The sequence below is a fragment of the Vipera berus genome, assembly GCF_964194415.1.
Source record: "Vipera berus genome assembly, chromosome: 2".
Classification (NCBI taxonomy): Eukaryota; Metazoa; Chordata; class Lepidosauria; order Squamata; family Viperidae; genus Vipera; species Vipera berus.
The window spans coordinates 120,578,596-120,650,437 of NC_138203.1; the positions used below are offsets into that span (position 1 = coordinate 120,578,596).

Below are 71,842 nucleotides of genomic sequence, written 5' to 3' on the forward strand. Positions count from 1 at the left end.
AAAGACATAGGAGTTGCCAGGTACTTTTTTATTTCTGAAAAACCCTCCATCCCTTTTGTCATTGGCAATTTACACAGCTTCATTCATTTCAACCTCCGTCAAGCCAGGACCATGCTGAGCTCATGTGGCCATGAGGGATGGTGGCCTGAACTGGACATAACATTCTAAACCACCACACTGGACAAAGAAACCTTCAGAATGAAATAAATTGTAAAGCAACACGGGGGAAAATAAACATAAATAAAGCAAAGATTGAAGATGGCAAATACAACTAATAAACACTAGGATGGAAAACACAACCTAGTATCTAATTCCCAAAGCTAGTATCTTCAGATATATAATGTAGCTTCCATTCTTCTCAACCAGAGGCCAACCTGCCTGGAACTTCCAATACATCTGATGATGTCAGGTTAGGGAAGGCTAGTTTAACACTGATTTTGTTTCTTTCTTGTATTCCCCATTTCCTCTGATTTCACTGGTTTATTCCCATATATAAAAATATCTGATCGTATACTTGTTTCTTCTGAGGTAGGCCATATCCATTATGATTTAAGGTAGATACTTCTGGACTTTTGACACAAAGTTTAAAAACCTCAACCTTTGAATTTTACATAAAACTTCCTGGATGAAGAAATTGGAATAGAAAAGAACTTCCCCATTGACAATATTTAGGTCATGTCAGGATTTTTAGTTGACTAGCCTATCATGCTTACTTTTATCTGGGACTTCTAGAAGATTATACACCAGTAAAGTTTAACATGATCTTTTCCACATCATAATGGTAGGACCAAATTAGACCTGAACCAGAACGCTACTGATAGCGTTTCTGAATGAGGTTCTCCTCATTGTCTCATAGATTTATCCTGCTTAGAAGCCCATGGATCTTTAAATTACTAAACATCCTTATTCTCAGTTGAAGCAAGAGAATTTCAAAAATTCTAGGGTTGAAAAAAACAGAGTTTGCAGGGAATCAGAGGCAATATGCTTTATATATCAGCTGTTAGGAAGCGACAATGAAAAAGGTTGACATTTTCCTGGCCATACATCTAAGCTTCTAGAATGCATTTGTTTGGCCACTCTATGAACACCAAATACTAGATCAGTTTAACCAATCGCAACCTGATTTAACAAGTTGCTTCTTATGGATTCTATTTCCTTGCCATTAATTTGCATTTCTCTTTTTCTTTGTCAGTTATGACTGTATCTGCATAACCTTACAAAAAAGCAACCTTGGCATAATGCCATATGTGCATTAATAGATAAATTGCATGCCTTAGCCATAAAGGTATGTCATATCCAGCCTTGTTAACAAAAAAACCCTCCATGAATTAGGGTACTAAACTGTTAATTGTTCTTTTGGACCCTGCTTGGTTACGTTACCTTTGTACTGGTCTTGAACAGTAATAAATTTATCTATTCTATATCTAGTTTAACACTGATAAAATTGTCAAAGGCATTAAAGATGAATACACTTTTGTGTGAACCTTTCCCAATTGTTCATAGATGCCCAGGGCATAGTTGCTGATGATACACTAGAGGATCTTTGACAGATGTTCACCAGCAACTCCTTGAATTGATCTGTTATTCTAGCACGCTTGGTAATTTTCAGACGTATGTGATAAATAGGGCAGCAGCACAGAGGGGGTGGTCAGACAGGGCCAGGTCATGCATGTGACTGGAGCTAGGATTAGCTGTATTTTTCTGTTTGGGGGTGGGGTGACCTTTATCTTTTTAAAAGTGTGATAAGCCTAGAGTTTACAAAACAGTTTAATGTATTTCCTCTCTCAAAATAGAGGATATGGATGTTCAGCAATCCATTGAAAAGGGTTTCTAGCTGGGGGACAAATACAAAAAAAGAGGTTTCATGTGGCTGGGGCTTTTTGTTGCCCATAAATGTTTTAATGGGAAAAACTACAGCTTGAGAATTCCTCTTAACAGCCATATGATAATTTCGCAGAGCCAATGCCAATTCCTGGGAATCCAGGCTTGCTGGCAGTACTGTAGAATCATCCCTAGTCCTGTTGTTGTTGTTGTTGTTGTTGTTGTTGTTGTTGTCAACTTACCTAACCCAGTACCCTTGGGGAAACCTTGGCCATTGCCATATCTCTCAGGAAACAATCAATTGTGTGAAAGCTCTTATTTTACAAATGATAATCTGAACATTTACATACAGCAAATGAACATATGCAAACCCTCCATTCCTAAAATTTGCCCATGCAGTCAGCCAAGTCCAAGTGGGTTTACAAAAGAAAAGAAAAAACAAATCCTAATCAATGAAAGACATTAATATGCTATTTTCTCTAACTCAGATTTAATGGTTGGTTTCAGCAGTAGCAAACCTCAGGGTTCTCTTTGATTTCCTATGCCATTTCTTAGCTCTAGTAAGTGTCCAGCTTGGATGGAATTAATAATAATAATAAGTTGGAAGGGACCTTGGAGGTCATCTAGTCCAACCCCCTGCTCAGGCAGGAAACCCTATACTATTTCAGACAAATTATACAAGGGAATAAAACCCGTAATAGTAAACTCTAAGATGTTCCTCCTTTTCTCCCCACAAGCAAAGAGTTTCTCAAAAGCATATTAATTCATAACTCTTCTAGAAATATATGCTATTTGAATGTTTAGCAATTCAATGTTTTAAGATCAAGTTAATAGCCCCATCTTCTGATGGCAAAACAATATTGCAGCTTTTTCAATTCTGGAGCCCACATGTACTGTATTATCTGACAAGATGATGCTGAACAAAGGCTGATAAGAACTATAGTCTATCTTGTCAGAAAAACTCTGTCAGTATAATAAAGTATAACTGCAGCACACTTATATCAGTAAATGCTTTTTTACTGAATGCTGAAAGGGATCTTGATCCAGCATGCTATAGAAAGCACCAACTTCCCCACTATTATTTATCTTAACTCTGGAAGTGTTGAACAGGATCCAGTAATCAAAAGGAATGGAGATAAAAAATGAAAAGTACAAACTATAAGCATTTGCAGATGACTTGGTATTTATATCGGAAGATTCGTTAGAGACAAGTCCTAAATTATTAGCAAAAATTGAAGAATTTGGAGAAATAGCAGGACTGAAAATCAACAGAGAAAAGACTAAAGTTATAGTTTAAAACCTCACAGATAAACAAAATAAAATCCAATTATCAGAAAAAACAGACCTTCAAGTAGCTAAGAAGGTTAAACACTTGGGGATATATCTAACAGCAAGGTGTGTAACAATAAAAGAAGATAATTATATAAGATTATTAAAACAAATAAAACTAGACTTGGAAAAATGGAAAAATCTGTAACTATCAACCTTGGGAAGAATAGTGACTGTGAAAATGAACATTTTACCAAAACTACTGTTTCTATTTCATACAATAAAAATTGACAAAATTTTTTTTAAAAGAATTAAATACATCAATATTGAAATTTATCTGGCAAGGGAAAAAAGCTAGAATCAGACTGAAAATGTTACAAGAAGCAAAAGGAAATGGAGGTTTTGGACTGCCAGACTGGGTCTTATACTATCAAGCCCTTCCGTGCATTTTATGACAAAAAAAGCCCTGGATATACATATGTAAAAGATCCATCTGTACTACATATCTCTACAAAGGGAAATAAAAGCAGGGACACCACCACCACTTACAAACGCAGATATATCTTATTTGCCACATATAGAAATCTAGAGAAAACCAGCATAACAGAAAAAGGGCAAAAGAAAAGGAAGTGTATGCCAGATATACAGTCAAAACATATAAAAAAATGCAAATGAGATATGAAAAAGATGCAAAAATATATGGTTTTTACAAAGACCAGACAGCGTTAGACCAGATTATTGGTCATATTATTGTCATCAGATGACAAATTGATTAAGAAACTGTACAGCTTTCTGATAAACTTAAAGATGGAAGATGAACAAGTTAAAGAAATAATGATAACTTGGGTGGAAAACTTTGGGCACAATGTAGTTAGAAAAATGGCAAAACTTGTGGGAAACAAACTACAAAATAACAAGGGCAGTACTTATAAAGAAAATTTATATAAAATGTTCTGGCATCTACCACCTGCAAGACTAGCAAAAATGTTTAAAAATATGTCTAGCAATTGTTGGAAATGCAAACAAAATCCAGGCATGTATTACCATCTTTGGTGAACATGCCCTAAAGCAAAGAACTATTGGTCAAAAATACATAGGTGGCTAGAAAAGATGATAGGAGCACATGCAGACTATAAACCGGCATTATTTCTTTTAGGTATAATCTCAGAAAACTATGATAAAAATGTGTATACTTAATATTACATATATTAACAGCAGCAAGAATTACATTTGCTTAATACTGGAAAAATGAAGAAATACCATGTGAAGAAGACATAATTAAGAAAATTTTGGACTGTGCAAAAATGGATAGGTTCATATTGAAAATGAAGGGGAAGCAAGATTCAGAATACTTTCAAACATGGGAAAATTGTTATAAATGATTAGAAAAACAGAATAAAGGGTATGAATGGAAATTGTACTACTATTAATGTCAAACATATAAACCCAGACAACGTGTTGCTTACTAAATACTAAAGATTGTTACTGTAAAAAATAATAATAAAACATGCGTTAAAAAAAGAAAGCACCAACTTACACAATTTCTGCAATTGACTAGATCCAAATTTGCATTCCCACTTCTGAATGGGGAATACTTTAAAAAAGTATCTTGTGAAAAATGCCAAAATCTTGGTGCTAATCATTAAAAGTGGCAGCCTGAAGCAAAGTATAAACTCCAAAGTTTAGAAAGAATTCTTCTGCTGTTTCATTTATTCCACTTATCTCTGTTTATCTAAATAATGTTTTGACAATTGTATTAATTTATTTATCCTGCCTTTATTACTTTATAAATAAGTCAAGGCCGCAGACATATCTAAAATTCCTTCCCCCTCTTATTTTTCCCCACAACAATTCATAGTTCCATCAGCAATGAACAAAATAAATAAATCTGTTCCCATCTATCTTCACATGTTCAAAATGTGACCCTTTCTCTGCTTGCAATTTTAGCCATTTTTACAAAATTTGAGATCAGGAAATCCATTGCAGGTGTGACAAAAACATGCCTTTAGCAGGTCAGGAGGCGCAAACTCTCCATCTTTCTGCTCATCAACTAGCCTCAGTGATTTCTCTCCTAGCCAATTCTTTTTTAGCTGGATCCCAAGCTCTTCTGGACATCACTATTTTTTTAAAAAAAACAACTATCGACATGGATTCTATGCCATATTATATTGGGTGGAAGAGGGTAGCAGATATATGCAGCCCTAAAAATAATGGCACCAGCCTTAATCCTCCTTCTTGCAGCATTCTGAAAATAAGAACAGGTATTTACTCAAAGAATGGAGAGATTAGAAGAGCCTTGAATTTCATCTGCTTCCACCAAGTACTTTTCTGGATTATGTACCAGCTCCCCCGTTGGGAGTTGCATTCATATTTTGCCCAGTGGTCATCCTGTTTCATTTAGTTAGCTTTTAGGGACAGCAGCATCTCACAGGAGAGGCCTCTGATATTTTTGCCCCCTAGTGGGCATTTCCACATGTATCAAAATATATATGCCCAAATTACAGGTTGTTTGGCTCAATTTAGTTACTTTAAAACCTTATTTTAAACACATACTTAGGATTCAGAGTCATCAGGAGGTGAGACACATTGTCTTGTTCTTGTTCAACGATATCTAATCCACCCCTTTCTCATTACATCTCCCTGTTAAATAGGTTTTTCCATGCTGGCTGGTTTGGTGCCACAGGAGACGTGGGAACTAAACCCAGAACCATGGTAGGAACCAATCATCAGGCCAGAAATGAATACCACATTTGCAAAGCAGGATATGTCAATAGCCATAGCATGGGCTTCTGATACACACATTCCTTTTATAACAGCCTGATTTTGACCACATAGAAAGTGGAGAGAGAGTGGAGAGTGGTGCATTACACCAACAGTGTAGAAATGGCAATAGTATTCTTTTCACATTGTCGCTGGGGGGCCTCAAAATCGCTCTGCGACCATGGATCTGAGCTCCGGAGGTCTTTTCCAGGCCTCCAGATCCTGGATCGGGGCACCCAGGGGCCGCAAAATTCCTCCGCAGCCATAGATTTGGGCTCCGGAGGTCTTTTCCAGGCCTCCGGAGCCCAGATTGGGCTGTTGGGGGGCTGCAAATTGCTCTGCGGCCATGGATCCAGGCTCTGGAGGCTTGGAAAAGGCCTCCGGAACCTGGATTGGGCCACGGGGGGGGGCAAAATCGCTCCGCAGCCATAGATCCAGGTGGCAGAGGCCTTTTCCAGGCCTCTGGAGTACGAATTGGGCTGCTGGGGGTCCGCAAAATTGTTCTGCAGCCATATCTGTACTTGCGCTGGCAGCTTAGAAGGAACTGGTTCTTCCGTTCAAAAAAAGGTGCCGGAACGCCGTTCTGTGCATTCTATGACAAAGAAAGCCCTGGATATACATATGTAAAAGATCCATCTGTACTACATATCTCTACAAAGGCAAATAAAAGCAGGGACACCACCACCACTTACAAACGCAGGTATATCTTATTTGCCACATATAGAATCTAGAGAAAACCAGCATAACAGAAAAAGGGCAAAAGAAAAGAAAGTGTATGCCAGATATAGAGTCAAAACATATAAAAAAAACCAAAGCAGCAAAACACAAACTGCAAAGACAGACCATGGCACTTCTGTTTCCAGGCACTGCCTCTTGAATACATTTTCCAGTATCTTAGGTTATCCCTAGTGCCATCTAGATATTATGATATTTTTTCCTGAGTGGTTAGATAAGCTTCAGAACACGGCAGTAAGCTTTGCCAGAGCTTTTACAAAATACCAGTTAAATTCTGGGAGAGATCATCCGTGGCTTCGGGGTGAGGTATCATCAATATGCTGATGATACCCAGCTTTTCATCTCCACCCCGAACCAACCCAGTGATGCCCTCGATGTGATGTCCCGTTGCCTGGAAGCGGTACAGATTTGGATGGGAAAGAACAGGCTCCGGCTCAACCCAGCCAAGACTGAGTGGCTTTACGTACCGGCATCTCGTTTAGTCCAAGAGGTTCCATCTTTGGTTATAGGAGGAGAGATGTTACCTCCCGTTGATAGAGCACGCAATCTGGGCGTCCTCCTGGATTCACAACTCAGTTTTGAAGATCATATTGGAGTCGTGGCTAGGGGGGCATTTGCCCAGATTCGCCTGGTACGCCAGTTGCGCCCCTTTCTGGACCGAGATGCCCTACGCACAGTCACCCACGCACTCGTTACCTCCCGTATAGATTACTGCAATGTTCTCTACATGGGGCTGCCCTTAAAGACCACCCGGAGGCTTCAGCTTGTGCAGAGTGCGGCTGCACGGGTAGTGATGGGAGCACCCCGATACTCCCATATTATACCCCTCCTGCGTGAGCTGCATTGGTTACCGGTTGCCCTCCGGGTGAGATTTAAGGTGCTGGTACTTACCTTTAAAGCCCTACATGGCTTAGGCCCGGGATACTTGCAGGACCATCTGCTGCTGGAAACGAATTCCCATCACCCAGTACACTCACACAGAGAAGGCCTCCTCAGGGTACCGTCGGCTAGACAATGTCGGCTAGCGACCCCCAGGGGGAGGGCCTTCTCTGTGGGAGCGCCAGCCCTGGGGAACCAGCTCCCTCATGAGCTTCGGATGGCCCAAGATCTCCAGTCCTTTCGCCGCAGCCTCAAAACACTCCTTTTCCACCTGGCTGACCTGGACTGACAGGGATTTTAATTATGTTTTTAATTTTTTAACTCTAATTTTTAATTTATTTTAATTTTAATTTATTGTACAGAGGCCTTTAATTTTAATTTTATCTTAACTTCTGTATTTATTGTATGTTATTGTTGTTAGCCGCCCTGAGTCCTTCGGGAGATAGGGCGGCATATAAGTCCCAATAATAAATAAATAAAATAAATAAATAAATTCACATAATATATTCAACTCATAGTTATTTAATGACTGTTCATGAATAAACCACAATTGGATGGGCTTACCCAACATGCTAAACTCAAAACCAAACAAACCACATTATGGATTAAGCATGATTAAGCAGTCGGGCATATGCTTAATTTTCTTTTAACTTTTGTATTTTTGTATTTTTTTATATATCTGCCCTGTTCACTGCCCTGAGTCCTTCGGGAGAAGGGCGGTATATAAATAAAATTAAAATAAAATAAAAATAAATAAAAATGATGTGAGGATTATGCCAAAATGTTCATCTGAGTTTCTTCCACCTATTTTCTTCTCATTACATCATCTATCAATCTATCTTTTTCTGCTCTGCTAGCATGAACGATTAACAAATGAAAGTTTGTGGGGAAAACCCCAAATACTGAAATATATTTTGTACGCTAATATTTATTGCTTGAATTAACAGCCTTTCCCCATCTAATAATTTCAGTTATGGAGCCCTTCTTTCCATGGTCCCTTCATCCATTGTATAGGGCTTAATCCCCTTCTCAAGACTTTGGCTGCATCTGCCAATATATGATCCTAAAGACATTCTTTGAAGAAAGTAGGGAAAAGCACTAGGCCACTCAGATATGAACTAAATCATATCCCTGAGGAATACACAGTAGAGGTGACAAATAGCTTTAAGGAATTTGATCTGATAGACAGAGTGCCTGAAGAATTATGGATGGAGGTTCGCAACATTGTACAAGAGGTAGCAACTAAAACCATCCCAAAGGGGAAAAAAAATGCAAGAAAGCAAAATGGCTGTCTGAGGAAGCTTTGCAAATAGCTGAGGAAAGAAAGGAAGCGAAAGGCAAGGGAGAAAGAGAAAGATACACCCAATTGAATGCAGAATTCCAGAGAACAGCTACAAGAGATAAGAATGCGTTCTTAAATGAACAATGCAAAGAAATAGAAGAAAACAATAGAATAGGGAGAACCAGAGATCTCTTCAAGAAAATTGGAAATATGAAGTGACGTTTCATGCAAAGATGGGCATGATAAAGGACCAAAATGGCAGGGACCTAACAGAGGCAGAAGAGATTAAAAAGAGGTGGCAAAACTACATAGAAGAACTATACAAGAACAAGCTTTACGTCCCAGATAACCATGATTGGTGGTCACTGACCCCAAGCCAGACATCCTAGAATGTGAAGTGAAATGGGCCTTAGGAAATCTGAGCAAAAACAAAGCTAATGGAGGTGACAGTATTCCAGCTGAGCTATTCAAAATCTTAAAAGACAATTCAGTAAAAGTGCTACACTCAATTTGCCAGCAAATTTGGAAAACTCAACAGTGGCCACAGGATTGGAAAAGGTCAGTTTACATTCCAATTCCAAAGAAAGGCAATGCCAAAGAATGTTCAAACACCATTGCACTCATTTCTCATGCCAGTAAAGTTATGCTTAAAATCCTACAAGCTAGACTCCAGCAGTATGTGGATAGAGAACTACCAGAAGTACAGGCAGGATTTCAAAGTGGCAGAGGAACTAGAGATCAAATTGCCAACATACGCTAGATCATAGAGAAAGCTAGGGAGTTCCAGAAAAACATCTACTTCTGCTTCATTGACTATGCTAAAGCCTTTGATTGTATGGATCACAACAAATTGTGGCAAGTTCTTAAAGAGATGGGAGTACCAGACCATCTTATTTGTCTCTTGAGAAACCTACATGTGGGTCAAGAAGCCACAGTGAGAACTGGACACGGAACCACTGATTGGTTCAAAATTGGGAAAGGAGTCCGGCAAGGCTGTATACTGTCACCCTGCCTATTTAACTTACCGGTATATGCAGAGCACAACATGAGAAAGGCAGAGCTAGCTGAATCAAAAGTTGGAATTAAGATTGCCAGGAGAAATATCAACAATCTAAGATATGCAGACGATACCACTCTAATGGCAGAAAGTGAAGAGGAACTAAAGAGCCTCTTGGTGTGGGTGAAGGTGAGTGCAAAAGTGGGCTTGAAACTCAACATTAAGAAAACCAAGATCATGGCATCCAACCCTCTCAATTCCTGGCAAATAGATGGGGAAGAAATGGAGGTAGTGACAGATTTTATTTTCCTGGGCTCCAAGATCACCGCAGATGGGCACTGCACCTGTTCTGAACCAGCCCTCTTCTGGCCTTGTAATAAGGCAAACCCCTATTCAGAAAGAAGAGACTGGAGAGCGTCCAAGGCTAAAAGGCATCTGCCAAGATTTATTTCGCAGTTAACAAAAACACTAGAGCTTGTCTTCTCAAGCGGAAAAGTTGCTTTCAGCAACCAGCCCCTCCCCAAACACTCCTTTTATAGAGAGCTCAGGGCGTGGTCTCCCTGTGCCTCCTCCCGAGGAGTCCCGCAGCCTTTCTTTGTTTGTTCCTGCTCGACTGCCTCCTGCGTCGGGCGTCCTTGAACAGGGCCAGCTGTGGGTCATCTTCCTCCGCACTCTCGGGCTCACGCAGCTGAGAAGAGGTCCCCGGCTGAGGGCTCTGCAAAGCCTCCAAACCATCATCAGCCGGTTCGTTTCCCTCCTCCCCCTCATCTGAGTCATCCGATACATCGGAGCCGGCTGCCGGGCCCACAGGCTGGCCCTGAGTCACAACAGCACCCAAGAAATTAAAAGACGCTTGCTCCTGGGGAGGAAAGCTATAGCGAATCGAGACAGCACACTAAAAAGCAGAGACATCACCCTGCCAACAAAAGTGCATATAGTCAAGGCCATGGTTTTCCCAGTTGCAATGTATGGCTGTGAAAGTTGGACCATAAGAAAGGCTGAGCACCAAAGAATTGAGGCCTTTGAACTATGATGCTGGAGAAGACTCCTGCGAGTCCCTTGGACTGCAAGGCATTCAAACCGGTCAGTCCTAGAGGAGATCAACCCTGACTGCTCTTTAGAAGGCCAGATCCTGAAGTTGAAACTGAAATACTTTGGCCACTAATGAGAAGGAAGGACTCACTGGAGAAGAGCCTAATGCTGGGAAAGGTTGAGGGCAAGAGAAGAAGGGGATGACAGAGAATTAGGTGGCTGGATGGAGTCACTGAAGCAGTAGGCATGAGCCTAAATGGATTCCAGAAGATGATAGAGAACAGGAAGGCCTGGAGGAACATTGTCCATGGGGTCATGTTGTCCCAAGCGTCTCCTTGCTTAGTGAAGAGCCTTACAGATACTTACTGGTTACAGCAATGAGGAGGCCATTCAAATAAATAACAGATCGTATAAGGAAACTCCAGAGAAGTAAGTGTAACAGGTGACCCTGAGATAAAATAAGCATTTTTAAATAAGCATTTTTGAGAGCCAACCTGGTGTAGTAATTAAGGCATCAGGAGATCAGGAGTTCCAGATATGCCTTAGGCACAAAGCCATGTGGGTGACCTTCGACCAGTCACACTCTTCCAGCCCTAAGAAGGAGGCAAGGGCAAGTCACTTCCAAAAATATTGCCAAGAAAACTTCAGGGATTTGTTCAGGAAGCTGCCAAGAGTCAACAGTAACTTGAAGGAACAAAAAAGATTGTAAAAAAAAGTGTTATATTAAATCCTGACCAGTAGCAGGCACTACATGATTGGCTTCCTCCTTATAGGGACTATTCAGGCATAGGAAGCTTCCATAATATATCTTCTATATTCATCCCTTTAATGGGATTTGAGCCCATAGGTTTTGCCCTAAATGCACAAGGCATTTACTTTTGGCGCTATCTTGCTGGGAAAAAAAATGCAAAACTATATGTAGAATATATATTTTCCCTATATAGTATTACAAGGGGGAAAAGTATATTTGCATAGCTTCTGTAAGCATTTCCAATTTCAGCTAACTGGGGGTAATATTATTTACATTTGGTAAAAAAGTAAACTCATCAAGCCACTGTCAAAGGAGTTTGTCTTTCATACATTTTATTTAGCTCATGTTAGCCATTTTGCCCCAGCAACTTTTAAACTTTGAAACCCCAAGGTCTTCCCCAACTATTTATTCAGGTTCCTTCTTGGGCCTTATGGGGGCACTCCAAACAATAGATTGATATTGATAGGTAGAAATAATTACCTCAAAATTCTGAGCATTCTTTATTACTTATGATAAATCAAATTAGGTATAGCTCATCTCACTCTCAGAGTGAGAAAAACAAAGGGGTTATTTTACAACTCTGTTAATGCCTCCACAAAGGAGAACTACATTACAGTATTAGCAAGATTTGATATTCTCCCATAAGTAGCTTTGAAAAGAAGCTATACTAAAATATTATATGTCAAATGTAAATCTGCTTGTGATGTGTGTTATGTATTGCGTTGGTTCGAAGCACGAGGCGAGACGAGCAGGTGAAAACAGGAACATGCTTTATTGAGCTGCTGGAACAGAAGTGAAGTACGCATGCGTTTGCACCTCTATTTAACCGGTTGGCCACTAGGTGGCAGCCAATAGATTTAAAGTAATACAGCTCCCGCCTAAATTAGGCAATGGCCAAGCAGGAGACTCTAAGTCTGGCTAAAACCCCCAAGCTGTTACAAGGGCAACCGTTAACAGCAAACACAGACACGTGAACTTTGCAAGCAAGAAAACCCCAATACATGATTACAATGTGGCTACTATGAAATTAGTTCAGAAGTGTTTTATACTGCCATTTATGGCTCATAAATAAAAAAAATTTCCCTTTTTCCCCTTCCACTGTACCAGGTATTGCAGTCTTCCCCGTCAGACCCAGGAGTCCAGGACCTACTGGATCTCATATAGGTCGTCTGACAAAGGCCCTGGTTCCCCTTCCACTGGTCTATGGGACGACTCCTCAACTGGTTTCAGCAAGCTGCTGTGAAAAACCAGGTGCATTTTTCCCAGAAACCTGGGTAGCTGTAGCCGCACGGTCACCGGATTAATGACCTGTACGACCTGGAAGGGCCCTAGGAACTTCGGCCCCAGGTTCTGTTACGAGAGTGACCGGAGCTCCCCCCACCCCAAGAGGGACCCATCCACCTGTTCAAATCTGATCGGGTTAGCTAACTGCCTCACCCTGAACCCGACTTCGGCTACCACATCCTTACTAATGAGACAGCTGGTACAACTGGAGTCGATCAGGGCCCTGTACGTCCCCCTGTGACCCGTCTGTGGGCTCGTTAGGGCGATAGGAACAGAAAAAGGGCATATCGGCTCACTCACCATGGGATCCTCAGCTAAGTCGTTTGCACTATCATAGGCCACCAGCTGGTATCTGGTGAGCAATGTTGCTTCTTCCCCTGTCTGAGGCGGCCGTTGGGGAGCCTCCCCTTCTGGTTGTTGCATTGCCCGCAACCGTTCTGCAACCTTCTTGGGTGTGGCGCCAACTTTCCCAGAGATCGATGGGACACCTCATGGGACAGGAACCAGACACTCTGCCGCCCGATGCCCTGGTTGATTTTACTGAAAACACTGGAGTGGTGGACAAGGAGGTGGGCCAGAGGACCCTGGTATTGAAGCCTGGGTCCTCCGTCCCTTGGTCTCTCTGTTGCCCTCCGGAGCATGGGTGGGTCCTCCATTCTCCTCCAGAACTCCTGCAGTCCCAAGTCCAGTTCGACCACCACCTGGAACCACTCCTGGAGCCAGTTTGGAACACCCCTGAAGATGCATGCCTGGCACAAGGCCCCATCCAGGCCTGCCCGGAAGTGATGAATCAGGAGATGTTCCAGACACGAATATAGCCTGCCGGCCACTCGTCGAAAGTCACGGACGTACTCCATGACGGACCGACCCCGCTGTTTCAGCACCAGTACCTCTGCCTCGGCCCATTGGACCCGGGAAACATGTCAAATCTGGACTGCAGCATTTCCAGGAACAAGCCAGCATCAGCCAGCTACCTTGCATGGTCGCTATAGAGGTCTGCCACCCAAGCCGCTGCCTCACCCTGTAGCCTAGCTGTTACTGCCACCACCATCACCCACTGGGACAGGTAGAAACAGGCATACTGGTCCAGATGGCTGATGACGTGGGTAAGGAACATTGCTAGACGGTCCGGGTTCCCATCAAATGATACCGGTATTGGTGGCAGACCCCAAGGCAACCCCGGGCCCCACATCCCCAAAGGCAGCCCTGCTCCTCATATGGAGTCGTCTGTAGGGGAGAAACATCGGTCACTGGGGCCTGCCATCCGCCAGTCCAGAGTTCCAGATGACCTCGTTGTCTGCCTGGTGGGTACTCCGTCTGCCAACAACCTTCCCTCCCATCCGGGCCAGGACTGAGTTGTCAGGACGCCCAAGTCGGGACCTCCCACCTGGGGAATACCAAGACCAGGAGAAACCCAGAACCTTGGGCTGGCCATATGAAACCGAGATGGCTCTGACTGAACCGGCTGCATCTCGGCCCGAGACAACGGCACCATTTCAGGACCAGCCTCCAGCCTAGGCCATGAGGGGGGGATCCTGGTACCCCACCTCGCCGAACCGGTCCCTCAGGATGTCCATGGTCTGCTCCCCTCCTCCTCGTCCTCCTCCATGAGATGCCTCTCCCTCCACTCCATCAGAGGCCCTCTGGCACCCAGTGTATGTGCCCAACCAGGGTCCAGGCGGCTAAGTGCAGGGCTAAACCACCATTCCCCCCCAGGCACTGGGACCCCTGCCTCTTGGGAGTCACTCACCGTGGCTGCAGGCCATGGGTCCCGCACCTTGGGTCTCACCAATGGCTGGGCATCCCCTGGCTCTGCAGCAGGTGTTGGTGCTGCAGCTCCAGCTGGCTCTCTTTCCTCAGCCACTGGGGCAGCCCCTTGTGTTCCCTCTGCCATGCCTGAACAGCACGATGGGACTGGAAAGGTGAACAAGAAAGGTGAGCGCTGACTTACTGTCACAACGTCCTCCTTGGGTTGAAAACAACTACCAGCAAACAGGAACGAGTAACAGATGCTTTATTCCATGGAAAGAAAAAGTCAGCGCTGGGAGTGAACTGCTCCCAGCTCTTTACCTAGCCATTCGGATTCGTAGCCCCACCCCTGGTCCACAGGCCAGCATCCGGTGGGAAGACCACATAAGTGGCCGTTCAGGCCCTCCATTCTCCTCTGGAACAGGCGTGCAGGTCCAGCAGCAACGTCCCACCATTCTGTGCTCCGTGGCCTGAGTTTCAGGGGTTCCCCTCCCCACAGCCACTGCAGGGAGGTCCATGCCCTCAGCCATAAGGATGCCACGGGGATTCCTCTCCCCACAGTACAATGCTGGGTCATCCTGTGCCACGGTCCTTCAACCGTGTGGTCTCCCGGAAGTGGCCCCGACCTTCGCAGAGAGCTCCCAGCATTCTGCTGGCTTCCCGGCAGCAACCCATTGGCTGGCAGTTTCCCGGAAGCAGCCCCAACCTCCACGGGGAGCTCCCAGCATTCGGCTGGCTTCCCAGTGGCGGCCCAGCTAGTGAGGGAAACGGGGGGGAGGCGGCAAGCCAAAAGTCAGGCCTGGCCTCCACAGAGAGCTCTCAGTGTTCTGCTGCCTTCCTGGCGGCGGCCCAGCCAGTGAAAAAAACGGGGGGGGGAGGCGGCAAGCCCGAAACTGGCCCTGGCCGCCGCAGAGAGCTCTCAGTGTTCCACTGGCCTCCTGCTGGCAGCCCAAGCCTGTGCGGAGATTGGAAGGGAGGTGGCGGACCGGCACTGGGTTTCCCCCCACTCCGTTGTGTGTCGGGCCCACGGGGCTCAACACTAGGAGTTTCTGGATCACTCAGATGAATTTATATCATTAGTTGTATCAGATTGTAACATAAATACTACCTAAAAGGTAAAGGTAAAGGTTCCCCCGCACATGCGTACTAGTCGTTTCCAACTCGAGGGGCCAGTGCTCATCTCCGTTTCAAAGCCAAAGAGCCAGCGTTTGTCCGAGGACCTCTCCGTGGTCACGTGGCCAGCATGACTAGACGCCAAAGGCGCACGGAACGCTGTTACCTTCCCACCGTAGTGGTCGCTATTTTTCTACTTGCATTTTTACGTGCTTTAGAACTGCTAGGTTGGCAGAAGCTGGGACGAGTAACAGGTGCTCACTCTGTTATGCGGCACTCGGGATTCGACCCGCCAAACTGCCGACCTTCTGATCAACAAGCTCAGCATTCTAACCCACTGAGCCACCGCGTCCCCTTGCCTATACAATACAGTACTGCAATTAGACTTCAATTTTGCCTATGGTGACCCTGCCCTTTCCATCGCCAGTTGCCACATAAATGGGAGGGTGGGAGAGACACAAAGAGAGGCCTAAAGAAAAAAACAAATGCTGACAGGCCCAGGTGGGCCTTCCCCCCTCCTTTCTTGGGATGAGCTGTAAAAGTCAAAATTGCTGTTTGGATTATATGAGAAATTAACTGGGAGCTCATGCCTTGGCAAAGAACAAATCTGATGCATACAGAATGGTGAATTCTTGTCTCACTATTCATCCAAGGCAATATCAAATTCTTGGTGCTCTGATCTTAGTTTGCAGGCATTTAATTACCTGATTAGGTAACATCATCAATGCTAGTAAGTGTGCGGTTTTCTCCATTTATATATAGAAGCTTGGCCTGCCAGTGTGGGTGGGATGTGGTTGTTGCCTTGGTAGTTCCTTGATTAGGGTATTGTTCTGATTGTCTGCTTGACTGTTTGTCTGCTTCATAGTTTCTTGATTAAGATATTGTTTTCTGCCTGATGGTTTGTCTAGTATTAATCCCTTCTTATCTGGATGTTGGCTGCTGGAGAGGATGTGTTCTGGTCTTTTGTTTCCTTCTTAGCTTTTTATTGTCTCTTTTGAATGTTGCATAAATATGGTTAATCTTTATGTGCCTCTTAATGGCTGATTTGTCAGAGTGCCAAATTTTCAGGAATTCCTTAGTATTTAGCTTTGTCTTGGATGCTGAAAGTTTCCTAGCTGAAACTATAATTAAGTCTGTCGATGTGTTGTGAAATTAAGTTTTTGTCCTGTCTTCTGACTGCTAGTTGATGTTCATGGATGCACTCAGCTAGTCCTCTGCCTGTCTGTCCTACATGGCGGCTATTACAGTTCTTAAACTATATGTTGTAAATGGCTCATGTTTTTTCTTCTTGAGCTGCTGGGTCTTTTGGTTTTTTTAAGATGTTCTGGAGGGCTTTAGATGGTTTGTGTGCTATGGTAGATTGTTACTTTGGTAATGGAGCATTTGGTTAGTAGGGGTCATTTTTCAATAGTATTTCTGATCTGCTGACATTTCCTCTGCTGATGAAGATATCCAGGAAGAGTGTTATTTTCTTCTTGTGAATTTTATTCCTTTAAAAATTTTGATTTTTCCATGTGTCTTCTCTAGCTGTTCTTTTTTTATTATAAGGGTGTCAGATCCAATCTTTTAGTTCTATGCATCGGAATGCTATAATATCTAGAGATTGCATTACGGTCTCTGATGAGTGGTGATGCCGAGTGTTCCTCTCATTTGTTGGTATATTTGTCCATCACACTGAAAATAGGTAGTGAGGAAGATTGATGAGATCCATAATTCAAGGTATTTTGAACTAGTAATGAAATATCTGCAAGTAACCAAGCTCAGAAAGCACCCAAAACTCTACAGTTCAGTTCTGAAGTACAGATATTCTTTTCTATTAGTCAAATATAGTCCAAATATATTAAGGAATCTATGATGAATATTAGCAGAATATGGATCGCTGAGCCCAAAATAACTGCGCATCAGGAAAGCACAGTGATTTTAAAAAAGAGCTTCAGCCCACGATTTGAATGGCCACATGTTTGGAATATTCAGATACTGCGGGAACAAGCTGTACGGGAAGATTACTGCCTTCTTTATTTGAATTTTCCAGGTGGTCAGGGGAAGCAGGAAAAGTGCCGGACTGAACTGAACCAGCAAAATTCCTACGCTATTATCTGTAACGAGTTTCTACGGGCAAAGGCTGCTTGAGCTAAAATCAGGGAGAAAAAGCCGAAATACTGGTCTCCCGCGCCCTGCAGCTTGCCTCTCCCGGCAGCACCGAGCCAGCTGCTTTTGGAAACCAGAAAGCCGAAAATAACGAACCCCGGCTTTGCACAGGGCAGCTTCTGCGCGCGCTGCCCGCTCACCCGTCCGCTTCTCTCTCCCTCCTCCCCCCCACCCGCCGTTTGGTTTCTCCCTCTCCCTGAATGGCGACTTGATAAGTTCCGCCCTTTCCTCCCTCCCCTTTCCTCCCCCACCCCTGTGCAGGATGGTCTATCCCGAAGCCGCTCCGCCCCCTCCCTCCCCGGTGCGCGCCAAATCGGCTCCCGTCGGATCCTTGCCTGCTGTCCTGCCGGTCCCGATGCCCGCCCAGGCCGCTCCGCTGACCCCGGAGGAGCTGCGCAGGCGGTGAGTACTCGGCGCCGGGGAGGACTCGGCCGGCGGATCCCCGGCCGGAGGTTATTTCGCTCCCCTGTCCTGTCCCGAGGGCACGTTGACCTCTCCCGCCCCCCCACGCCCGTGGGCACAGCTCCTGCGGAGGCTGGGGCTGGTCTTCGGCACCCTTCTAATCTGGGCGGGGAGGAGGGGGGGTTTCCCCCTTCATCGTCCCCGTAGTCGCCCCCCCCCCACTTGCATTTCGGGGCAAGGGGAGCGAGACCCCTCGTGCTTCCTCTACCCTCTTCCTGCTTGATGGTGAATCTCTCTCTCCGTTCTCCAAACTGACAATTCCCGGGCTCCCCGGTTTCGATCTTCCGCCTCCCCGGACGTGCCGCGCGGCCGTTGGGTTACGCAGGGTGCGAAAAAGTTCCCGAAGGGGGGGGAAGTGCGACAAGGGAGCCCGGAACTGTATGGAGAGAAGTAAAGGAAGGTGCTAGTTCTCTTCTCTCCCTCCCTCCCCCCCCCCCGCCACTTTTAATAGCCTGCAGTGGATTTCTGAGTCTCTTTGCGGGGGGGGGGGTAACTAGGAGAAAGCATTTTTGTGTTTTTTTAGTTTGAAAAAAAGGATATTTCTCCCAGATAGTGATAGGGACCAGAAGTGCAAGGCCCTTCAAATTCTTTACATAATGTTTTTTTTTTCCCCCGTTGGAGGGAGAAGATATTTACTTGGATAAAGGAATGGGGATGTATTCTGTTTCTTGTTCCTAGGATTGTTTGACCTCTGCGCTATTTTCTTCTCCTTAGTGCTTTCCCCCCCATACCTGTCAAGTGGCAAAACTTAGTTTTAATTTGTTCCCAAAATCAGTTAAAATAAATATGTTATCAAGTTTTAGGGCCTTCCGTCCTGGGGTCGAATTGTCTCTCTCCAAGGCAACTATTGGAAAGAAAGAAAAAAGAGGAGAAAAAAGTGAGGGGATTTACTAAAAACATTCAAAGGTGCCAGCTGCTTTTTGAGTGGAGGTGGGAATGCGTAGAGCATCAGAAATTAGCCACTGTATATCTCACAAGCATATGGGCCTCATCTTTCCTCTGCCCTTCCTTTTTTTCTCCTTATGCCACCCCTTGCCATCTGGGACAGGAAGTGAAAACGAATTTCTTTTCCAGTTGAAAGCGCATCTTGGCGGGAACATTTGTTTGTGTTTAGGGCAAGGATTAACGCAGGCGCACACACGCGGTTCAGGAAGCATTGGTTAACATGCCCTGACTTCTGCATAAAAATAAGGGGGGGGGGGGAAATGACATGGGTTGGGTTGTTGGCAATCATGAGCTTGCAGGATGGGGTGGTGGCTTTCTGCTCTGGCACTTCCAGCAGCGCGCTGCATTTCAATGGAACCTGGCTCTTTCTAATGGAGGTGGGTTTTTGTGAGCCTCTTTCCCTGGGCAGAATTATCTGACAATTGCTCCAAATAATCAGTGCTGTGCACATTATCATGTTGGTTCAAAACAAGTTGTCTTTTTTTAAGTCCTTTTGCTTCCTCGCTTTCACTGGAATGGATAGCTATTATCCTCCACCAGAGAAACATATGAAGCGCTCTTCGTCTCTTTCCCCCAACCCAGCCTCTTCACTCCAATAGTGTTGCTACGGACATAGGTCAGTTTCTTTGTACTATGGGAAAATATTTGATCTTTACCATTCATCAGCTTTAGGCTTTAAGTTCTATAAGCCCTATTAAGGTTGTTAGAAAACAGATTATATATACAACTATTTCTTTTCTTGCTGAAAAATAAATTTTGAGGCAAAACAAATGTTGCTCTCTCCTGCTTCTTTAGTTTAGTATCTGCTAAATCTCTGTGTTCCAGCTCTCAAGTCTACTTTAGGTGGTTTTTCAGACCTGCCTGCAAAATGGAGCCAAAAATGAGTGCTTATTGGGAATGAGTTGACTTTTGTGCAGCCATGGAGAGCTTGGAAGAAGTGTTCCTTTTCTTTCTTTTTCAGCTTCTCATTAAATTGCCTGCAAGCTAACGTACTACCTTTAAGGATACCATACTACTATGACCGTTGTGATTAAGCACACTAGATGTACCACATGGGACATCTATTTGTGTATCTCCTTCCTTCTGACAGAGACTGTGTTGCTTTTGTTTGGAGTCACAATGGGCAGGAACCTGCTCACCTGCCCTTCAGACAGAACATCAACACTTGAATTTTTTCTCAACTCTATTCTCTTGTTCCCATTTTCATGACAGTTGTAATACATAATTGCCAGTCTTGGCAGGATTTGTAATGAAATTCCATCCAAGTCAACCGTTCTATCTGAATAAAATCTCTTTGGCTTCTTCTAATTTCTATTATAGAACTGTCACCCTTGGTTTTGACGTGGTTTATGGTCATAACAGAAGAGTCATAAAACCTTGTATCAGCAAAGTCCTTTAATTTTTTCTTGCACCTTGGAGTGCTCCCTTGCCCTTTCCTTGTATTGCCAGTGGGGAGCAATGAGTCCACTGTAGAGAAATACAGTCACAGAGTAAAATTTTGAACAGCTTTGGTTGAATGTTTTAAAATGAAACCTCAGCTAGTTTGCTTTGGCAGGAAATTTACAAATTGCATGATTAATCAAGAAGCAACCTGAAGCTGAAGGTTTTTTGGTTACTGTGACAAGTCACTGGTCCAGGAGGTTGCTTTCATTTAAAAATATATTTTTTAAAAAAAAATATGGGGAAACAGAAAAGACAGAAAGAAACTAAAATTTATTCTTTTTTTTATTATTGCTACAGTAATTGTTAGCCATGCGGCATATTGATTTTGTAGAATGAAACTGATTCTCAGCTGAGAATTATTTAAAGAATTTATTTTAACAGTGGAGCAAGGGATGGTTCAAGGTTTGCCCCCATGATTTTTTTTTAAAGTTCTGCTGCCTGACCCTAAACAAATCTTGTACTCAAGCTAAAACAGTAAAAGAGTGCTTATATTGGAGTGATTGTGCAGGTGATTAAGAACATAAACCAACTAGCTTTGTGGCAAGTTTAACCATAGTGGCTAAAGATGAGAGGAAGTGGGTGCACAGAGGGATAACTTTTTTTGCCAGTTGCAGAAAAAAAGATTTGTTACAATTTTAAAAGCTAGGGTTTTTTTTGTAGTAGTAGTTGTAGTACTAGTAAAAACTTTTATAAGTATGACCCAGCTGTCAAATGCATGAAGCTTAAATATTTTAATTACATACCAGGTGAAGGTGGGGATGTTTTTACAGAGTAAGGCCAAGCAGCATTATGAAGAATATGAATAAAAAGTCAAAAGGTAAACACTTTAATCGGAGTAAGTATAGCCCACTTTAAATGGTGATGAATAGTGTACTTAAAGTGCTATAATAATAACAGCTGACATCCTTCTTTGATTTAACCTGGTCTGTATTAGTTCTAGGATATAAATTTGGAAATTCCAACCTGAAATGTATCTGGAGTCTCCAGAGAGGTTTTTTTCCCCAATCAGGGCAGTAGGCAAAGAAAAAAAAGCCAATTTTTGAATGAAGAGGTCTTTGTAAAAAAAAGCAGTATGGCCGTTGTTGTTGTTAGTTGCGAACTCGTGTCCGACCCATCGTGACCCCATGGACAACATTCCTCCAGGCCTTCCTGTCCTCTACCATCGATGGAGTCCCTTTAAGCTCACGCCTACTGCTTCAGTGACTCCATCCAGCCAGCTCATTCTCTGTCGTCCCCTTCTTCTATTGCCCTCAATCTTTCCCAGCATTAGGCTCTTCTCCAGTGAGTCCTTCCTTCTCATTAGGTGGCCAAAGTATTTGAGTTTCAACAGAATAGCCGTATAGCTTGCTAAATTATATAACCAGAATAGTACTGACAAAATATATATGGAGAGGACAGTTCCCTGATGTGCCTCCACAGGAAAGCATTTGACTTCACTGGAGTAGTAGAAATACTTTGGTCTCTGATATTGCTGTTGACATTTTGATCATGTTTCTGACTATCTTTACACATGAGAGTAAATGAAATGTAATCCAAAGAGGGTCTTAACACTGTTGTCTCATAGGGACCAGTCTCTTGCATGGGTATAGACACAGTTGAATGATAAGATCCAGAAGAATATATTAATATCTTCTTCAATAACCGTCTACTGTTTTGTTTTGAAAGAAGATAGGAAATCTGTGGCCCAGAATCTACCTGTAATTTCTTTTTACCTGTTTGCATGTCATTCTGTCTGGGGCAGTGTGCTCACTCTGAACTATGAAGTCAGTAGTACAAAGAGTCCTTTGAGCCAGAAGAAAACTCTTTTCCCACGATATCCACATCTTGTGTTCTGTTTCTCACATTTCCAATTTATGATATAGTTTTAGGTGAAAGCAGATAGAAAACTGGGCATTCAGTTTGTCTTGTTTTACTACATTAGTAATCTAGTGAAATGGTTATTTTAGCTGGTACTACAATAAAGAAGGGATCAGAAGAAGTCAAATAACACAAAAACAGTGTTTCCTGTAAAAAAAGGTTGAAGCCCTAACCTAAGGCATGTTTTTCAGTGTCTCTATGAATAGATTTGTTTGTATTTGTGTGTGGAAATCATTACCTGTGCTTATAATCGCTTCCTCTACCTTTGTGTTGGCAGCTATAGATTTCAATCTGAAGTATGAGATGAGGCTTTGGGCTCTCTGTACCTCTGCTGCATAGAAATTAAGAGAACTATTCTTAGTTGTGGAATTACTCTTGCCAATTAGAAGCATCCTCTAAGATGACATTCAATCAGAATAGAACTAGAAGGGGCCTTGGAGGTCTTCTAGTCCAGCCTCCTGCTCAAGCAGGAGACCTTATGCCATTTCAGACAAGTGATTATCCAGTCTTTTCTTAAAAACCTCCCGTGATGAAGCACCCACAACTTCTGATGGCAAGCTGTTCCACTGGTTAATTGTCCTCACTGTTAGGAAGTTTCTCCTTAATTCAAGGTTGCTTCTCTCCTTGATTAGTTTCCATCCATTGTTTCTTGTCCTGCCCTCTGGTGCTTTGGAGAATAAGTTGACCCCCCTCCTCTTTGTGGCAACCTCTCAAATACTGGAACACTGCTATCATGTCTCCCATAGTTCTTCTTTTCTCTAGACTAGCCAAACCCAAATCCTACAACCATTCTTCATATCAATCACCAGGCCCTTAATTATCTTAGTTCAGGGATGTCAAACTCGCAATGTCACATGACGTGTTGCAACGTATCGTGACTTTTTTGCCATTGCCAGCAATGGGGTGGGCGCGGTTTCACTATGATGCATCCAGCCCACGGGCCGGCAGTTTGGCACCCCTGTCTTAGTTGTTGCTCTTTGCACTTTTTCCAAAGTCTCAACATCTTTTTTGTAATGTGAGCAAAACTGGATTATTAATAAAGGGATGAATTGGGTATTTGCTCTATGAATTGAACTTTAACACCATCTCATTTTTTTTGAGATATACTGTATATTAATCGATGTAGACTTTTTTCCTCCTTTAATTTTGATTACTCCTATTAGAATGTTAATTAGAATTTCCCCCCAATTTGGGAGCTTCAAGATAATTTGGATTGCAGCCTCCTTCAAGCCCTTTGATTGCTTGAGATAGCCGGGCATGGTTGGATTTGTAGCCCAAAAGTTCTCATCAAGTATAGGAAAGATGGTTTAAATCAAGCTAGTTTTCTCTTCTTCTTTTTTGGCCGTGGATGAACCTAGTTACTTTTATTACATTAGTGTTTATTGCCAGCTGAACTGCTTTACTCATACTAAGACAATGGGAGCTAAGTGGTTTTTCCAGTCAGCTAAAGAAGGTCAGAAAAGGCCTATTACTTCCTGGTACAGGTATTTTCCTTTGGCACAACCTAAGGGATTTGCAGGTGCTCTGGATAAAGGAAGCTGTGCATATGTATGTAAGGTGGTCCCATTAGAACCTGGTAGATGCAATATGAGAGGAATAATGTTAACAAATCCTATTGGTTTGGGGGTTTCTTGGATGTCATGTTGATCAGCCAGCCTATTCTCAGTGCAAGAAGTGATTTTGCCTGATTTTAAAACAAATGGAGTTTACTGCTTTTTTAAGTTCAACTATTTTAATGAGGAAGAGGAATATATGGATTCCTTGTTTCCCTAGAATGAAGAGTGGGTCACTTATCTTAAATTAGACCATTTTATCCTTAACGTATACCTGCCAAACCATACTTCACATGACACTAGACCAGGCATGTCAAACTCACGACGTCACGTGACGTCATGCAACGTATCATGACTTTTTCCCCATTGCCAGCAATGGGGTGGGTGCGGTTTCTGCGTGACGCATCTGGCCCATGGGCCAGCAGTTTGACATGCCTGCACTAGACCTATTGATATATGAGGGTTCAATTCTCAATCACCAGTTTTAATTATGTTCAGTGCAAGTACTTGAGGTAGTTTATCTTCTAAAAGTGTGTGAATTTTTTCCTCAACCCAAGCACCGTCTGAATTGCTTTTAGCAAGATGCACAATCAAAATATATTTAAATTATGCTTCCAGGGATTAAAGTGTAACACAAATACTGTTCCTGACTGTCAGATATTTCCACCGATCTTTAGTGCTAATGACCTCGGGCTTCATTTACTTTAGAAGCTGCCCCCCATCTAAGCACAACATGACAAATATTGTTGCAGTCCTAAAGGGTATTTTTAATGTGATCCTTTATTTCTTGGGATTCTAATAGTAATCCAGAGGAAGTCTCAAGTTTACCTACTCCCTCTTTCTATGTAAAAGAATTGCACTCATGGAATGCTGAGATCTTCACTCAGTGAAGAATCTCCTTTGATTGCCCACAACAGTCTTGTTCACAAATATTGTGCTAAGCCAAACTGTGGTTTGGCTTGTTCATGGATTTGTGTTTTTATGTCTATCAAGCCAACAGTAACCTGTTCAACAAACCATACTTAAACTTTGGCTTGGCACAATATGACAGTGTCAGTGAGTCATTTCTGAATTTGTTCCACTAGGAACTACCGTATATCCTACTGTGATAAAAGTCACAGATCAAAGGGGTTGTGTATATCTAAATCGGTTGTTGATCTTCTAACTTGGCCTTCATTTCATAGGAGAAATTTCCTCCAAAAGTCAAGAGGGCAAAATAGAAAACTAATTTGTGATGTCTTTGTGTTTTGCTTTAAAAACAGGCTGAAAGATCTAGAGAGGGATGAAGATGGTCTTGGTGAAAGAGTAAGTAACAAACTTCTTACTGCACCCTTCCCATGAAGAGTCATGAAATATCCTTCTGCTTCTGTTGCTTGGGAAGCTTCTGCAGACCTGGTCACTAGCTGTGGTACTCACCTAGTCTTTTCTCCTTTCTGGCTTTAGGAATGTGTTAAAGAAAAGCTGAGTTTGATACATGGCTTCTTACAAGTAGATGTTCAAAATCAGTTGAAAGATCTGGAGACCAAGTTGCACAAAGAGGAACTTTCTGAGGTGGGTAATCAAGATAAATAGATTCATCCCATTTTGTTCAACTCTTGTTTGCTTTGCCTGCCTTACAATTAATGTTCAGAATGCTAACAGTGATTTCAGAATGAGAGGATGCATGGTTGCTGCAAGTCTAATTTTGTTCCTGCAAGTTTTCGTTGCGTATCTTAACTTGAACATCTGATCAAGGCACAGTGCTAGAGGAAACAAATTCTTTTGCTTTGTGATTTAAGCATATCTGAAAATTTCTCATATATACCATTAATCTATAGGAAGAAAGACATGACCTGAGAATTGCTATCAATTTATGTAGCTTTTCAAAGTAAGTCTTGAAATCAAAATACAAACCTATGCTACTAATACATGTATAATTGGCCCTGTTATAAGAAGACCTGATCATTCAGAACCCCCACAGCCTCAGTTTTAAAAGAGATTATTTTTGAGCATCTAAATTTGCTGATATTTAAATTCAGTAAAGTATTTACTTTGCTAAGGATGTCATTACAAGAAAATTGTCTCTTGCTTGTAGAATTGTATTATTTCAAACAATATTCAGTTTTGCTCCTGGAATTTGAAACTTTTTACATCCTTCCACTGTGCAAAGAACAATATTGCGAGATCACTTTTTTAAGTAAAATATAAAATAAAATGTCAAAACAGGTCGTCCCTCAAGTTATGACCGCATTTGAGCAAATCATTTCTGTTGTTAAGTGAGTTTTGGCCCACTTTACGATATTTCTTGCGACAGTTGTTAAGTGAATCAATGCAGTTGATAAGTTAGTAACACGGCTGTTAAGTGAATCTGGCTTCCCCATTGATTTTCCGTGTCAAAAGGTTGCAAAAGAGATCACATGACCCTGTGACATTACTGCAGCCGTCATAAGTGTGAACCAGTTGCCAAGCGTCTGAATTTTGATCACATGATCATGGGGATGCTGCCAGAGGTTATAAGTGTGAAAAGTGATCATAAACCACATTTTTCCCTGCCGTTGTAACTTTGAACGGTCACTAAGTGAACTGTTACTACCTGTATACAATTTCCCACTAAAGCTAAATTTTAAAATTCCAGATTTATGCTGGGGAAATTGAAATCTGTCTTTTTAATGAGTCATTTAGATTGTTTTATAATAGGATCAATACATCATTAGTGAGGATTCCATTCATATTTTGGATATTAATATTAAATTATTTTCATAACAATTTAAGTATGCTACTTAAATAATCTGTAAAAACATAACTAGGGATTTACTAAATTGTGATTATCTTAGTTAACCTACTTAAGTAGAATAACAAAGTAAGATATGCCTTTTACAGTCTTCACACACACAATGTTCTTTCTCCGTGTGATGGAGTGTGCAAACATGCATGTTATCAGCATAGTAAGAACCTGCTCATAAATTTCCTAAACCAATACTTTTGTTGATTATTGGCAAACTAGCTACTTCCATGAGCATGGAAATGGCTGTCCCTATTTCTTTTTTTAAACGGAAATATGGACATTCATAATTTAAGAACTGAAACCTATAGAATTAAAATGAATTATGCTAAAGAGATGATCCTGGTTAGTTAGGAGGCAGCGTCTCATGGAATCACAAATGAAATCCCCTTCATCTATAAATATGTTCAACCGAGTCTTTCCCTTCTACTACAGGAACTCTACCTGGCCAAAGTCAAAGCCCTGCTCCATAGAGAACTGTCTTTAGAAAATGGAGACAACTTGGCATTTGGCCAGAAGCTCAATGGATGCTCAGAAAATGGTGGCTATGGCAGTGATGAAGACTCTGAGAGAGCGGAGAACAAGGGGAAGGAGGAAAGCGGCATGGAAGTTGAAGAGGCTGCCTCATCTTCCTCCTCAACCCCATTATCTTCACCATTTGTTCCAAAAGCTCGAAGAGGCAGGAAGAGCAAGTCCAACAGTGAGAATAGAAGTAAGATGTGTATTATCTACTTAACAGACATTTGCCTGGGGGAGGGGAGGTTAGTTGTAAATTTGGGGCTTAAAGGGATACCATCCTAAATTGTCTCTAAACAAGAATAGCTTAACATTTATAAAAAATTGGTTATTTTCCCCCATCACTAGTCTCAACTGGCCAACGTAATGTTGTAAGCAACCTTAAAGTGGGATTCTCCCTTTAATTTTAGCACATTTTTATTGCAATTTTCAGAAGTAGGTCTCCCTAAGAAAACTTTGTTTTGAAAGGGGATAAACATTTTAAAAGAAAATGCAATAAATAATCTAAGAGGGGAGGTAGGCAAATGTCTCCCATAGCAACAAAATTGCAGGCGACCTCCTTATGCGTACCAATGATGTCTAGATCTTTGCATTCCCTCACATATACAGAGCTCATAAACTCTTGTCTCCTATCACAGCCTAAAAAATCCCTGCAATATTGCAATAACCTTCTTACTAGAGCATAATACATGGAGATTAGATGTGTTCCTTTAAATCAGGGGTGTATAGCCACATTAAGCACTTTTAAAATGGCAACCATAATTTCTGCCTGGCAACATTTATAAAAATGGATTTGCAGGAACCTCAACCAGCTCCAGGATCACCCGTAGTTCTGGCAAGCAGCCAACCATAATGGCTCTATTTTCCAAAGGGTGAGTAAGTTATGTGAAATCCTGGTATTTTTCTACTTTCATTTGTTTGTGCCTCTTCTGACTCTTTATTGACACCTGTAAGCTCTCTTCCTTTTTTCTTTTTTTTCCCTTTACTCCAATTGTGACATGACTACTTGCATTGAAATAATGTCAAGGAGCAGGCAGAGATAAATACTGAGATATATGTTTCCAATGAGGAATAGAACAGTAGACTGTCCTGGGGCAAAGAGTTGGGAGTCAGCTTGCAATGAAATTGCTGGTTCCTAATCAGAGATTTCAGTAACAATACAGTCCTCATTTAACAATCACAATTGGGACTGGCAACTCCATTGCTAATGAACAATCATGGGACTCTGACTGTGCTTAACAGTTTTACTTCAGCTTTTCTTTTTCCACATTCCCCTTCTCTTTGGAATGCTCACCCCAGCACTGGGATAATTAGCAAGAAGGGAATTAACATTTGTATTTAAATTCATTGGAGAGGAAGGGACTACAAGAGAGTAAGCAGACACATAATGGGGAATATACATTGAAAGGATGCATATGCTGGCTGTTTGCCTAGTGCACTCCTGGCCTTGAGCACGCTAGGCAAACAGCTGGCACTAGCACATTCCTTTCAATGCATTCCCCATTGTCTGCCTGCTTACTTGTAATCACTTCTTCCCCAGTCTCCATTTTTGTGAAGTGGGGGGGAATGAAAAACTAGTTCAGGCACCAGATAAAGTGCACTGGTTGTAATGGTGAACAGGTGACTGAGAAAAAGATGCTGCAAAGGATGTAAATGCGTTTCTTGGTTACAAAGTTATTTTTTCAGCACTATTGTAACTTTGGTCACTGCATAAGGCAGTAAGTGAAGTCTTTCTGTAGATAATCTGTTCCAAGTATGGTACAACTCTGATTGAAAGCCAGACTTCTTATGGTATCAAGAACATAATATTACCATATGTAACATATTAGAAGTAGAAGTACAGGCATGCATTTAGCTACACATTACACACAGCCATAAAGTGACTGAGCCTGAATTTTTAGAAAAAGGATTAATATGGAGAGAATGCAACAAAGAAGTTGGGAGAAAGATGGAACAGATCTCATTTCCCTTAGCTTTGTTTTTCTCTTTGTTAATATGTACTATGAACAGCTCCTTTGATTAATTTATATTTTATGGATCCACAATAGCTCCAATAAACGCAAATCAGATGAGGTGAATGGAGAGCTAAAACAAGAAAGCAATGCAGAAAATGAGGAGGAGGAAGAGGAGGAGGAGGAGGAGGAACTGTCTGGAGAAAAGGTATGCTTGCAACTTAGTTTTCCCCTGTTTGGCATGGGCTGGCTGGAACTTTCAGCTTAACCCCATCTGACAGTTGAGGAGGCTTATGAAAATCTTTGAAAGTTTAGTTTTCCTGTGCCCCTCTGCCAAAAGGCACCCGAATACCTCACTGCAATTTATATCATCTGGGACAAATTAATTTTGGGTTGAATATTAACAGAGTTTGTCCTTTTGTGAGGGAGATTTTTACTGATGCTAACTAGATCTAGCTTCACAATTTGAGCGGCATCTCTGCAGTGTAGGTTGTCTCAGGTTACAACCATAATTGAGCCAAGAATTATGGTCATAGGTTGTTGCAGTTGTTCAGTAGGTGATCATGTCACCATGCCCAATTTTTGTAGTGAACATGGCAGTCATTAAGCTAAAGTGGTGGTCGTTAAGTGAAACCTTTTATCCAATGGCCAGTTTTTTCTGGAAACAGAAAGTAAATGTCAGAAACCAGCAAGGAACATGATTATGATCACGTGACACTGCAAATGGCCATATAGGTGAACTCGTAGCCAAATGCCCAATATGCAATGGCATGAGAGGAGGGGAGATGTAGTTGCCATAACTTCAAAGTTACTTCATAAGTAACTTTTGGGGAGTCTGTCATAACTTCAAGTGGTCACTAAGTGAGGACTACCTATAATTTAAAAAGTATATAAACTTTTTAGCATTTTTTGTTTTCCATTTCCCTCTCAAGGAACAAGATGAGAAAAGAATCAGAACTGAAGCCAAGGAAGGGTAAGTACTGTTGGCTGGATCCTTGACATCTAAAGTACTTTCATCTCCATGGCTTATTAGCAATTACCTAAAACAGTGATCCCAAAGATGAATATACTTAAAAGTGAGTTGCTTTTTTTGTTGAGAGTGAATAATCAGGCAGAACTCAGTGTTAATTACATGCAGCATCCATGGAAAAAGGGGCAGATGCAAATGTGGGCAAGGACTTCTGATTTTTTTTAACGCAGGCAGCACTTCAAATATTGCTTGTTGTGCATTCTGGATCTTGGATTTCACTAACTTGGTGGTCTGTTGATTTATAAACCCACATTTCCTAGAATTGTTAGTGCTGTTAGGACTATTGGAGTTTTAGGCCCAATCTCACTGATATTCTTGACTACAAAGGTTGCTGCATTTTCTCTTTTTCATATCAAGACACAAGGGATATATCAGTTTTGTTTGTGATCATCCTGCAGTCATCTGTTCCCTGTCAGATCTATAACAACGTACTACGGGGTGGAGAACCTGTACTATACTGTTGTTACAGAGCTACAGTTCTAAGCAGACCTGGTCAGATTGGTGTGGAGTGCTGGCTGTTGTATCTTAGCAACATCAGAAGGACCAATTCTAATTTTGCGTAACTTACTGAAGTGTCGGGAGACTTCTGCTGTACTTTTGTAGCAGAGCCTTCTCCGTTTGAATAGAGAGAGGGAAAAGAGTAATAAAAGCAGTTCTTACATTAAAAAAAAACTTCGGTAATCCTGATTGAGTAAAAGTAGTCCTTTAATTATACTTAGGTTTCATTTATTATGTTGATGTGATACTCTGGGAAGTTAGCTCGGAAATGGAAATGCAGGGGGAATTATGTGGGTGGTAGAAAGCATGGAATTTATTACAAGGATTAAAAAAATGGGAATATTATATTCCGATCAGACAGAAAAGGCATCTTCAAGTTTATTGAAAATTCAGCATCTGTCCAGTGTTTTATCATGCTACTGCAGAGATTGGAAGTAATCATTATAAAACTGGAGCAGACACCTGTTTTCATAATAGTGGGAATTTACTATAGTATAGCCAATTATTTGCCTCCTTGGCGGACTTAGCTTTTTATGAGCTTGTTTGTACAAAGAAGTTCTGTGCATGTGTGTTTAGATTTACATTCTAACTTTTGATTATAGGATTCTAGTAAGCCATTTGCAATAAGATAAAAGGCACCACATTAATAATACCATAAATGTGCTATAGTTGGTTATTGGGATCCAAACACTGCAAAATTATCAAGTGTCTTAAATTGTGTTATAATAGCCTGTAATTTCCCTACTTCTGTCATTATGTGTGTCCCTACTCCCCAGGTCTGAGATAAAAGAAGAAGTAAATCAGGTTAAAACTGTGACTCCTGTTAAAGTAAGTAGATATTTTATTTTTGTGGTTTTGTTTGTTTTAATGAATAAAAAACATTGTGTGCACCATAGTTGTTAAATGGAGCTGAATGTTGAAAGTAGTTTGGTGCAAATGAGCCTTTCCCTCTTGGGTGGTAAATCATATTGTGTATATATTTGGCTGAGAAACATGTTTTAATTAGCTGTGTCTGCCACTGTTGTGGTGAAAGCTAGTAAATATTTACAATGGCCAAATGTTCTAAAGTGCTCCATATACATATCATATAAACTTTGTGAGATATGATCATCTCTAGCTTCTCATAATTCACAATCTCCTCAATATTTGAATAAGAAAAGAATGGTAATAATCATATTAACTGCATGGTGAGTGGCTGTAGATAATCATGCTGCTATTTGCTAATAGTTTTACCGTGTGGTTAGTAATGTTTCTTGGTAAATTGCTCTGGAAATGTTTGGCATTACCTCCTGCCTTGGCGTGTAAACATTGAGCACATTCCAACTTGATGCCTTTTAACACCTACAATTCTTCAGCCAACATGAACGCTGTAGTGCAATATATCTGAAAAGCACCAACTCAGAGAAGCCAGAAATAATCTGCAGTTAATTGAAGCTAAACAATCACATAAATTATAATGTGATTTGTGTACATTAAGTGAAAGCCAATGCATAAATTCAGCTGTGTTGCTTGTATACTATAGATTATGGCTTGCTAACCATCTATGGCTTAAAAAAGCTATGGTTTCACGTAATATATAAATCTACTGTCATATAGCAAAATATATACTTCCTGGAATTTTACCTTTCTGAGCAGCAATAATTTTATGGGCTCTGTAAAATTTTTGAATTTATGAAAGAATCTATTGCCCTTTGTTTCCATGAAGTAATAATTAACATACTATTTGAAAATAGCATTACCTTATAAAATATCTAGGTTCCTGATAGCCCGAATTCAGTATTCTAGCTGTGTACTTTTTCTGGGACATTTTACATACAGCAAGGCTTCTTTCAGAATGCTACGGTAGTACTGCATCTCTGATTCACCTCCTCATAAGAGCTTTTCAATTCAACATTATAAGTTTTTGTAAAATGGTAAACCTCTTTATTTATAGAACAAGCTCACAGAGTAGCATAGGAATTTGAAAAGCTGTTTGATTTTACTGCCTTTTCTCTAATAAGTACTTAGGCTCCACTTTATTTTGGAGATGAGCAAAAACAGAACAAATCTAGCAACTAAATGCATAAATATAGTGGCTAGAGTTAAAATCATCTTAGACTTATTCATTAAAGCAAGATTGGGAAACATCATATGTAGCCCCTCAAGAGCCAGCCTATAACAAATGGAATGCCCAGTATTTGCCATTAAAATTCCACAGAATGCAAAAGACCCATTCGTGAATTAAGAACTGGGAAAAAAAAACACGAGTTTGTGCATTCATGTAAATTGCAACATGTTTATTCCATGTTCCAATATATTGTTCTCAAAATTAGATTCAGCAGAGATTCCTGAATTGATTACACTGTCAAGCTCCGAAGATCAGGTTTTTTTAGGACTGCTATTATGTTGCTTCTAGCTTTTCAACAGTTGCGAGGGAAGGGACCTTGGGATCCACAGGTGTTCCCTATCAGCGTGAGAGCCGAAGCTGGTGAAGAAATGTTTTGGCGAGCCGAAGGTTTCTTCTCGTAACAACTGCTGGAGGATTAATTGGACAATGTGACCTGAACTGTCAGAGAGGGAGGGAAAGCTTTTTACTCTTTTAATTATCTGTTTCCCTCCATATTGCCAGATCTAGCTTTCCTTCTATCTGCCGGTATGTTATGCCTGATTAAAGTTTGCGTTAGAGATCGCCGTGTCTCCAGCGTTTTGCTTTGTTGGGGTTTTCAGCCAGGATTTGGCATATGCATTTCTGATTGTCTTGATTCTGGTCCGAGTGAAGTTTTCCTGTCACATCTTTTTTCTTTCAGACGACCCCTCCCAAGTGCATGGAGTGCAGGCAGTACTTGGATGATCCTGATCTGAAGTTCTTTCAGGGGGATCCGGATAGTGCAGTAAGTCGGTCCACTTTTGCAGCGGAAAAATGTCCTCATTTGAATGTTGTCAGAATGGAGACAAAATCTTTTTCACTCCTAGCTGGATGAACCAGAGATGTTGACAGATGAACGCTTGTCCATTTTCGATGCCAATGAAGATGGATTTGAAAGCTATGATGACCTGCCCCAGCACAAAGTAACATTTTTTAGGTAAAACTTTGTTCCGATTCGCTGTAAAGTGTCAGTTGGAAGGTGAGCTGCTTTGGGGAGATTAAAAACCCTGTGGAGTTTTCTTTTTCTTATGAAGTAGGCTTCTTCTACCGTACCCCCCAAAAGTTTGGATTTTTTAATAGTAATTTTATTAAAGATTACAATTAACAACAACAAAAACTAATACGAACTAAAAAAAAATCAGATTCCTTTTCCCTGTCCTCTTGGTCTTGGACATCGGATTTAATCGCTGTATTTTTCTTGAGCAAACCCCAACATGAATTTGGATGGATGGTTGGATTTAACCTAGGATGCATTAATTTAAATTTGCTTAGGTTAAGTTGAATTTGCCATTTGTTCTCCCTGTTACTATGGATGGGTAATTCTAATCCTCAGGGTTCCTTTCAGCAGCCGTTTTTAAGCATGAATGCTGAAAATTGACTGCAGTTTTATTCTTTAAAATCATGTCCCAAAAAAACCCATTTCTTTTTAAACATTTGAGATCTGTACCTGCCCCATAAAAATAGTACAAATTTAAAATAACACAGGAAATGTTTGCAGCCTGAAATTCCACTTGGGCTAGCAGTGTCAAATGATGTTTTTTTTCTGGGTGGTGTAAGACCAGGTTCTTCTCGCTTAAGATTTCTTTCGGTGAAAGTGGCAAAAGACCTTGTAAATAAGCAAGCACACATACTATGCTGTCCTCTTGGCCATCATTCACTTTCCCTAACTTACCTCACCGTGGCCTTACTGTCACCACTTCCTTTGATATATTTTTTTCATTGCAAAAGCACAAGTCTTTATGTGTATTGCCTTGTTATATGGGAACTGTTCTGTGTATATTAATCCTGGGCTGTAGTTTTGTATTTTGCTGTAATAAAATAGCAAGTGTATAATTGATCAAAACATTTACAACCATCACATTCTCTTTACAGTGTATATGATCGAAAAGGTCATCTATGTCCTTTTGATACCGGTCTCATAGAAAGGAATATTGAACTCTACTTCAGTGGTGCTGTGAAGCCAATATATGATGATAACCCTTGCCTGGATGGTAAGAGAAACAGGGGCTTCCTTAGTGCAAGGCTAAGGAAATACGGATCTTTATCAGTGACCATTCTGCAACCTGTGGTTTGTGTAAAATCTGTCTATAATATTTAGAATGGTGATTAGACAAAGAGTTTCCTCCTGGCTTTAGGTTCCTGGGCTTCCAGAACTTCCTGCTGGCTGTTGCTAACAGTTGGAGTCATTTAAGTCATCCTATCCAGATATATCAGAAACTGTCTCACATAGTTTGCATTATTAAAAAAGTGATGCTGAATAATGCTATTATGAAGTTATTTCTTTGTGTTTACTTCTCACATCTACTTCTGAGAACCGGTATGGTGTAGTGGCTAGGGCATCAGCCTAGAAATTGGGAGACAGTGAGTTCTAGTCCCTTAGGCACAAAGCTAGATGGGTGCCTTTGGGCCAGTCACACACACTCAGCCCTTGAAAGTGGGCAAGAGCAAACCACTTCTGAAAAACCTTGCCAAGAAAACTGCAGGGAGTAGTCTAGGCATTCATCAGGAGGCAACACTGACTTGAAGGCACACACACACAAAAACCCTTCATGCTAACAAGATGTGAAGATTTCCAAATTTTATAAGACATTAAAGAATTGGGCCTTTCAGTTTCATAAATGCATACATGGAAAGGAAGTTAGGAACTATTGCCATTTTATGCCACAAAAAGCCGGAGTGACACTTAATATGCATTGCTTGTGTTATTTGGGGCAGAAATTCAGAATTTTCAAGAGCCAGCCAGAGACAAAGTTCACACTAAAGTCAAATATATAGTTGGAGACTAAATTGAACTCCCAGGCAGACAAGTATTTTCAGATTTCAAAAGCAGGCATATGCAACCTCTTTTGGACTAAGAGTATAGTTGCACTTTGAGTAGTCTCCTAGTTTAGGGCTTTTCAACCAGTGGTACGGGTACCACCTGTGGTACATTGGAACCTAGCAGGTGGTACACGACCATCCTAGAAAAGTGGTAGCGGGAGAGGGGGATGAGCTGAACCAGTGGCAGCACCGCACAAGCCTGAGTGAGAGATGGCTGGAGCTGCAGGGCTGTCAGGGCTCAGCGGAAGTGCCAGGATCAGCGTCAGGCTCCATCTGGAGCTCGGCGCTGATCCTGGCGCTTCTGCTGAACCCAGAAGAAGCACCGATCAGCTGGAATGTTGCAGCATCTCCAAGGTCTTGTGATTTACACTCGGAGGCTTGGCAACTGATTCATATTTATAATGGTCACAGTGTCCCAGGGGTCGTGTGAAGTGACCAAAACCTGCTGCAATCACCCAGCAGAGGGGGGGCGGAATCAAAACCCACCCCACCCCTGCTGCCAATCCTCAACAGAAATGCTCACAACAATGAAAACCTCGGACAGGAGGAAGAGCGCCACCGGGCGGGCTGTGGCTTGGGCACTTTTTTCAGAGCCATTGTAACTTCTAACAGTCACTAAGCGAACTGTTGTAAATCGAGGACTACCTGTACTTCATCACTTTTTTTTTTGGTCATCACGTTTTTGACACCTTGCTAGGTGACTGGTGGTACTCAGATGTTGCCATGTCCTAAAAGTGGTACAATGGGTGAAAAAGTTGAAAAGCCCTGTCCTAGTTCCCTACCCAAGGAGTGGGTGAATTAATGAGTTAACATCATTTCCTATGTGTCTCATGATTTGTACCACATTAAAAATTACAGCATGCTGGCAATTTTACAACAGTTTCAGGAACCATGCGGCATAGTTAGATTGTGTACTTTTTGTCCTAAAAAAAAGCTTGAGAAAATAAGGTTATTTGCATTACACCGGGGTGTCAAACTGCCAGCCCACAGGCCAGATGCGTTACGTGGAAGCCATGCCCGCCCCAGCTCCAGCAAGGGGGAAAACGTCGCAATGCGTCACAACATGTCACGTGATATATCTGATTTGAAGTTATAAAAATTCAGAAATGCTACTAATGTTCAAGAAACGTGGAATAAACATTAGAACAACAATAATAGTCTGGAAAACCATGGCAATCTCTTTTTTATTTCCTGCTACTGTTGTAGGGGGTGTCCGAGCCAGAAAAATGGGCCCCATCAATGCTTGGTGGATCACTGGTTTTGATGGAGGGGAGAAAGCTTTAATTGGCTTCACCACAGGTAAGCTCAAGTTGGCAGAGATTAATTCTCAGAAGTGTCAGTTGTGTTTCTCTTATGCACTGGGTTCAAAGTGCATTAAGGTGCAACCAGGCAGACAAAATTGAGCGGCTGAACCAAAACATTCTTCTACATTCTGTCGCCTTTCCCCAACACACATTCCACATTGTGATCTGTTTAAATGCTATATATTAGAAACTGCAAGTGTCCTAAATTCACAGTGATTTTGCCACACCGCACTTGTTTTACCTGATGAAGGTACAGGCTTCCAGGCTTGATATGTATGTTCTTTGAGAAAGATACAAAGCAACTGATTGCAAACCATGGCTATGTGTTTAGAATTTTGAAAATAATAGGCTACATTCCCGGTTATGTGTATGTTCCCACCCAAGTCCCATTAACCGGACATGCATTTGCACTGTGTTCTAGCCTTTGCAGATTACATCCTGATGGAACCTAGTGAAGAATATGCCCCCATCTTTGCACTGATGCAAGAGAAGATTTACATGAGCAAGATTGTTGTTGAATTCTTACAGAACAATCCTGATGTCAGCTATGAGGACTTGTTGAATAAGATAGAGGTTAGTCCAACCAAGCAGGGAAGCCCCATTATTTATGCAGTGTAAAAGAAAATGCCAATATATAGTGCTTCTTCTCAGAAGGCATACACCAGGCTGTGATGTTATAGATACTGTACAACATTTGGCTTATCAGATTGTTGCTTCCCAAATGTAGAAAGAGACCTTGACAGAAATATGCAAGAGCTGCTACCTGGGCAAAGAGGACTAGAGATTGATGTCAGCATCACTAGGTAAACCTATCTAGAAAATAAACTATAGGAAAACTATAATTTATTACAGTAACCTATATTAGCAGAATCCTGCAGGTCTGTTTTAGGTTTCTCCTAATTGTACACCAGTGAATCAGGTAAACATTTCCCTGAACCACTTCCAAATATTATTTTGATTCCCATGAGTTAAAGAACGTTTCAGCCCCAGATCATGAAATGCTGTCACCAATTTTAAAAAAAGAAGCAAATGAATAGAATGTGCTCCTTGTTTCAAAACTCTTTTGATATCCCCTAAATCTGGAGTAGGGAAGTTGTTTCCCTTCAGATTTTGCTGAACTACAGCTTCCTGCAACCTCAGCCCACGTGATTAACAAGGATTGCTTGGAATATAACTTCAGTAGTATTTGATGGGCCTCTGTTCCCTAATATACGTTTACAAAAACTGGCGCACTTGTTAAGGAACCAACCTAAGCCAAGAGACCATACATTCTAGTCCTGTTTAGGCACAAAACCAGATGGGTGACCTTGGGCCAGTCATTCTCTCTCAGACCTAGGAAAAATGAAAGAGCAAACCATTTCTTGAAATGTTACCAATAAAACTACATGGTCTTGTCCAGTCAGTCAAAAGTAGTAAATATTGTCTCAAAGAAATAAAATATACATCATAATGAAGCTAGGGTTTTTTTTAAAAATGTTTTTGGCTATAATATTCTATTTCTAAAAGTTTACTTTCATGAAATAGTTGAAGATTCCACTGTATTGCTAATTAAATTGGGCAGTTGCAAAGTGGTATCAAGAGCTTCTTTTTTTCCTGATACTGTAGTTTAAAAGCATAAGTATTTGGGGACACAAAGTTAGTGAATGTAAATGTCCTGCTTTTTCTCTTAAGGAGTTGAAGGCAGCATATAAGGCAGTTTCTCTCTTTATATCTTACAACATTCCTGTGTGTTGGATACAGCTGAGGGGGGGAAAAAACCACCTGGGAAAATGGAAATTTGAACCTGCGTTTCCTCAGTCCTGGTTCAGTCATGCGTCCCCTCCTCCAAGCTGCCTTCCCAAGGCCTTTGAAGATCAGGAACCTTAGAAAATAGATGGAACCTCTGACGGGGGTTTGACGGGCGGCAGCTCATGTATGGCCTTTCTCCTGCATAGTCTTATCTGAAAACCATAGCTAGCCTCCTGCTTCCGATTTTCTCCAGACCACAGTTCCTCCTGCTGGACTGAACTTCAACCGTTTCACGGAAGATTCCCTTCTGCGACATGCCCAGTTTGTGGTGGAACAGGTGGAGAGCTACGATGAGGCTGGGGATAGTGACGAGCCTCCGGTTCTTATCACACCTTGCATGAGGGACCTGATTAAGCTGGCAGGAGTCACTTTGGGGAAAAGGTAGGAGGGCAGTTGGGCAGTGTGTGGGGGTTCTCTGGCTCCAGAAAAAAAAACTGTCTTGCAACCAAATCACATTCTCTGCATTGGTCTGGCTTTAAGGGATGGCAAATTCTGTACCACAAATTGCCAGGTATTACCGGTGGCCTTCCAACTTACAACCATTAGTGACCATTCAAAGTTGCAGTGGCACTGGGAAAAGTGACTGATGACCATTTTTCACACTTATGACTATTGCAGCATCTCCCATGGTCATGTGACCAAAATTCAGATGCTTGGCAACTGGGTCGTATTTATGACGGATGCAGGTGTCCCGGGGTCATGCAATCACCTTTTGCAATCTTTCTGACAAGCAAAGTCAGTGGGGAAGTCAGGTTCACTTAACAGCCGTGTTACTAACTTAACAGTTACAGTGACTCACTTAACAATGTGGTGAGAAAGGTTGTAAAATGGGGCAATATTCAACAACTGTCTTGCTTGGCAATGTAATTTGGGGCTAAATTGTGGTCATAAGTTGAGGTCTACCTGTACTACATTGAAGCAATTTATATAATTTATTCGAAACTAACTCTTGTTTGGAAAGAGCAAGAATTCTTTATGGCGCCGTTGCCCAGGTAAAGATCCAACTTCCCATCCATCAGCTTTGTGGTAGCTGAGAAAATACTTGGTAGAATGGTTGGACAATTTCAGGAAAATCCTCCCCCACCCCCCAAGCATTTTTGCCTTCCTATCCTCAAAAATGGGGAACAAAATGGAATTGTGGAATACTTGCTAAAAAAATGTTTGAAATAATACATGAAATGGGCTAGCACGTATATTGGTCAACATTTGAAAATCGTGTCACGAAGTGAACTAACTTACGAAAAGAAAAGCTCATCTCAGAAAAACCTTCAGTTTTCAGAAGTCTGCAAAGAGGATAAAAGTGGAAAAAGTATGGAAAGAAGAGTAGTAATATAGTACTTTGGATTGAGAAGAGAATGCAGTTTGAGCAGCGTTTTGTTTCCTCCGTTCCCTTTTCTTCCCCCAAATACAGAAAGTTACGGCTATTTGTACCTATTTCATACTGTAAAAGGATAAAATCCAGAATATGTCGTTTCCTTTCCTTTTCTCTGTATTGATGGTTTCCTCTGTTTTCAGCATAAACCTCTTTCCTGTCTGCTTCGCCTAAGTAGATTAAAAATGAAGAGCCAGCTATAACTCCTTTTAGTGCAAAATTTGAAACCGTTTTCAGTCAGTGAGTTTACAATTCTGTGCAAATAGTATGTTTTACTTAATACTCCGAAATACTTCAACAAGCAATTTAAACGATATACAGTATTATAAAGTAACAATGTAGTAATAAAAAAATGCTAAAATTTTAATATTGTTTATCGTAGATTTTAATATTATTCTAAATTTACTTATTTTTAAGCAATAACTCCTTTTCCCCCTTGCTTCAAGATTACTAGAAATGTTGTTGGTCCAATGAGGACTAAAGTCTTCCAGCCATTTTGAAACAGTGTTTCTGGTGTTTCATTTTGTCCCAGTGCTGCCCAGTATACTGTACCCAGATAGGTCTAGCCAGGACCTAATTCTTCCCTCTTGTTCCCTCTCTCCAGACGAGCTGCAAGGAGACAGGCTATCAGGCATCCCACCAAAATTGACAAAGATAAAGGGCCTACCAAGGCCACCACAACCAAATTGGTCTATTTGATCTTTGACACTTTCTTCTCTGAACAAATTGAGAAGAATGAAAAAGAAGAAGACAAGGAGAATATTGCAAAGCGGAGGCGTTGTGGGGTCTGCGAGGTAGGTGGTTAGGTAGAGGAGGCTGGTATTCAGATTAAAAAGTCCTTGTGTCTTCCACTCCTTTCTGATCCCTTACTTTTGGCCCATTAAGCACATTCACACTCTGGTACAAGTTAATTTATTTTATATTTTACTGCTGCGTTGCTTCTAGCCAGAACATCCCAAATTCTGCAAGCATTCAGTGGTCACGTTCACAGTATAGTCCACAAATTAAGGTCACCTTTCGTGGAATTTTCCTTATACGTTGTGTGAATTTGAAGCATGATGGTTGATTTGGATGGTAAGATTTTATCCAGTCCTTAAAAGCATGCAGTAGTACTCATTCAACAACAGTTTCCATGTGAAGGAAGTTAGGCCATCCTCTGAAAACATTTTCTCCTTGATCGATGTGCTTTTTTTCTCTCTCTTTTTCCAGGTTTGCCAACAGCCAGAGTGTGGTAAATGCAAAGCTTGCCAAGATATGATTAAGTTTGGAGGGAGTGGAAAGTCAAAACAAGCCTGCCTGCATCGGAGGTAATTATTAGTTTGATTTTCATGAGCCAGTATTGAAGGCAGAGGAGCTGCCAGCTCCTCAGATGAGGTGTTAAACAAGGGAAAGGCAGTCTGAGGAGCCTTCCATTAATTGGCTTATGAATAAAATTGTTTCTGGACTTCATAACTATAACTACTTTGAAGAAGACAGGTTCTGGAATCCTGACAACCCCAACCCAGGGAATCCTGTTTATACTGAATCATTGGGGCTGGAAGGGAGGCAGAAAATATATTCTGTTTCACCAGGCTCTTGGCAACAGATGGCTTATGAATATTTTCCCATCTTCCAGACATTTATGACTACAAGACTCAGAATGGGAGCATTCCTTTCTCATCCACAGCAGTGTTCCTCAACCGTAGCAACTTCAAAACGTGTGGACTTTTAACTCCCAGCCACTAATAGAACTTGGTGGCTCTTCTTTTGGGAGAGTAGAGGCTAAATTGCTGGACTCTTTAGTTGCCAACTTCATATACATTTTTGTCTTAACTTCAGGTGTCCCAACCTAGCTGTGAAAGAAGCCGATGAAGACGAAGAAGTGGACGATAACATTCCTGAAATGCCGTCCCCCAAGAAGATGTTGCAGGGAAGGAAAAAAAAGCAAAACAAGAATCGAATTTCCTGGGTGGGAGACCCAATCAAGGTAGGAGAAATAGCAATTAGGATTTAGTTCAACTTTGAGCCGCACATCTGGGAAAGGATCCTCTTCAGTTTCACAGCTGTTATCCAGGTTTTGTGTAAGTGGATAGAGAAGTAGGCAACATGTGTAAGGGGCTGATAGTCCTAGATAGTTTGCAGTTGAGATTCCATTTTTTCCCTCTTAAAAGTAGTAGGAGCAGCTGGAGGAGGAGTAATATTTCCATAGAGGTCAGAGGCCTGCTTCTGTCACAGAATTTTAATCTGAGCGGTTCAGGAAAATGAAGGCCTTTACTCCTGGTCAGATATTTTTTTCATTTGTAATACAAGGCAAACTCATAATTCCTTTTCTGCTGATATATAGTGATGCCAAGAGAGTAGGTATAAGCGAAGATTTACTGCGCTTTTTTTCCCCTGTGTCATTTTTGGTTTGTTGTTATCTGCAGAGTGATGGCAAGAAAGATTATTACCAGAAGGTGTGCATTGATTCAGAGACTCTGCAAATTGGTGATTGTGTTTCTGTGAGCCCTGATGACCTTACAAAGCCTCTCTATCTTGCAAGGTATGTCTGTGTGGAGATAAATGGATGCAATTCTGAACCAAGATGGACCTATAGGCAAAGGAGTTGGATCTGGACTGATTTCAGACTGTAGGGTTTTTTATAAAAGCTTTCCAAAGATTTTGGTGCTTTTCTATAATTGGGGCAGCGGGGAGGCTGTAATCCTGTCTACTTGGAATGAAGGCCTATTGGGCACACTTATTTCTGAGTAAGTACTGCATTGCCCAAGTAAAGTGTATTACATAGATAAAAATACTGTGGAACAGATTGCTTTTATGCTTTGTATTATACTACATTTCTTCATATGTCTTTCAAAGATGTTACCTGTATTGATCATTGGATTTTGCATTTTGATAGTCAAAAATAACATCTGCTTCATTGTGTAACTGATTGCATCCATCATGCTAAGTCATGGCTTCTTTAAACGGGGATGGAGACTTTGCAGAAGACACTGTGACCTGGATTTCAAAACCAAACCAATCTTATTGCAGTTTAGTACAATGGGCAGACCAAGTTTCCTGTCTGAAATACTTGCAAAGAAGTGGCTGTGAAACTAAACAGTAACCTAGAAAGCCCTCTATTTCATGCCTCAGTGCTAAGGTCCCTTAATGTGTACCCTTCTGTCTGAGCCTGAGCACATGACAATCCCATTATGGGCCACAGTATGAAAAGACAGCCCTGTTCTTATGCAACTATCCAGAAGGAATGATAGGCAGTATGGTATGCCTCCCATGCACAGGCTTGGGTGGAAAGATTCGGAAAGCCTTGTATTCCAAGGTCTTAAGTGCTCTTCCAAGTATTGCCCGCCAAACATTCTTCTGGAAAGGATTGAGATCTGATTCCCAAACAATGGGAAACCTTTCAGGTAAATTTAACATTTGTATTCTTGTTGAAATAATGTTCTGTCTTTCTCTTTAACCTGCCCCATCTCCTTCCCTTAGAATCACCGCCATGTGGGAAGACCCCAGTGCTGGACCAATGTTCCACGTTCACTGGTTTTGCCGTGGTACCGACACTGTATTGGGAGCAACATCTGACCCGCTGGAACTTTTCTTGGTGGATGAATGCGAAGATATGCAGCTGTCTTACATCCATGGCAAAGTCAATGTTCTTTATAAGGCTCCTCCAGAGAACTGGTCTTTGGAGGTATGTTGAAGCATCTCACTACTTTGACACCTATTAATTTACAGTATGTATTTGTTAGAGTTATATCCCACCTTTCATACACCAGCTCAAAGCATACAGAGTGCACCCTTCTTCCCCCCTTTTCCCCCCACAGTAAAACCAGAGAAGGACTGACTTTCTGAGTTCATGGTTTTTCTTTGTGTTTTGTTTTTTTTTTGTCAGCTGCATGATGGATGGTGATAATGCTATGACAGCAGTGGAAATGTTTTGAAACAGATTTCACTTTTCCTTTTTATAAAATCACATTGTGGGGATGATGGGCAGAGCAAAGGAAGCATATGAAGCCTTTCTGGAAGTTTTGCTGTGTTATTCTATTATTTCCCCCTTCATCCCTGAAGATTGCACTATGTTTGGTACCTGGGTGCTTAATTCTGATAATATGATTCAGGAGTTGTACTGATAAGCTTTGGTGCAGGGTAGTGATGATGTTTTGGAGACTGTATCTTTCCTGGTCTGACTTGGTAACAATTCACAGCTCGAGGAACGACTGACCTCTTCCATACATCTCTTTTTCCTTTGCCTGGTTCCAGCATTTTAAGACAGGGCTTGGCAGGCTTCCTTTGCTTGCAACCCCTGATACCATAGTCATTGCAATTTGGACTCCCGCCCTTCTTACGCATGAGTATGGCTACGGACAGCAGTTACTGCCTGTCATTTTTGTAGCCCACAAATTGGCCTTATCCTGTGGCACTCTTCTTTGGAATTGCTGCCAAGATAAGTTCAAAGTGGATGCAAATGAGAGGCTGGCAGCTACAGTCAGTAAGAGCAAAATACTCACAAGTCCTGGCAGAGGAATCAGATAAGGAAGTAGACTTGGTGAGCTTTGCATTGACTCTTGACTTGCTCGTTCTGATTCAATGCAGAAGTCGATTAATTCTAATACAGGTAGTCTTTGACTTACAACTGGTTGCTTAGTGAACGTTCAAAGTTACAACCCAAAAAGTATTTATGACCTGGCTCTGATAGTACCTCCTCCCACCGGCAACATCCCCAGCAGTCACATTCTGCATGCTTGGCAGCTGACTCACATTCATAGCTGTTTGCAACAACATCGCTGGTCACAGAGATTAATGTTTTTGCTTGACAAACAGCATTCATTTTTGGTTTTCTGCAATAATGCCCCATAGCAAACACAGAGTATACTTAATGACCATGGCATTCATTTGAAGACATTGGATTCATTTAATAAACATGGTGATTCACTTAACAACCGCTGCAAAAAATATATATTGTAAAACTGGGTGAATCACAGAAAACTCCCAAGACCTCTACCTCGCTTCTGCATAACTGAATAATCAGTATGTTGTTTTTTTTCTTCTTTCGCCTCCTCTTTCTTCTTTAACTATTCTCATAGGGAGGGCTTGATGTGGAGATCAAAATGGTGGAAGATGACGGCAGGACTTATTTTTACCAAATGTGGTATGACCAAGAGTATGCTAGGTTTGAGACTCCGCCAAAGATCCAGCCGACAGAAGACAACAAACACAAGTTAGTGCACATGACTAAGTGGCGTGGGAACCTGAAGATAAAGTAGAAAATCAATAAATGTGCAGATTTCTACCTAATCCTAAATCTACTTGGGACAGTGTCTGCATTAGGCTCGACTCAAGAGTTGCAAAATAGCATACAGACATTCAGTCTCAAGAACTGTTAATCAGATCACATTAAACTTTCTCCCAAAGATAGCAAGGATGAAGAAATGAGCATTTATATTTTTGAAAATATGCACACGATTCCATTCTTAAGTAAAACAGGCAGTTTTCTATGAGATTATTTGAAGCATTAGAAAGCAAAAAGAGCATTTGGTAGTAAATCAAGTAGCATTATCAAGAGGTAAAGACACACGGCCTTAAAAATGCTTATGTACTGCATGAGATCAGTTGTTGGTCCTTCAGATGCTTTGAATTGCTTGCGCAGACTCAAATCGGGGAAGGGAGAGGGCTGAAAGGTAGTGAGGTGATTGGATGGTATTGCATGTTTTCCCAGTTTCCCCAATCCAGAACAGGCCTCCACTTCTTCTTCTCTCCCAGGTTTTGCATGAGTTGCGCCCATCTGGATGAGGCAAGGCAGAAGGAGATCCCCAAAGTCTTTGAGCCTCAAGAGGAATCAGAAGGAAAAATGTTCTATAGCATGGCAACAAAAAATGGGGTGCAGTACCGATTGGGAGACGGAGTTTTCCTTCTACCAGATGCCTTCCAGTTCAGGTTGGTTTGTCAATTGATTTTCAGCTGGAACAAGAGGGGGCTTCTTTTTGGGATGGCTGGGACACCAACTCAAGAAAAGGATCAGTGGTGCCCAAAGAGGCAAACACATTTTAAAATAGTGTATGATTTCGGGATTAATAGTTCACGTTTTATGTCATAAGGAGAGAGAAATTTATGTAATGAAGAGAGTTAAATTGATATTCACTTCAGGATCCACTGTCGTAGCAGGATATATTTATCAGAAAGGTGTTAGAGGATCTTCAAGTAAGTGGGGTGGATAAAAGTTTAGTCAGTTGAGTAGCAAACTGGTGGGGGATGAGGTTGGGAAGGTTTTAACTCGGTAGCATTTCCATATATAAACTAGTTCAAGAATGCAATTAGTTTGGTTTAAAAAAGGAGGTGATAGAACAGGCACGTCAAACTCGTGACGTTGTGCGATGTATCGCAACTTTTTCCCCATTTCCGGCAATAGGGTGGGCGTGGTTTCGGTGTGACGCATCTGGCCCGTGGGCCGGCAGTTTGACATGGCTGTGATAGAAGAATTGATTCATTAATCAACAGTTGTCTGCCTCCAAATACATTCTTAACTTTTGTAATTTGTATTGTTATTTTAAATACCTTGTGAACCGCCCTGAGTCCTACGGGAGAAGGGCGGTATATAAGTCCAATAAACATAAACATAAACATTTGATTGAATTTCCATGGCCTGAAAGGAAGTAGGAGGAACCTCCAGTTCACAGAATCTTTTCCTTTCTCATTTTTCCCTCTCGCCAGCCTGAGGCTGACCAGCCCGACCAAACGCCAAAAGAAGGAAGCAGTGAATGAAGAGCTTTATCCTGAACATTACCGAAAATATTCCGAATATATCAAAGGGAGCAACCAAGATGCACCTCAACCATACCGCATTGGCCGAATCAAGGCAATCTACTGCAACATCCGCAGCAGTGGCAGGCCCAACGAAGCTGAGATTAAACTGCAAGTGTACAAACTTTATAGGTAAGCGGCCAGTAGCATCTTGTTGGTACCCGACTGGAAAAGAATTTCCAGTTGAACCTTCTTGTACCAAGCATAATACCAGAAAACAAAACGATAAGCAGATGCACGATGCACACAGAACTGAGTTTCTGTATGCATATCGCTAGATAGAACTATGCGTCAGTAACTTAGGGCAAAGACCTAGCAGGCTGGGCTCTCTCTGTGGAGCTGAACTTTGTTGAATAAACAAAATGGGTCACATAGCAACATACAGGTTTTGCTGCTACAATGGTTTGATGACCAGGGGAGACTAAAAAATTAAGATGTGCTTAAAATTAATGGGTTCTATAAGTCTAAGGGCAAAAAAAAAAAAAGTTCACACAAATGCAGCCAGGTGTATCCGTAGCAATTTTTCTAAGGTAAGGCTTATCACCTACCTTAAATTCAGAAGTCCTCTCCGTGGTGAAGGGGGATGTTTGTGCTCATGAAATTGCTTTGCTTCACGTTCTGAGAATTTGGGTGGGGGTTTTTTTGTTTTTTTTTAGCTAACAGCTTCTCTGGTTTCAAAAAATTAGGCAACGCATTGGCTAGTTTCTAAACAAATGTAATAATAGGATATCTTATAGCAGAAAAATATTACCAAGCATAGATACGTCCTAGGGCAGGGCTTTTCAACCAGTGGTACGGGTACCACCTGTGGTACATTGGCACCTGGCAGGTGGTACGCGACCATCCTAGAAAAGTGGTAGCGGTGGAGGGGAATGAGCTGAACAGGTGGCAGCACCGCACAAGCCTGAGCGAGAGATGGCTGGAGCTGCAGGGCTGTCAGGGCTCAGCGGAAGCGCCGGGCTCCAGCTGGAGCTCGGCGCTGATCCTGGCGCTTCTGCTGAGGCCAGAAGAAGTGCCCATCAGCTGGAATGTTGCAGCATCTCCAGGGTCTTGTGATTTACATTCAGAGGCTTGGCAACTGATTCATATTTACAACAGTCACAGTGTCCCAGGGTCATGTGAAGTGACCAGACCACCCAGCAGAGGAGGGGGAATAAAAACCAAACACCCCACTCCACCCCCACTGCCAATCCTCAACAGAAATGCTCACAACAATGAAAACCTCGGACAGGAGGAAGAGTGCCGCCAGGCGGGCAGGCAGGTGTCTTGCTCGGCTGTGGCTTGGGGGACACTTTTTTCAGTGCCATTGTACTCAGATACTGCCATATCCTAAAAGTGGTACAGTGGGTGAAAAGGTTGAAAAGCCCTGTCCTAGAGCCTATTTTGCCTGAAAATTCACTTAATATAGTATTTTTGAAACAACAGCCACGTTAAACTAGTTAAAAATGCTTTAAAATCCTGACTTCATTACTTTGCATCATCACCCTTAATTGATATAGCTCTTCAGGACACGCAAACTATTAAATGAGTCTCAATCTTGTTATATGCAGGTAGGAGGGAAATAATCTGAAATGCAATATATTCTTCAGTAATCACATTTTCTTAAAGAGGCTTTAAGGGTCCCCGAGCCCTGCCTCCATCATCATAGTTTAACCGAGAAAAGGTCATTCTTTTCCCATTGTGTAGGTGTTCCTGGGTTTCATGCCTTATCTTCCACAACACAAGTGCCTCTGTTGTCTTTCTAGGCCAGAAAACACGCACAAATCAGTCAAAGCCAGCTACCATGCAGATATCAACTTGCTCTATTGGAGTGATGAAGAAGCAGTGGTGGAGTTTAAAGACGTGCAGGGCCGCTGCACAGTGGTGTATGGGGAGGACTTGACGGGAAACATCCAGGATTACTCTGCCAGTGGCTCCGATCGTTTCTACTTTTTAGAGGTAGCTTTTTCCACTGTCATTGGTCCTGTGCCATTTTTCACCAATATATTCTCCAAGACTGGAGGTTTTTAAGAAGAGATTGGACAGCCATTTATCTGAAATGGCATGGCGTTTCTTGCTTAAGCAGGAGGTTGGACTAAGAGACCTCCAATGTCCCTTCCAATTCTGTTATTCGCAACTAGGTGTCACATCAGCAAGTGCTGCTATAGATGCGGCTGGCTGAAAACACATCTGAACTTTAGATTATCTCCTCCCGCTTTGGAAGACGGACTTTAACAAAACTCCAGTTGCTCTCTCATAATAGAAATTCACTCCAGCCTGCAGCTCATTCTATAAATGCCTAAACTTCCCATCCCTGTTTTCTGAAATCTAAGAAATTATCAGAATTGCATGTATCTTTGGTCTGAATTTTTTTTTCCCCCCCTTTTAATTTCCAGGCATATAATGCCAAAACAAAAAACTTTGAAGACCCACCTTATCATGCCCGTAGTTCTGGAAATAAAGGGAAGGGGAAAGGGAAAGGTAAGTGATTAGTTGCTAAATGATTTAAATCTTTGATGTACTATCCAAGGCCAGCAATAGCTTTCCTATGGAGAAAAATAAGATGCCGAAGCAGGTCAGTGCAAATCCTTCAGAACAAAGAACTTGGTCTTTGATAGGCTTTTGAGTGCAGTTCAAGGTGCTAGTCCCTTTGGCTTTGGGCTTTGGCTGTCTGAGGAACCATCTGTCTATGGTCTAGGCTCCATTGATCAAACCAGGTCATCTGATGGGAGCCTGGAAGTGGCAATCTCTGCTATGGGACTTGCCCTCTCAAATAAAAACCTCCAAGGTCCTTACACCCTGACTGTCTTCAAAAAGTCTTCAAAAACTTGGCTTTTGGCCAGACATTGGGTTAAGATGGTTGATGAACCCCCTTTAGGCTTTTATATAGTGGTCAAAAGTTTTCTTCTGCGAAGTACCTCATACTCTTCTCTTTTTTATTTAATTTTATTTTGTTTCTATAGTGTGTGTGTGTGTGTGTGTGTGTGTGTGTGTACATACAAGTATATTTTTAATGGTTTTCACAGTGGTGAAAGGAGCAAAGAGCAAAGGTCAGTGTCTCTTGATTACTGAGAACTGGATATATTCATATTGTGAGTGTGTTGAAGATAGCTTGCTGATTTCTTCCATTTTATACATGTGCCCGCATCCCACTCTGTTCTATTTGACATAGTTTAGAAAGATATCCATCCATATAGACTTTTATGAAGAACTAATTATAGCAATATTGAATGGAAAAGATTTCCTTCGTTTGTTCTCCTTCCCACAGTTCCAAGTTAATATACTTAGCTTACTTAGAAAAATCACTTTTATGCCTAAGACATACAAATATTGAGAGGATTACTTGCAGGCATATTAGGTCCTGTTTGGTTCATTAATTGTAAACAAGTCTTTGCCGTTGCTGATAGAATCTACTCAGCAATAGCATCGACTTGTTTGCAAATAAGCCATCATAGACTAAATAGCTAATGTTGCTAATACTTACTTTCTTATTTACCATTAAGCTGTCATAGACTACATATCTAATGTTATTAAGTAGCACTGAAAGAGATTTAAAAATGTAATCCTGGTATGCTTACTTTGGAATCAAGGCAGCAATTCTTAATGCAGATACGCAAAGACACCTGTAGACATAACATTTTCCTCCTCCTGCAGGTAAGAGCAAAGGGAAATCTTCAGGAGCATCTGAATACAGTGAGTCTGAAGCTGCTGTGTTGAAGGCCCCCAAACTTCGTTCTCTGGATGTCTTCTCTGGTTGTGGCGGCTTGTCAGAAGGGTTCCACCAAGCAGGCAAGGCAATTTGGAAGGATGGTTGGGTGCAGGGGTAGGCAACCTTGGCTCTTTTATGACTCATGGGCTTCAGCTCCCAGAATTACTGAGCCAGCATAGCTGGCTCAGGAATTCTGGGAATTGAAGTCCATGAGTCATAAAAGAGCCAAGGTTGCCTACCCCTGGTTGGGTGTATGGGAAAGGGCACGAGCGTTTGACTTTTATAGCCAAAAAGGTAGAGCCCGTGAGCGTTTCCAGCCCTGCTTATGGGATGGAAGGAACTTTTTGCGCACTTTTGAGGCTTGGAAACAAACCATCTAATATGAATTCTTATTCTGTTTTCATCATCATCGTCATCATGTTGTCTTCAGGAGTCTCAGATACTCTGTGGGCCATTGAGATGTGGGAGCCAGCTGCGCAGGCCTTCCGCCTGAACAATCCAAGCACCACAGTGTTCACTGAGGATTGCAATGTCCTGCTGAAGCTTGTAATGTCGGGCGAGAAGACTAACTCCCTGGGCCAGAAGCTGCCACAGAAGGGAGATGTGGAGATGCTCTGTGGTGGCCCCCCTTGCCAAGGCTTCAGTGGGATGAACCGCTTCAATTCTCGCACCTACTCCAAGTTCAAGAACTCTCTGGTGGTTTCTTTCCTCAGGTGACTGAAGTCAAATGTTTGCATTTTCTCAACTTTCCTTAAGCCAGTCCTTATCCTATTGCATGTCCAACTCCCAGCCTGTTCTTCCAGCTGTGTTGGGACCTCAACTCGTGAGGATAAGGCTGGGCAAAGTTGGTCTCTAAAACAGCTACAGTTTAACGGGATAGCAGAAACACAGGCTGTGATGGTGGATGCTGAATATGCATATATTACGGCAAAGAAAACATGTAATGTTCCCTCCGGAAATTTTGTATCCTGTGGGCAACAATGGGTTGAGATACTGGGAAGTATTGTCCTATAGATCTAGAGCAGTGGTGGGATTCGTATATGTGAACAACCAGTTCTCTGTGTGGATGCCACTTCCGGAAGTCCATTCTGGGCCTGGGCAACCAAAAATTAGCTACCAGTTCTGCCAAAGTGGTGCGAACTGGCTGAATCCCACCGAGTGGCGCCCAACCTTTGGGGCACCAGGGACCAGTTCCGTGGAAAGAGGTTTCCACGGACCGGAGGGGACTGTGGTTTCACATGCTGCCTGCATCCTGTAGATGGCGCTTCGCTTGTTTGCGCAGACCAGTTTCTGGCATGCCACCACCCGTTTCCGGTCCATGGACTGTGGGTTGGGGACCCCTAATCTAGAGACACCCGCATGGCAAAAGACTACTTGAGAGAATGTATGTGATTGGATCTGTGTTGGGGTTCTCTTGGGATAGAGAGAGTGCAGCTGACCCTCAAGTGTCTTTCTCTTCTGCAGTTACTGTGACTACTACAGGCCAAGATTCTTCCTACTTGAGAATGTCAGGAACTTCGTCTCATTCAAGCGTTCTATGGTGCTAAAGCTCACCCTGCGGTGCCTTGTCCGGATGGGTTACCAGTGCACTTTTGGAGTGCTGCAGGTATGATAGTCAGCCTTTTTCTTATGATCATTACTGAGGCTAGGATTATGCTGAACCATATTTGTGTGCTTTGCAGATTCAGATGGAGGGAAAGATTCCAGTGGATTTGGAGCTAAAGAATCACTACCTGTATTTTCTTTATAACACGCGGATTCTTGGTTAGATCATTTTCATGTATCTGGACAGTGCCAAGCGGAGAAAGCTGATCTAGGGAATTTCTGGTTGCTATCATGGTTTCTCAAGTCAATTTGACTCCTGATGACTGCAGGGTCCATGCAGTTTTCTTGGCAAAAATTTGGCGGGACCTTCCTCCGAGACCTTTTTCAACTTTCCAATCTAAAGTTATGAGAGATTGCCAGCCACCCAGTTGGCTTTTATGTCTAAGGGAGAACTAAAACTGAAGTCTCCCTGCTTCTAATCGAGCAGCTTCAACCACTATACAGACTGGCTCTCAAGCAGTTTCTTAGGGGTTGATTTACAGACTCTGTGCTCAAGTATGAGAAGCTGCAAAAGATAAGCTAAAGAAGGCTGATTCCATTGCCCGATTTATGTGTCCCCTGGGACATCTGGCTGTTCTCTGTTGACAGCATTTGGTCTGCTCTGCTCTTTATCTGAAATGTCGTTTCCCAAGTAGCCTCTCTAGCGTGTATATCACAGTCTCTTTGATGCCAGATGACGACCTTTCTATTTTCCCAGAGTGGACTGGTATTTTAACGTGTCGGAAGTGTTTTTATTTTTTTACTAGTATTTTAGGGAACTAGGAATAGAGGTTAGCATACTAATTTAGTACCCAAAAAAAAGTTAGAAAAGGATTGTTTGTTAAGAAAAATATACCCTCCCTCAATTCTTCTCTTCCTCCTTCATCTAGGCTGGGCAGTACGGAGTAGCTCAGACACGCAGGAGAGCAATTGTGTTGGCTGCAGCTCCTGGAGAGAAACTTCCTTTGTTCCCTGAACCCCTGCATGTTTTTGCTCCCAGAGCCTGCCAGCTCAGCGTGGTGGTAGATGATAAGAAGTTTGTTAGCAATATAACAAGGTAATTGCCAACTCCCAGATCTAGCTAGTGTTGCTTTCACTGAGGGCTGGGAGTGGGGCCAACCGTCTTACAAGGAAAGGAAGTGCATGGCTGTGGCCTATTTTTCATACAAATGAAAGATAATCCTGAATAGGGGGGGGAGTCCCAACCTATCTGGAAAGCTCTTGTGATGGTGTGGAATTGCGTCATATTTTAGAAAAAGGGGAGAGTCCAATAATGATCAGTCTTTTTAAGTTATACTCTTTCAATGTACTCCAGGACTTATTCAGGCCCATTCCGAACCATCACAGTCCGGGACACTATGTCTGACCTTCCTGAAATCAGGAATGGAGCATCAGCACTTGAAATCTCCTACAATGGAGAGCCACAATCCTGGTTCCAGAGGCAAATTCGGGGTTCCCAATATCAGCCCATCCTCAGAGATCATATCTGCAAGGTATCTACGCGTACAGTGTTTATCTGGTTTGCTGGGGCAAGGCGGGTGGGAATGAGACATCTTTAATATATTGCATTGAAGGCAGAATTTCCTAAAATCAAGGACCGTTTGAAGCAATAGCCATTTGCATCCAGGAAGCCCAAGGAAAAAAGTTCCAATCTTTAGCCTTAATAAAGTGATTCTGCTCCAGATGGTGGGAAATTACATAGAGCAGGGTGACAAGAACACCCTGTCTCTGCATAAGTTTGTGTTATTGAATAATCCCATATTGGTCTGCAACCCATCACCTACCGGATGGTAGAAAGATCTCCACCCTAACCTACAAGAAAAATTGTAGGGAAATTTTCAGAGTTTCATCACGCAAACGGGAACAAAATAATCAACAGGCAGTTTTCCTTTTCCCCCAAACTACTGCCAGATACCTTGTGTTATCCCTCCCTTTTCCCCTCTCCTTAGATATTTAGTGGCATTTGTGCCCTTTTGGGAGATGCACTAGAGTAGTGCATTTAATATATAGCCAGACATAGGCAGTCTGTACTTAGCAAAGGTAGGAAGGGGACATCCCAAGTGCTAACGGTAACTCTGTGCTTTGCCTGACTAGGATATGAGTGCATTGGTAGCTGCAAGGATGAGGCACATCCCGCTGGCCCCAGGTTCCGATTGGCGTGATCTGCCTAACATTGAAGTGCGCCTTTCTGATGGCATCACCACCCGCAAGCTACGCTACACACACCATGAGAAGAAAAATGGGCGGAGCAGCACAGGATCTCTGCGGGGGGTCTGCTCCTGTGCCGAAGGTACAACATCTGGCTCTTCTGGGTACAGAGGATGGCTTGACTGGTCATCCAGAGAATACGGCCATTAGCGCTTCAAAATAGAATAATACTTTAAGCCACTCTTAAAAGAATCCAAATGGTCAAAATCTCACTGGATCTCTGCGTTCCCCCATGCAACTTTGTGAAATTTAGGTCTGTGGATTCTGCTGACCCTGTTCTAGTCGACAGAAATTTAGAAGTTGGATCTCAGTAGAACATCCAATACAGCAATCTGCTTTAAAAGAGGCTATTAATACTTTTTGTTGCTAAGAAGCATAGCATAGCCAAAATGAGTACCAGTCAGTGAGAACAAAGAGGGAGATACTTATGCTTTCAAGCTCTTGCTACATTCCAATTTGGTTCCATTTTGTACCTGATCTAGCAAGTCTAGGGAAGTTTTTTTGAAGCAATGGGAATCAGCTGGTATTTGGCTTAGGTTTACCCGGGATTTTTTAGATTTACCTGGGATGCAACGGCAAGCCCTTCTGTTCCTTCCTTCAGCTTCGGTGGGGGAAGAGTTCCCCAGTGCTAGTAGTCCTACTCCTACTCCTGATGGAGCCAAGCAGACCAAAATGTCAAAGGAAATCCCTAGCCACACTTTCTGTGAAAAGTAATCTGAATCCTATTCCATCTCCTCCAGGCAAGGCATGTGACCCTGCAGACCGGCAGTTCAATACCTTGATCCCTTGGTGTCTGCCTCACACGGGGAACCGGCACAACCATTGGGCAGGCTTGTACGGAAGGCTAGAGTGGGACGGATTCTTCAGCACGACGGTCACCAACCCTGAGCCCATGGGGAAACAGGTGAGTGAGTGAAGGGAAGGCGCACGGAAGAAGCCCAGTGGCTCAACATCATACTGAGGTTCCAGTTCATTTCCCTATCCTCCTATTCTTTTTGCTTGTACTTTCTTGCTTGTAGCTTCTCTTGCTTTATAGGGAGGCTGTACTGAATGCTATTAAGAAAGACAGAAAACACCAGCATTTAATGGTTGTTGCTGTCATTGGGACTATTGAGGGGAAACTGGCAGAACTCTTAAGAAATTAGTGCTGTGCCTCAGTTGAGCCCTTTCATGGATCATGAGGCCCTTCGCTGAATCACTCGGGCCATGGAGATCTTGCCTTTGGACTACTGCAATACACTCTAAATGGGGCTACCCTTGAAGAGTATTCAGAAGCTACGACTGGAACAGAACACAGCAGGGTGGACTGTTTTAGGGGACCCTAGATTCATCCATGTAACACCACTGTGGCCTGAACTGCATTGGTTGCCGATTGGGTTCCAGGTCCAATTCAAGGTGTCGGTTAACAAGTTCTTTTTTGGCATGGGTCCAAACTACCTTAGGAACTCTCTCACCCTAATCCACCTACCCTCCTTTGGCTGAGAAAAAGAGACATGCTTCAGATCTCGTCGGCTAAGGAATTTTGGCTGGCAGGGTCCAGAAGAACCTTTTTCTGCTGTGGCACCCACCCTATGCAGCATCATGCCCCTTGAGAGGAGTGCCCACCCTCTTGACCTTCTGAGAGGGCCTGTTTCTGTTTTTAACTTTTAATGTTCAATATGTTAATGCCTTTAATATTCCAGTTGTCTTCTACAAAGCTTGCTTTCCTGGTGGGCTGAGGGCAGCTAGAAGATGATACGGTATTTCTGTGCTTGAGAAATAAGTGGCCCGTATTCCTTGTGGAGCAACCTGGTCGGGTGACTCAGCCAGAGCTGAGTAGTAGTAGTTAACTACATCCCAACACAAAGCTGGAAGAGGCTGTGCCAGTGACTCTGCTCTCCTTTTTCCAGGGCCGCGTGCTTCACCCTGAACAGCACCGAGTAGTGAGTGTGCGAGAATGTGCACGGTCCCAGGGATTCCCTGATACTTACAGGCTCTTTGGAAATGTACTGGACAAGCACAGGCAGGTAAGTGGCTGCAGAGCCTTCCTAGAGGAGATTTGCATATGTAAATGTTCACTAGAGCTTTTTAGAATCTGAACGTGCTCTTGTTTTGTTGCTCTTGTCTCTTAATAACATTTGTTTGTAAGTTAGGATTAAAAAATAACCTTGGGGGGGGGAAATAAAGGATTTTCTTCTTGTTTCAGTTGGCTGAACATACCTCAAAAATGGGAAAAGATCCTTAGCTGGATGATAAATTTGTTAAGATCAACCAACAGTTCAGAATTCTTCATTAGGAAACACCTAAATACAGAGCAGAAAAAATAAAAAGGACAAAAGTGGCTTTCTGGAATGTATTGGGATAAATTGACAATGGCTTTATATGAAAGAAGCAACTATCAGCGCATCCCTCAAGGATGAATGTATTTGCCAGGGGAGATGTAAAAATTACAGTATTACATTTGAGATTAGATGTAGGCTCTCCAATGTTTTTGTATACTCAAGGCTCAGACACATCTGATAAAATGTAGTACATTGTTATATAATGCTGTAGAAGCATCTCTCTGTGGGTTGATTCTCAATTAGCGATAGGTCTTTGCACATATATCAGGGCTTTGATGCAATGAAGGGAAGAGAGAGGTTTCTTACTTTCCTCAGGACCAGCTTTGTTCACAGTGCAGACTCTTTCTACTTAGTGGCCCTGCACCCAGAGTAGGACTTTGCCATATGAGGTCTTCTACTGTTCAGACAGAAACGGTATGTGTGCCAACTCTTCACCCTTGCTTGTGCTTTGTTTGTTCAGGTGGGAAACGCAGTCCCTCCGCCTCTGGCAAAAGCCATTGGGCTAGAAATCAAACTGTGTGTGTTGGCAAAAATGAAAGAGGATGCCACAGGTATGTTACTGGAATGTCACTGAACTTATTTGAAAAGGGACATTTCATGTCTGTATTTCAGGAGCTCAAGCAGTTTTGCACTTGCTGTGAACCAGGTTGCACAACTCAATCCGGTCTTCTGTAAATTAGGATTGTAGTTAGAGTTGTGCATCCTATGGAGTCCTCCAGATAGAACAACTAAGTGAACTTTGTCCAAAGCTTGTTTATTACCTTAGGGGGGTTGGCATGGAGACCAAAAACATGGTGGCCCCCATCTGAAATGCTTTAACAGTTTGAAAGTGATGTAGATACAAAGACGCATGGCTGCTGTGCCAAGATGCACTTGTGAAGTCGGTAAGCAGGAAGCCATTTCCTTTCCAATCCAGAAGAAAGTGATAAGCTGGTCCATTGCTTCCAGAGGACCACATTCTCTGTACATGAGAGCTTTAATGTGGTCTTGTTTTCTGACCGGCTAGCTGTTTTGTTTCTTTACAGATGCCATCAAACAGGAAAAGATGGACACTTCAAAGTAATTTGTAAATTGCCCATCTGCTGCACCACAGCTCCAGCACCTGAACACCCAAACATGCACTGATAATTTTTAATGTTCTTCTGTTATTTTCCTGATTTATTTTCTTACCTCTGGACATGCTGAAAATTGTTGGAGGTTTTGGTTTGTTCAGGGTTTTAGGGTTTTTTTGTGCGTGTATGTGTTTTGTCTCTCTCCTTTTAAGCCTGTATTTGTGAACAGTGTTGTCTACTTGGTTGACATTCTGAAACTGTTTCAATGTTCCCGCTGCCATTCTCAAATGATCAACTGTGCAGTGCCTATCCATGTGTGTGTGTAAGTGTGTGCGTGTGTGTGAGTTGGGGGAGTGGAGAATGTTTTTATTATGCATTGTATTGAAAACTAATCAGCCACTTTATACAAGTGGAAATAATACTTTATGTAGTTTTTATATGTTGTAATATTTCTTCAAATAAATCTCCTATAAATTATTAGGGGGTCATTGTTGACTTTTTTCAAATGATTGTCCCCTGTTGCATTTAATTTGGCTAATATTACCTCTGGGATCTACCATTGTTACACCAATCTTTTGATTGTCTAGTACTTACTCATTTAGTCTGTTCACTGTGACAAGCTTTATCCTTACATGCCTATCACCTTAACTGCGACAGGCCATGTTTCTCATTGGAGCAGTTTTTGGTTGCTGCTAGAAAGACAATACTTACTGATCTGCACAATGTGGTAAACATTGTCACCATGGGTTAGACTCTGGCTAGCAGCATCTTAAGTACAAGGCTATAATCATACCAGAAGTACAGGCAGGATTTCGAAGAGGCAGAGGAACTAGAGATCAAATTGCCAACATACGCTGGATCATGGAGAAAGCTAGGGAGTTCCAGAAAAACATCTACTTCTGCTTCATTGACTATGCTAAAGCCTTTGATTGTGTGGATCACAACAAACTGGCAAGTTCTTAAAGAGATGGTAGTACCAGACCATCTTATTTGTCTCTTGAGAAACCTATATGCGGATCAAGAAGCAACAGTGAAAACTGGACACAGAATCACTGATTGGTTCAAAATTGGGAAAGGAGTCCAGCAAGGCTGTATACTGTCGCCCTGCCTATTTAACTTATATGCAGAGCACATCATGAGAAAGGCAGGGCTAGATGAATCAAAAATTGGAATTAAGATTGCCGGAAGAAATATCAACAACCTAAGATATGCAGATGATACCACTCTAATGGCAGAAAGTAAAGAGGAACTAAAGAGCTTGTTGCGGGTGAAGAAGGAGAGTGCAAAAGTTGGGTTGAAACTAAACATTAAGAAAACTAAGATCTTGGCATCTGGCCCTCTCAATTCCTGGTAAAGAGATGGGGAAGAAATGGAGGTAGTGACAGATTTTATTTTCCTGGGCTCCAAGATCACCAGAGATGGGGACTGCAACCTAGAAATTAAAAGACAATTGTTCCTGGGGAGGAAAGCCATGGCAAATCTAGACAGCACACTAAAAAGCAGAGACATCACCCTGCCAACAAAAGTGCGTATAGTCACGGCTATGGTCTTCCCAGTTGCAATGTATGGCTCTGAAAGTTGGACCATAAGAAAGGCTGAGTGCCAAAGAATTGAGGCCTTTGAACTATGGTGCTGGAGAAGACTTACGAGTCCCTTGGACTGCAAGGTGATCAAATCGGTCAGTCCTAGAGGAGATCAACCCTGACTGCTCTTTGGAAGGCCAGATCCTGAAGTTGAAACTCAAATACTTTGGCCACTAAAGGACTCCAGATGATGGTAGAGGACAGGAAGGCCTGGAGGAATGTTGTCCATGGGGTTGCGATGGATCGGACACGACTTTGCAACTAACAACAAATATAGCATTTTGGTTAGTTGACCAGAGTCATAGTTTGTCCTGACATCTGAACCTGAACACTTGTCTAGGTTACAGTGAAATCGCTATTAGTCCTGCAGGAAATTATTCTGCTAAATTAAGACAATCTGTTCTTCTATTACTGCTATTTGTTAAAATCACATATACATGTGGGCATAAATCGGATACAAAAGGGGGTACGTATCCTTAGTGCAATACAGACATCCAAGCTATCTCATACAGTTGCATGCAAAAGTTTAGACATTCCTGGTCACAAGCAATCCCAAAGGGAACAGAAGCTGCCTTTTAGATGGTACAAAGTCAAATGCAGTTTCTTTTCAAGCATTCTAGAACCAAACTAAAGATTCTTAACTGGCCACAGGAAATGTTTGGAAACCAGCATTTCCTCAACAGCTGTTACAGTGTACAGGTTGAAAAGATGTCCCATACTTGCCACCTTTGCAATTTTCTTGTTTTGAATCTGGTAAATCTGTACTTAATAGTTACTATGCATTCCAAATTGCCCATTTCATTGAATGGCTTATGTTGTTATGGGCTGATCTCCCAGCAGTCTGGTTCAATATAAATGAACAGCCAGATGTGGAAAACCAGAATGTTTGGGCCGTCTGGACATCAGGGGGAATGATGTTCCCTAGGGCAGTGTCTCGAACAGAGGAAGCACATCTTTTGGATCCCACCAGATGCCATGGCTTATGGAAGAGACCTGAAGCAGGTGGATCTCATTGAACAAGTTGTGTAAGACATAAAGGGCTGCATCTTGCAACTTTCCCTGTCGACTTCCCCACTGATAAGGCTTGTTGGAAGGTTGCAAACGGGGATCATGTGACCCTGGAAAACTCCCAACCACTATAAATGTGAGCTGGTTGCTAAATGCCCAAACTACGTTACTCCAGGGATGGTAAGGCAGTTGTGTGATGACCGGTCGTAAGTCACTTTTTTTATGCTGTTGAAATTTCAAATGAATGGTTGTAAGTCGAGGATGACCTTTAATGGGTTCAAACAAGTGCCAGGCAACCATCCTGGATCATATCTTAGTCTCAAAGGAAACTGCACAATTGGAATTTGAAGAAATCCACACACCTTTATCCCACAGAGGCTTAGAGTTTCAGCCTTGGTGCCCCTCAGAAGAAATTAGGACATTCTAAAGGTTGTTGCACAGCTATCTGGGTGTTATAAGAGCAAAAAATAATTATATTTTGTCACTGCTATTTTGGTAATTTTTAAGAAAGGATCCTATCCATTTTTTTATCATTGTTTTCCTTCAATGGCAATTAAGTGTCTCTTCTTCCAATTCATCTAGAGCTCTAAGGGATTCTCTGGAATCTATGGACAGAGAGAGCCTGCACAGGCACAGTATGATCAAGACCATGGTTGCCCCCTCTTTCCAAGCACCAAGGACAATTTCATAAAAAGTATGCATCAGAGTTTTAATTACCTTAAGTTCTTTTAAAACCTAACAGGTCCATCAGATATATGGGATAGACCAATTTAATCGATATTTCTACCCTGCAGCAGAAATGATTGCAGAATTAACAGTGTTCAAGCACAGCAAGAGCTAGATAGTGATGACTCCCAATTCCATCTCATCCAAACTTAGGCACAAAGCCAGCTGGGTGAATTTGGGTCAGTCACTGTCAGCCCTAGGAATAAGGTAATGTCAACCCACTTCTGAAATGTTGCCAAGAAAACTGCAGAGACTTTTCTAAGCAGGCGCCAGGAGTCAACCTTTAGTCAAAGGCACACATACACACACACACACACAGAGCCTTGGTGGAGCAGTGGGCTAATGCCTCCTTAAGTAACACCAGCTGCCTGCAATTAGTGCAGGTTCGCATCCCACCAGGCTCAAGGTTGACTCAGCCTTCCATCCTTCCGAGGTAGGTAAAATGAGGACCCAGATTGTTGGGGGCAATTAAACTGACTTTGTAATAATGCCGCTTGGGGGGTGTATGAAAGCCCTAATAAGCAGGCATATACATAGAATGAAGGCTACTGCTAAGCTTGTAAGCCGCCCTGAGTCTTCGGAGAAGGGCGGGATATAAATGGAATTAAAATAAAAAATAAAATAAATAAAAAATACACAGAAAATGTGTGACCACTACTCTAAATTGGCCCTGTAAACTCTCTGGGTCAGGTTCAAGTTTCTGTGGCAGCCATGAACTCCTGAGCCATGTCCAAATCTATGCCTAGAAAGGCAGATTAAAGTCCTCCACTATTACTAGTTTGGAAAACTCCAGTGTCCTGGAGGAGCTCAGGTAGGAATGCTGCTATGAAGCAGGAAGGCTGATATAGTGGCAATAGTCCCATGCATTCCCAGAGCCTAATCTCACCAGCAGATTCTCATAACCAGCTATCTATGGAGCAGCATTTCTGAAAGCCACCATCCTTTTGGTTGCATCCTCAAAATCCAGGGCACATTTCTGAAAGAAGAGTCGTCTCTCTGTGCTCAACCAAGTCTTGGTAATGCACACTAGATCACCATCGTGGCATTGGAGTTAAGCATAGGGGGCTGGAGGGTGGAATTGGGATTAAGAAAATATAGTTTATGCATCGTGTTGAGTCAGCTTAATCTTGGCATACTCAGTAAACTACAACTGCTAGATCTGCACAACATAGTAAAAACCCTAACCCATGGTTAATATACCAAAATCACCCACCTGACTAAACCAAAACGAATTAAATTGCATTATGGTTAGGTTAGGTGTGAATCCAGTTACTGTATGACCGCACATACCCTTACTCAGGAACCAAAAAATGAGCAATGGGCAAACATTCACTCATATAGAGGATTTTGTAGTTTATTCGTATATTCAAACCAGTCGCTCTGAATTTAGTATGTTCTTTCAATCACGGTGGGGCAACATAATATGTGTTGGTTTAAACTATATATTATTGCAAAAGTATCAATGCAGGGAACTAATGCTTTAAGTGATTCTCACGGACAATCTTCTCTCCTGTCACGTGTCTGAACTATCACACAGGCGAAACTGAGCACAATTCCGCCTGTGTCGAGCAGCAGAACTACACCTCCCAGGATGCCTCGTGTCTCTTGCGGCGCTCTATTGTGCGTCACGCTTATGCGTTGCGGCACCCACTTCCTGCTCTCGAGTCAGGCCTGGGTTGTTTGACTCCGGTTGCTGTTCTTCCATCGGCGACGATGCCAACCGGCGATTACGAGTGAGAACAGCCAGCAGGGGGTTGGGGGGATTGGTAGGGGGGCAGGTGTTGCCTGGGCATGGCAAGGGAGGGAAGGCACTGGGGAAGGCGCACACGTGTCGCCGCCTGTTATCCGAAAGGTAGACAAACCTAGAAACATCTCTGTGTGAATTCACACATGCACAGGTCCGTGCATCTAGCGTATTCCTGCTTTACGTGCATGAAAGGCTGGGATACGAACTCTCGACTGAGTCGGGCCTCCACTCCGCGCGCGCCATTGCGCGGCAGTCAAGACGAGAGCCAAGCGGAGAACAAAAAGTCAACCTGAGGAGTTCGGGAAAGACTTTCCCTCGCCTCGTATTTATTAATGCAGCATCTACGCTGAACGTTTTCTAAAGACCTGTGTGGTTGCTAGTTCAGTAATATAAACAAAAATTAAATGGAGGGAGAAAGTAGCGATGTAAAAAAAAGCCTGCCACGAATTCCCACCGATGCACCCTGCATAGGAAGTGCAGTCCCTTGGGAAAGGGGGCGAAGTGCTGAGCGTGACCCCATTTTCATTGAGGGGAGCTAAACCTTTGGGTGCTTCCACTTCTTTTGTGGAATGGCGATTCCCATGATGAACTGGTATGGTCAAAAAAAAAGCAACCTCCATGTTTTAATGTAGGAACTAAAGTGGAAGCCTCTTTCCAACCCAACTAGTTTTTTCCCCTATATATTGTTTTACACAGTAGCATAATCTCCATGTGTAAGTTATAAGTAGTCCCTCCCAAATTACGCACTGAAAAGTGTTTTTGTGCAGTGTATTGGCATCTGATGTGAATAAGATGAGTTTTCAGAAGTAAGAAAACAAGTACAGTGTGGATAGAAAATGTAAGTGGTAATTGTGTGAATGGGTTGGAGGATGTGAAAGCTGCCATTTCAGAAGATCCACTGACAATGCTTTATATTATTGTTACCAGATTTTTATCCCACCTTTTTGTATATAGTTCAGTGTGAATATACCTAACATGCCAGTATCCTATTTTTTCCCCAGAACGAAAACCTTGTGAATTGGGTTGGGCTGAAAGAGGGTGACTGGCCCAAAGTCACCAAACTGTCTTTCATGCCTAAGGCAGAACTAGAATTCACAGTCCCCTGACTTCTAGGCTAATGCTTAAACCACCAAACAAACTGGCTCTTTGTGATGGAACTAAAGTTTGAGGACAAAGGAAAACAGGGTTAGGAGACACAACACATGACTTTGGAATAAAGAAGAAAGAGAAAATAACAGCAGTTCACCAAAATAGATATTTTGATTAAACCTCTAAAATGTTTAAACCTGGAATTATTATTTTATTACAAACTAAAGTATGTTCAGAAATAACTTTTATTTCTTGCTATCCAAAGAAGGAAGTGTGCACTTGGTGGAAATGAGTTAAAATGGAATCCAGAGCATATTGAGTAACAGAATAAGTACTACATATGAGAGACCAGTCCTAGAATTATGAAATTGAGGAAGGATACATATATTTATGAGATAGGTGCCTAACTTGATATTTTTATCTCTTTTAGCTCCAAGCCCAGTTGGGCAGATCAAGTGGAAGAAGAAGGAGATGATGGTGAGAGATTTAATGTGCATTTAATTGGCCCTTTGCTTAGCCAAGAGTAACTTTTTGTTTCCCTGATGGGTTTTATCTCACAAAATCTCTCCATCTGTCCCTTTTGGAATCTTATACTGAGATTTCAGTAAGAAGCAATGTCAAGAAAACCTCCCTACTATTAATTTACTTTAAAAGCTATCTGACTTTGGCAAGTTACGTAAATCCCAACGTTTTTCAGCCCTTTATAACTTCAGTCTCCTTGCATGTTTCCATTACTATGGTGGGTGGGGTTTGGTTTTGTTATTTGCATTTGCATTCTTCAGAAAATTTATATGGACAGTTCTTCTGATTTTATTCCCTACCAACATTGTAAGGCTGATATTGATACTTTCTTTCTGGATAAGTTAAATCGACAAGCAGTATGTTCCATTGGATAACAGTGAAGCTGAACAGTAGGAAAGATCGGCTCAAATACAAATTTAGTCCTGAATTGTTGTTGTTGTTAGCTGCGAAGTCGTGTCCGACCCATCGTGACCCTATGGACTACGTTCCTCCAGGCCTTCCTGTCCAGTCCTGAATTACACATGTCTAAATGGCTATATTTGGGGCTTTTAAAATATTGCAGAACTTATACTTCTATGTACGTAGAGTATTATTACTCATTTATTTTGAATGAATCTACTTGGCTTCCAAATTGATAAATCCTTGGCTGCTTAATTTGCTGTAACAGAGAAGTTTATGAACTCCTTATACTTTTCCATCACAGATAAATGCATTACCAGTGACCTGCTCAAAGATATTCCCCTGACGGATGTGTTGAGCGGAAATGGAGGTGTAACTGTGGTCATCGAGCCAGAACTTATAAAAGGAGGTAGGAACTACATTTGCATCTATCCGAATGTCGGGGGGAAGCAAAACATGAAGTGTCTCCAGTTCCCCAAATGTGAATCTTTGCAACTTCCTACACACCTTTTGCAGAGCCCCTCCCACCTCCCAAAGAAGTTGTGAATGGAAACATTAAGACTGTGACTGAGTACAGAGAAGAGGAAGATGGCCGTAAGGTGAAGGTGAGTGGAGAGCAAGATTGAGGGGCAGGCGTCTCCTTCATCTTCCTCACTCCGGGTCTCCCAGTCATCTCTTGACTCATTGTTTGCTATTTAGCAGGGCCTGTGACAGTGATCCCCATTTTCATTGCTAATTGCCTTTCTTTAGTGAAGAGGAGTAATTCTTCCCCATTTGTTATATATTTTTATTGTCCTGTGGCAGAATTGGCTATACTTGCTTGCTGCTTGTTCTCTCCTGGTTTGAAGATGCTGATGCGGCTTCACCTTTTTCCTCTTTCCTTTCCTCGTGGCCCTTGTCTGCAAACTCAGAGAAGTAGGCTTTGGGGTGCAGGCTACTAATACCTTCAGCTTAGTTGTATGGTGAAACTTACATATGCAAAAATATTGATGATCCTGCAGATTATCTCCGTTTTTTTTCCTGCTAATTCCCACCCGAGCACTTTGTGATCAGTTGCTGTTCTTTCACAGATCATCCGCACCTTTAGAATTGAGACTCGTAAGGCCTCCAAGGCTGTGGCAAGGCGAAAGGTGAGCCCTCTGACAGATGAACGTGGCTCTTGCTTCCTGGACTGCTGAAATACATAAGATTTCTCTGTTGTAACCCGCAGCGCTCAGCAAGTCTCGTTTTGTGGTTTGCAAGGGATGACCCTGGGGAAGAGCTTTAGTTCAATGTGTTCTTTATAGGTAGTCCTCGAATTACAACCACAGTTGAGACCAGAATTTTGTTTGTTAAGTGAGTCACATGCAATTTTGTGACCAGTTGTTGCTTTTTTTTGCCATGATTGTGAAATGAGTCACTGCAATTAAGTGAATCAAGTGGTTGTTAAAAGAATCGGGCATCTCCCATTGACTTTGTTTATTGGGAAGGTTGCAAATGGCGATCCCAGGACGTTGCAGCCATCATAAATACAAGATGGTTGCCAATTTCCCAAAGGTTGATCACATGGAGATGCAGTGGTTGTTAAGTGTGAGAAACGGTTATAAGTCACTTTTTTATATTTATTGTTTTATCATAGAAAATAAAATACAAAACAGTAAAACAAACAAAATGAAACAAAACCCTAACAACAAAAAGGGAAAAAAATAGTGTACAAAAAAGAAGAAAAAGTGATAAATTAAATTTAACATTTAACATGTAGGCTCCACATTACACTAATCTTCAAATCACTTTGTTATTATATTTAGCGTGTTGAAAGTCTACAGACAGTTTCCATTCTCTCATAAAGTCTAGTCCATTATCTCTAATCAAGTTAATTTCGCCATCTTTGCTAGTTCAGTCAATTTCAAAATCCATTCTTCAACAGTTGGCATCTCTTTTTCTTCCAGTGTTTGGCAAGTACAGTCCTTGCAGCCGTCACCATGTGAAGGAATAGCATTCCAAATTGTTTTTCAATTGTCTTGTCCATCATATCTAAAAAAAAAAGCTTTAGCTTTCATTAATATTAGCATCTTAATTTTTTTTGCATTGTCATTGTTATGTTTATCCAGTATATTTTCATATACTTGCAAGACCACCACATATGATAAAATGAACCTGGATTCATTTTGATTACATTTCCAGCACTTGTTAGAAATCCCTTTACACATTTACACATTTTCGTTAGTCTATCTGGGGTTAAGTACTATCATTTTGTAGAATTCTTCTTTCAAACTATAATTTAATGTGATTCGTCCATACATTCTCCCATTTATCTAGCATTATATTATACCCCCAAAAATTGTCTATTTTACCATATATTTAATGTATTCATCTTCTAGTTCATCTTAAGTAATATTTTACATACTTTAGAAATCAAGTGGTCATCGCCAGAACATAAATTAACATGCAATTCAGATGAAAACAAAACTTTATCAAATTTAAATCTTTCAAAAATTATATAATAATTAAACCAATCACAAGCAAATCCTTCACTTACTAGTTCTCTTGTCTTTATCTTAAATCCCTCATTTTCAAATGTCTCAATATGTCATCCATTTACGTTCCAAAATTATCTCTCTTCTGTGTAAGTGCTTCATGAAGCGATAACCAAAGTGGCACTTTGGTGAGTCACTTTTTTTTCAGTGCCGTTGTAACTTTGAACAGTCACTAAACAAATGACTGTAAGTCAGGGACTACCTGTATTTTATTTTATTTATATAGCTCCCTATCTCACGTATATCACTCTAGATGGAATATAATAAAACAAACAGTATAAAACAACAATTATTTATTTATTTATTTATTTTAATTCCATTTATATCCCGCCCTTCTCCGAAGACTCAGGGCGGCTTACAATGTGCATTATGAAGTTATTTGGCCATCCTTTTGTTATGGGATGTATTCACAATATTCTCATATTGGTCTGTTTTATTTTCTTTATAAATATAAATTTGATTTCAGTGCTCCCACTCAGTTCCAATCCATATGCTCTGAAAGTTGAACCTGCTTGCTGAGGAATCAAGAGTGCAGCCTATGGGTGACCCTTCAAGTCCTTTCATGCTGCCATTTTCTCCCAGGAAATCACCAAGGAGGAAGAAAACATTATTCAACCTTTTTGTTGTTCTCCTTAGAACTGGAAGAAATTTGGCAACTCTGAGTTTGATGCTCCTGGCCCAAATGTGGCTACTACGACTGTGAGCGATGATGTCTTTATGACTTTCATAACCAGCAAGGAGGTGAGTGGTGGCATGCAGAACATCAGTCATTCTGTAATTATTTTTCCCTGGAATTCTGGCAGTTGCCGTCACAGTATCTCTCGAGAGTGCCAGATTGCACTCAAAAGTTAGTGGAGGGATGGTTAGAGAAATGGGTGCATTCCTTTTGCATTGTTCTGCAGAGGTTGTAATAGCTATGCTTATTCACATTTTGGCATATGTGAAGAAGATAGACATTTGAATAGATTCAGGAGAGGGAAAGGGAGTCAGATAAGCTTTTACTCATTTATCTGTCATTTTGCTTTTCCAGGACTTGAATTGCCAGGAGGAGGAAGACCCTATGAACAAGCTAAAAGGGCAGAAGATTGTATCATGCCGTATCTGCAAGGGCGATCACTGGACCACTCGCTGCCCTTATAAAGACACGCTGGGGCCCATGCAGAAGGAACTAGCTGAGCAGCTGGGTCTTTCCACAGGCGAAAAGGAGAAACTCCCTGGAGGTGAGAGCTGCAAAGGTCAGGGACAGTGGAGGGCAGCTGTGCACAAACTTTTGCTTAAGCCTCATTTTGTTTCCAGAACCAGAGCCTGCTCAGGCTCAGCAGAACAAGACTGGGAAGTATGTCCCGCCCAGCCTGAGAGATGGAGCCAGTCGCAGAGGGGAGTCCATGCAGCCAAATCGCAGAGGTGAGTTTCTGCAAAGGAAAGCTGGCTCTAAGTCTGCTGTGTCCTAGCAGCAGCACGTATTGGCGTGGGCACCAGCATCCAGTCCCTCAGCTTCTTCTTCGTCTTTTCACTCCCGCCCGTAGCTGATGACAATGCCACCATTCGTGTGACCAATCTGTCTGAGGACACCCGGGAGACTGACCTTCAGGAGCTCTTCCGTCCTTTCGGATCCATCTCCCGCATTTACCTGGCCAAGGACAAAACCACTGGTCAATCCAAGGTAAGGGAGGGATAAGTGGGATGGGAGAAAACACACACTTTGCATAGGCGAAAAGGAGAAGCTTCCTGCAGACTGGCAACGTTCTCCCCCCCCCTTGCTTGCTTCTTCTTGTGGCTCTTCCAATTGCTTTCCTGCAGGGCTTTGCCTTCATCAGCTTCCATCGCCGTGAGGATGCTGCCAGGGCTATTGCAGGAGTGTCTGGCTTTGGTTACGATCACCTGATCCTAAATGTGGAATGGGCCAAGTAAGTAAATGTCTGATGCCATGAGTACCTTTTGCCCTTAATGTCCACTTTTAAAATCTCTAGGGAAATGAGTTGTTAGTTTTTCAAAGCTCGTTAGCTTTTGTTATGTTATGCTTGGCCCAGTGGTCCAGTACACCTCAAAACAGCCCCCAACTCTTTTATTGGGAAATTTCTCTTGTCCAGCTTTTGCAGATAGTCATAGAAGCCTCTGTGCCCCTCCTCTTCCCCTGGAGATAGCATCTGCAGGACTCTAGAATTAAAAATAAATGTTTAAAAATATTGCAAAGCTTGTACATTTCCAACTTCATGGAAAGAGCAAAATCTCATTAGATTTTAAGCGAGAATGTCCACATTTTGTGAATTACTTTTAAAAGGAGAATGACATGCTTATCATCTCTCACTTGCGGATCATAAATTGATCTTAAAATGGAAATTACAAGTTCAGAGTTTTCTTGAGGGACCTCTAATTGCATGGAATTTTTTCTGCAAAATTACTTTGATGCTTCTGTGATCAGCCTCCTCTGTTCTCTGGACATTTTTCTGCCCTTGCCAAAGATAGAAATTAATTTTATTTTAATATGCTGAAAATTATTCATTTCAGTGAGTGTTATATTTTCAGAATCTTTTTCATCAGAGGTCAAACAACGGCTTAACTTTGCTTGTTAAATTACTAAAACACCTTTTCTTTCCCTCCAGACCTTCCACCAACTGAAGTCTTCTGCCCTGCCTTTGTTTTTGGCTTTGGAAATGACCAGGTTCTATTGTTAACTGGAGATACAAGTCTCTAATAAAAATTCATTGCAGCCTTGTCTGTGTTGTGTCAGCCCTGTTAAGTTAGAATATCATTCTTGAATTCCTAGTCTTACCAATCACTAAAAAACCCTTTTTACTTCCTATTTGTTAAATAGGGTCTGGTTTATTTTATTATTGCTGCATATGTTATTAAATATTGCCTTGGATGACAAGCTCCTACACTTCTTAACAATGTATGATTGCAACTGTATTAGTTTGTGGAGCAAAAAAATATCCCAAGATAAGAGTTACATGGGAATTTAGCAAAGAACGTCTCAAACATGGCAGTGTAATGTTCCCCTAAAATGATAGATGAACACGTCCCCACACAGTCCAGGGGACAAAACTAATTATTTCATTGGAGTAAAGATTGGGCAAGTAATAAATCATTAATAATTGCAATTCAATCAGTGTAACACCTGCCTATGACGGAGAGGTACAGATTTTGCAGAATGCGGAAAGGAAAATAGTTACATAGAGTACCACCCCCACTGAAATGAGTGTCTCCACTTTGCACATTTTCAGCATCAGAGTGTTGCTATTGAGATGGGTGGCATAAATAATGGCCCCATTGGAAACACTGTTTAGGGTTTGGATTGTGTGGCAATCCAAAACCAAAAACCAGTAGGAATGAGCTATGAGGCCAATAGATGGGGCTGTTGCTCATCAGAGATGCTTGCTATGCGTTGGAAGGATTCTTCTTTCGTTTAAAAGGTTTTGCCCTTAAGAGTTGATTTCTAATGATTTCCTGGACACGTCCTTGCAGGGTTTTTTGGCAAAGATTTCAGAAGTGGTTTCTCATTGCTCTGCTTCCTAGGACTGAGAGTGTGACTGGCCTAAGGCTTTGAGCCTAAGAAGGGTCTCCTGGTTTCTAATTGGTACCTTAACCACGATATAAAACTGGCTGTCACTCTTTTAAGACAAAATTCAGTGTGGAGAAACTGAGGACCAGAGTTGAGATGGCCATATATCAGAATGACAAGAGTTGGAAGGGACCTTGGAGGTCTCCTAGTCCAGCCCCCTTCTCAAGCAGGAAACCCTATACCAGACATGTCAAACACAAGGCCCGGCCCGCGAAGTGGTTTCATGCGGCCCGCAAAGCCATCCTGGAAACAGTGAGGGAACGGCCCCCACTGCCTTGGCCCTGGCCCAGAGACCCCCCTCCTGCCAGAGACCCTCAGATCTGTCCCATTCCTGCCCAGGCCTCCATAGGCACCCTTGATGCGAACGATGTAGAGCTGGCCATGTCCACCCAGTAAGCCATATGCACTTTAGCCACGCCCACCCAGTAGGCCACACCCACCTGGCCCCCTGAGGGCAACTGCAATGCTGATGCGGCCCTCGATGAAATTGAGTTTGACACCCCTGCCCTATACCATTGGACAAATGGTTTTGCAATCTCTTTTTAAAAACCTCCAGTGTTGGAGTACTCACAACTTCTGGAGGCAAGTCGTTCCACTATCAGCCACACTACAGTATTCCACTTAGAAGTTGGGCATGTGATGAATAAAGAAAGGAACAACATAAACATTCAGGCTGATAAAATGGAGTGGAAAAAAATGACTTGTACAACTTGTAGAAGAAGAAACAATGTTAATGTTAATTTAATTTGTATACCGCAGGGCAATACATAATAAAAAACAATACAAAAATTAAAAAGCCATTAAACCATTATGCCCATAA

At 42.0% G+C, this 71,842-nt stretch overlaps 2 protein-coding genes across 3 annotated transcripts; both read left to right on the forward strand.

Moving 5' to 3' along the window:
• Positions 1-18,133: 18,133 nt before the first annotated feature.
• Positions 18,134-58,341, forward strand: DNMT1 (DNA methyltransferase 1). The gene is made up of 34 exons (XM_081320343.1): positions 18,134-18,222; positions 25,343-25,385; positions 25,524-25,631; positions 27,277-27,553; positions 28,157-28,229; positions 29,406-29,517; positions 30,242-30,282; positions 31,614-31,665; positions 33,624-33,707; positions 33,790-33,899; positions 34,835-34,953; positions 36,989-37,081; positions 37,508-37,659; positions 39,068-39,255; positions 40,851-41,040; positions 41,456-41,553; positions 42,065-42,212; positions 42,652-42,767; positions 43,706-43,910; positions 45,304-45,437; positions 45,980-46,153; positions 46,928-47,149; positions 48,763-48,955; positions 49,393-49,477; positions 50,651-50,785; positions 51,136-51,418; positions 52,170-52,311; positions 53,180-53,346; positions 53,605-53,782; positions 54,384-54,579; positions 55,238-55,401; positions 56,387-56,503; positions 57,279-57,369; positions 57,844-58,341. The coding sequence occupies exons 1-34, from the start codon at positions 18,176-18,178 to the stop codon at positions 57,879-57,881; spliced, it is 4,575 nt and encodes a 1,524-aa protein (XP_081176469.1). The 5' UTR covers positions 18,134-18,175; the 3' UTR covers positions 57,882-58,341.
• Positions 58,342-62,785: 4,444 nt separating this feature from the next.
• On the forward strand, positions 62,786-70,174 carry EIF3G (eukaryotic translation initiation factor 3 subunit G; the record flags this gene model as incomplete). Of its 2 annotated transcripts, XM_081320346.1 has the most annotated exons (11): positions 62,786-62,920; positions 64,454-64,500; positions 65,249-65,353; positions 65,461-65,549; positions 66,015-66,074; positions 68,097-68,201; positions 68,491-68,680; positions 68,757-68,864; positions 68,987-69,123; positions 69,261-69,367; positions 70,064-70,174. In XM_081320346.1, exons 1-11 carry the CDS (start codon positions 62,901-62,903, stop codon positions 70,077-70,079), a joined length of 984 nt encoding a protein of 327 aa, XP_081176472.1. In that variant the 5' UTR covers positions 62,786-62,900. The 2 variants fall into 2 exon arrangements, with proteins under 2 accessions (XP_081176472.1, XP_081176473.1); XM_081320347.1 differs by lacking the exon at positions 70,064-70,174 and having other exon boundaries at positions 69,261-69,371.
• Between the last annotated feature and the right edge of the window lie 1,668 nt (positions 70,175-71,842).

Excerpts from the sequence above, each read along its gene's own strand:
- DNMT1 (XM_081320343.1), top strand. The coding sequence starts at position 18,176 with ATGCCCGCCCAGGCCGCTCCGCTGACCCCGGAGGAGCTGCGCAGGCG. Across the intron at positions 42,213-42,651 it reads GGGTGGGAGACCCAATCAAG|AGTGATGGCAAGAAAGATTA; the intron begins GTAGGAGAAATA and ends TGTTATCTGCAG. Across the intron at positions 53,783-54,383 it reads TCAGAGATCATATCTGCAAG|GATATGAGTGCATTGGTAGC; the intron begins GTATCTACGCGT and ends TTGCCTGACTAG.